The 72,089-nt window shown below is 35.0% G+C and overlaps 1 protein-coding gene across 1 annotated transcript; it reads left to right on the forward strand.

Moving 5' to 3' along the window:
* The first annotated feature begins 5,048 nt into the window (after positions 1-5,048).
* LOC145691770 (cytochrome P450 2U1-like) lies at positions 5,049-33,371 on the forward strand. Its single transcript, XM_081767080.1, has 6 exons — positions 5,049-5,124; positions 12,560-12,662; positions 21,935-22,118; positions 22,277-22,391; positions 28,118-28,256; positions 33,133-33,371. Exons 3-6 carry the CDS (start codon positions 21,964-21,966, stop codon positions 33,312-33,314), a joined length of 591 nt encoding a protein of 196 aa, XP_081623206.1. The 5' UTR covers positions 5,049-5,124; positions 12,560-12,662; positions 21,935-21,963; the 3' UTR covers positions 33,315-33,371.
* Positions 33,372-72,089: the final 38,718 nt, after the last annotated feature.

Here is a 72,089-nt window from a genome sequence, read left to right on the forward strand (position 1 = left end):
AATCGCTTTGATGCAAGTATTACTTGCGCTGACGCCTATAACAGAAGAATCGGCCCTTGTGATTATTTTGACTAGTCGTTTCCTCCTTTAGAGTGACAGGGAAGGTATTGAATTCTTTCTATTTTCTTTCATATAGTAATCCACCTCTTCATGTGTAATATTGTTAGACAACTGTGTTCTTGGAGGGAGCATTCACGCCATAGTATTGCTCTGGAATAAAACTGGTGGATGGTAATTCAATATGCGAGGTCCTTGTCTCTTTTTTCAATAATCTAACTTTCTTAAATCCTCAAAAACCAAATTTTCATATTTCAGAGTCTTGTCGGTTATTAAAGATCTCCAGGATGGTTGAAGAGTGAGTTTTATTGAATGATCCTGTCAATCAAATCTCTCTCAACTCTTGAAGGACGAAGGACATTGGTACTTATATTATACCACCTTTCAGATAACTTATTAGACACACTATGCCGCAAAGAGTTAAGTGGTGTAATAGAAATCAGTAAAAGAGAATCATTATTTCACAAGTGTCGTGCCCCGTCAATTATCGATGGTTCCCCCTTAACACCAAATCATACCGTTGCGTACTGAACTTTTTTGTAAGAGATTTAAGCACGGAAGAACAATTTATTTTGAACATCTGTTGAGCTCTTTCGAGCGGTTTCTTAAAAGAACACATTATGTTTTTTTTAAATTTGACTGTTAAATTTTAATAGTTTTATGAAATGCTTTACGCGTACTTAAGGGCAGAAAAGTTCACTAGCTAACTTTTAATCGATCTTAGTTCCAAAAAGACGATCAGAGGTTCTTGATTCAATATATCACGTTACACCAAAATAGTTTAATTTACGAATGCCATCGTGACGTGTATAAGCCCATATTACTGACATATGTCTCCATGTAAATTTTTAATGATATCTGTTGGTCACCTACGGTTGCATTTGAGTCAATGCGGATGCTGTAAGTAGTTCTGCCTAAAATAGATACTACTATCATAAGTCAAAGCAAAAAATATGGTATTGAAAGTATCATTTACTTCACTAAAAAGCAATGAAAATGTGGATAAGGGTTACATCTAAAAATAAGAATATTCCTCTCAAACGGCGCCAATAACTTGTTCCGCCACCAACGAATTTTGTGTTGATTTCTTTCGCATCGTTTTTTTGCATGCTTTCTGCCGTTATGTGCACCTATTTGCGTAACTACGTTTTGTGCGTCACTGCAAGTGGGTCAAAATGAGCCTACAAATATGGCAGAACAACTTAATGCTGTTCCGTCACCAACGAATTTTAAGCTCGTTTCTATCACATCGTTTTGTGCGTATTTTGTGCCGTTCTGTGCACCTATTTCCACGTTTTCTGCGCCATCGGAAGGAGGTCAAAATGGATCTTGAAGGTAGCACGAAAGTGACCCAATGTTCCGCTACCAACGAATTTCAAAGTCGTTCCTTTGAATCATTTTGTGCCGTTTCGCGGGGCTTTTCCCAAGTTTTGTGCGTCAGCAGAAGTGGATCAAAATGAACCTACAAATATGACGGAACAAGTTAACGCTGTTCGTTCATCAACGAATTCTGAGGTCGATTAAATCACATCGTTTTGTGCGTATATTGTGCCGTATTGTGCGCCTATTTCCACGTTTTGTGCACCATCGGAACTGGTTCGAAAAAGGTCTCCAAGTTGGGAAGAAAGTGACACACTGTTCCGCCACCAACGGATTTCGAGGTGTTCTTTTGCATCATTTTGTGCGTGTTTTGTGCACTTTTTTGTAAAAATTCCCACGTTTTATGCAGCAGCGGAAGTGGGTGAAAATGGGCCTATGAATATGGCGTAACAACTTAATGGTGTTCAGTCACTATCGAATTTTGACTTTGTTTCCATCACATGGTTCTGTACGTGTTTTTGCCGTTTTTACACATATTTAAATGTTTAGTGCATCATTGGAAGTGGCAACAAATGAGTCTCCAATGTAGAAAGAAAGTGAAATACTGTTCCAACGAATTTCGAGATCGTGTATTTGACATTGTTTTGTGCTAGAACAGCAGTAAGTTGGTCCGTCATATTTTGAGGTCGATTTTGACCCACTTCCGGTAATGCACAAAATGTTGCAATAGGCGCACAAAGCTTCACAAGACAAGCACAAAACGATGTGATGGAAACGACGTCAAAATTCGTTCGGGGCGGTACAGCATTAAGTTGGTCCGCCATATTCGTAGGCCCATTTTGATCCACGTGGGGTGACGCACCAAACGTTTGAATAGGTACACAAACCGGCACAAAAAAGCACAGAACGATGTACATGAAACCACCTCGAAATTCGTTGGTGGCGGAACGGTGTGTCACTTTCTTCCCACCTTGGAGGTCCATTTTGACCCACTTGCGATGACGTACAAAGCATGGAAATAGGTGCACAAAAGGGCACAATACATGCACAAAAGATATGATGAAAAGACCTCAAACTTGTTTGGTGTGGGAACACCATTAGCTTGTTGCACTACATTTGTAGTAGCATTTTTACCAACTTCAGGTGACGTACAAAACGAGGGAATAGTGCACAAAACAGCACAAAACACGCTCGAAACGATGCAAAATTATCCACCGCAAAATTCATTGATGCCGGAACTGTGGGTTACTTACTTCCCACTTTTATGGTCCGTTATGACCGACTTCCGATGATACACAAAATATGGAAGTAGGCTCACGAAACCGCGGAAAAGAGTCACAAATCGATGTGATGGAAATTATCTCAAAATTCGTTGGTGCCAGAACAGCATTAACTTGTTGAGCTATATTTGTAATCCCATTTTGACATACTTCCGGTGACGCACAAAACATGGGAGTAGGCGCAGAAAACTTTACAAGACACGCACAGAACGATGTGATGGAAACTATCTCAAAACTCGTTGCTGACGGAACAGCATTATTGTGGTTCCCCATACTTGTAGGCCCATTTTGACCCACTTCCGTGACGCACAAAATGTGGAAGTAGACGCAAAAAACCGCTCAAAACACGCACAAAACGATGCAAAAGAAACCATCTCGAAATGCATTGATGGCAGAGCAGTGAGTTATTATTTTCTTCCCACTTTGGAGGCTCATTTTGATCACTTCCGGGCTGCGGTGGCTCAGTGGTAGAGCGTTCACCTCTGGTGCTAGGGGTCTCGGGTTCAAACCCTGCTCCCGTCAAGTGAACTTTGTGGTGGACAAACACAGTGTGCGTGGGTTTTCTCGGGGTTCTCCCGTTTCCTCCCACTTTCTTCATTCCACCATTTCATTCATTACTCATCATCACCGTCTCCTTTAGCCTAACCGGCATAACCGTGGGACGGAAAACTCAAAATTTCATTTCATTTTTCATTTTGATCACTTCCGATGACGCACAAAACGTTAACACTAGAAGGACCAAAATTTTTACCTCCCTAAAAGTACCGAGCCGTCATTTTGACGGCTATTTAAATTAAAGAGATATATATAATTTTTCTTTATATTTCTCTTATTTTAGTTTTAATTTAATATGTTTAATCGACTAGCTTATGTTTTAAGTAAGTATTTCTCGTGATATAATACAGGGTGATCCACTAAATTCCGTCAATACATTAAATATAATATTAATATCGAAAGTTTGTTCGCAGGACAGTGACATGAAAAATTAAAATAAAGAATAATACGTACATTACTACGTACGAAATCCTTTTTTACTAATCACGTGATCACACTACCTGCCCTGTAGACATTGCCTGGGCTATTTTTTTTAGCACAGATCCAGTGTATAATACACCAAAATCATTATATTTATTTCAAACTATTTATTACATGAAGGTGAATTTACATTTTCAATACATTTTTATTTCAAGGTGTATGCACTAAACTCAAGGGAAAAACACTTTTCTCGCGTTTACAATTGTGTATTGTGAGTGGATTTTCTCATTGATATCCATAAAGGTTAGTAGTGAACATATTCTTTTCTTTCTGATTCAAGCACATTTTGGATAGTTCTTCTATTTGGACGCATACTACCAATCAAGGTCAACTGGTTCTTTTTCAAAGATTCGGCTAATTTTTAACTCGTAAGAAAAGTTATCGCATGCAACATTCAGTCCTCTATTGAGAAAAGAATCCATCGTCTTCAGAACAATATATTCGTCTAACTGTAAGTCCCGACGTCGTTCTTAGTCGTTTCCCAGGTAGGAAATGCCTTTTAGTTGATACCGTGACTTTAGAACTGCAACCAGCCACATTTGAATCCACATTTTCAGGCTTGTTTTTCATATATTATATGTATTTGCATGTCATCTTACTAGAGAATAACTGTTCATCCACACAAACACTGCCGTGGGTTTTATAGTGCCTGATACAATTCGCAATGAATAAGTTCATTCGATTGATTACTTCTGGAAACTTCTGTATATGTTTCCTTCCTCTTATCCGAAGAAGTAGCTTCAGACACTGCATTCTAGTTACTACTGCTAGCTTCATCGAAGCAATCTCCCTGTTGTTCTTCCACGCGATATTCATTTTCACTGAAATCTTATAAAGCACGTAACATTTTATCAGGCCTCATGTTGCTATTGTAATTAATCATATGCACCTTCAAGAAAACATTTATTTCTACAGAGAACAATGTTCCCAACAAGATAATAACATAATGCAAGAAGAAACTAATAAAAGAAGAACCAAATATTTTACCTTTACAGCAATGAAAAGCAGAAATAAAAGATATATCAAATAGCAAACTCGTTGCAAAAATAACGTAAAATATTTCAAAATTTATTGTTTCTAACAGTAATATTACATTTATTATTTCCATATAGCGTACAACCTATAAAACAGTCTACATCAACATATAACAAAATACTTTGGATAGAGTAATAATTACCTGTACCGTGGGCAGAAAGTGCTCATACATGTGCACTATACTTAATAGAATGTTAATTTCATATTAACAAAAGAAGAATGTTTTTCAAGATATGTAAATTATTATTATGGGATAGTGGTTGCTATGTAAATTTTTATGGATACCTAGTCAGCAAGTTTGTGTGCTTGACAGTTTGAAGGAAAATATATTATAAAGTATATCAGCTAATAAACCATTTTAGCAACGTTCATCGACGTTATCATTCTAATAGAAAAGGTGAGAATAATGGTATATAATTATTAAAGATAATTTTTACATGCAAACAAATACTACCACTTAAGATTATATATCTTACTAAGCAGAACCAGGTTGACGACTACCCTTGGTGAGTCGTTATAAACAACAAAATATAGAGTTTTAAATGAGGCAGTCAAATTGACGGTTTGGTCCTTCTAGGGGTATACAACAAAAATACGTATTTATTTAAAATAGACACACAATGTTTATATGCTGTATCAAACCTTTCTTAAAAATAATAAAAGTCCTAAAGTATGGTTGCGTTACTCAAAGAAATATATGAGATATAGAAAATTGTTTTACGTGATGCCGTCAAAATGACGGCTTGGTCCTTCTAGTGTTAAAATAAGCTCACAATACGAAAAAAAAACACTCACAAAACGATGTGATGGAAATGACGTCAACATTCGTTGGTGGCAGAACATCATTATGTTGGTCCGTCATATTTGTATACCCATTTTGACCCTCTTCCGGTGATGCACAAAACATGGGAAAAGGCGCCCAAAACCGCACAAAACGGTGTAAATGAAACCACCTCAAAATTCGTTGGTGGCGGAACAATGATTCACTTTCTTCACACCTTGGAGGTCCACTCTGCCCCATTTCCGATGACGCACAAAACGTTTAAATAGGTGCACAAAATGACAAAAACACGCACAAAACTTGGAAACGACCTCAAAATTTGATGGTGGCAAAACAGCATTAAGTACTTCCTCCATATTTTTGGGCCCATTTTGACCTATTACCAGTAATGCACAGCACGTGGGACTAGGCGCACAAAATTATGCAAAAGAAACCAGCTCGAACTTCATTGGTGCCGGAACTAGTTAATGACGCCCTCTCAAAACTAATTCTTCATATCAGTAAATCTTCTTCCCGTTTTTAGAATATATTTTTAATTGTTGTTTCTTCAGTCAGTACAGGTCAAGGAGCGTTAAGGAAAGCTATGAGAACTGCCTCTATGCTGGCAACGATGGCACAGACTGAGAGCAAAAATTGTAGTAAATATATGACCGTGTTGTGGAAGCTTAAGAAAATTTGCCAACCGACACTTTGGTATTGCTTGCAGAAGTTTAATTTTTGTTTTTTTAAATGTCTAAAGAAGTTTAGCATCTCTGTGTTAATTGTTTACCCTCTTTGTTGTCTTTTACTCTTATGACCTAAGCTCAACGTTTTAGCAGAGCTCTAAATGTATTAGCACCTTTTCTTGGAAACTACTCAAGAAATTCGTTTAATTTTCATACCACACACCGTACACTAGTTGGTAATGCTACCGAAATAGGATTATTTTTCTAGGTTACATACAAAGCCAACAATTATTTTTTTAAAAAAATCGAAGAAGTTTAATAATATATTTTATATTCACAAAAGAGTAATTGAAGTAAATAATGGAACTATGTAATTATTTTAGTTCAGTAAATAAAGGTATGTATAAGTAACATTTGTGCAAAGTTTGGCTACCTTGTAATAATAGTTTGTGATTAAATGGTATATCTATGTCTGAAATGTCATTGGGAGAAATTAAAAGTTTAAAAATTGAAATGGATTTTCATCACGAAGGCGAATCATAAAATTTGGAAAGCACCATAACCACATTCCTCGTATACTGCTGTGTCTCCTTCATCCTTTCTATATCTTCTATTTTTCATTCTTGATTCCTTGGTAATCTTGAGTATTGCCAACTTAGATTTTGTTATACGCTTTCTGTCCATGCCTAGATTGAAATTCCTATTCACCGCTTGAAATTCCTATCCTTTCCAAAACACAAGTTCAATTGTTGCTTCATGGCCACCATTAAAACTCATAAAAGCAACATGACAATTTATGTTTTTAGGCATCTCTCAGTTATCACTGCACTGTAACTTTCATTGCGGTTATGCGGTTCCTCATGCAAACATTCTCCCAAAATGATGGAATCTCTAAGAGCACTGTAGATAGGTTTGATAGCCTCCATCACTGCAGAAGGCAACGAATGCTTGTGTTGGTTATGTTCTCCAGTTGCTTAACATCTTTTTTACTCACACCAGGAATATTCTCTTTTGATATAAAGCATGTGTGTTGTTTTTCTCGTTCAGTTGTGTATTTATAGAAATAAGTTGCCCAGACTGACTTATTCATCTTCTGAAGGTTGCTAATGATACTCGTCAGTAATTTCCTATAATATACCTACAAACTATCAAATGTTTTGGTATTACGTTTACTAACAAAGACTAATAAGGAAAACTTAGAACTATGATCGCAGAATAGTAGAAACCAGTAACCAAAATGATGACTGTTTTCTTTTAGAAACGACAGAGCAAAATATATTTACTACATTATTACAGAAGAGTGGATGATCAAATGGCCCGGAGTTAACGTCAAAACTGAAAACAGATATAATTAAGCCTAAAAATACAACAGAAGTATACAATTTGCATTTTTCAAAGCGAACCTGACGACGTACGAAAATGAAACTTCCACCAATGAAACTTCAAAGACCGTAATTCTGAAAATGGTACTTTTCAAAATCAAAACTTTTCACCCCAAACACAGACATCCCATTTAAAAGTAGTAAACTAATTTTACTATATGCAAACATAGTTTCATTTAGCACAGTAGTAATAACAGCAATATTTAGTTTACATACTATTTCCAAGTCATTTACAACTATCATTTCGTTTAACTTTAATTTGTCGTAAAAAGATATACTTTAAAACTATTCAACTTGAAATATTGTAAGGTTTCTGACAAAAGATATATCTCAAATGAATAGTTTAAGATTGTCGATATTAGGGAGCACCTAGTCACTTTAATAGCTCATGATACTCTGATTTTCTAAGTAATGAAAATTTTGATTGTCTTCTTTTAGAGTGAATGTAAGTGCTATTATTACTCTAAAAGATATCCAGTAAAGGCCAATGTTTGCTATTGGCAGAATATTTCCTCATCATAACAAGAATATTTATTTCACTTTATGGACGTGGTTATTTTGATTATCTCAATCATTATGTTTATTCATATGGAAATGGTATTTAGCTTATTCATTTTCAAGTTTATAGAAATATTAATTTTTATTATTGTACGAAAAGGAGAGTCAAAACCTTGTTTAGAAACAGAAGGATTCCCTGAGTAAGGCGTCATATTTAATCTTTTAGAGCTACACACCCTTTTTCAAAGATTAGAACAAGTTTCACCGTAAAGTTGTATTATGTTTTCAAACAAGTCTTTCATACTGTATTACAACTACGTGAAACCGTTATAAGTATAATTTTTAGAAATCAATTTAAGTGACAATTAGAGAAAACACCTTTTAGTTTTCTTTTAAATTATTGTTTGAAATCATTTGAAGTCTCTTTTAGTAACATCCTTCAATTATTAACGTAAGATTCTATAGATTACTACAAGAGTCATACCAGAAGTCAACGGCACGTTATTCAGTAAATATCACTGGAACTGAAGAATACAGTAGAATAGTACTACGAGGAAGTAAAGATGCGGAATTCAAAGTTAATTAACCAAAATACTTGTAAATACACATATTGTACTTTCATAGGCCGTATACGTAATATTCATTAAGAATTTTATTCGAGCATATAATCCCATAATGAAAAAGGTTCAGATACTACTGAATAGCTTCTTTTTGACCTGTTGCAGAAAGCAGATTACTCAATCTCTTTTCCCTTCGTAACTTTTTGTTAAAGGGATCCTGATTTACATTTTCGTTGACATTTTGCCACGCCATCAATGAAGTCCACTGATGTCGAAACTACTGCCCACTTAGGGTGATAATACGCAGAAGTTGTAGGAATTCGTTTCTGCTAAAAACAAGTGCTCGTACACTGTATTGTGTAGCTCAATTCTTGACAATGCTAAAGCATATTTGGATTTTATATATACATCAAGTCAACAATAAAGCATAATTTTGGATTCCATCTGGTGAGATGTTTCCCCTCAAGGTCTCACTGGAGAAACTTCGAGATTTTCTCCTCCTCAATCCTACATTATAATTAATGGTTTGATTTGCATTCAGTTAGAATGTGGATTAGAAATTAAATTTTTAGGTTTTCAACAGCCATGGTCATACACTTTCCTGTCTTCAAATATTTTATATCCAAGTTCGGTTTAGCGGAAGGTACACTAACAACTGCTCATTGAATTTTGTCTAAAAACTTTTCACTACGACAATATCGAGGTAAGTAATTTTTCGCATTAGCAAACAATTGAATTAATTAAATTCATAGAAATCGTTAGACAAAAGTTTAATCATTTCCACCATATCTAAATATAGGTATATTTTGTAAATATTAAGTTGTCAAATAATTTTCGTATACCACAAATCGGAAGACTTTCTCAGTTTTCTGGAAATAATTACTCAAAATATGTCTGGCTCAATCCAAAAGATATCATCCCCAAATGACAATTACGTAACTTTTGTTTTTAAGTCATATATGCATGTTGTTTGTTTCAAAATACGTAGTAGGCAAATTTCATTGCTCTATGCTAAACATTTCGAAAGATTTTCATACTAATAACGTGAAAAGTTAACGTAACAATAATACATTTCGAACTACAGTTATTGAAAGCTTCATATTAGAAAGTGCCGACCTTCTACATCAAGAAAATTAAATAACCGTTTTCTATCCTCTGAGATCCCGGATTATAGAACTTTCTCTTCCCCTTATTCCGCCTTAATGGCCACATTCAGAATATATTATCAAGTCTGAAGCTTGAAATACTAGGAAAACATTGTATAAAATGTGAATTTCCAATGATTAATGGTCTCGGAGATATGACTAACCGTAAAAAATAACTTCAATCCCTTTATCCACTCTTAGGAGCAACATTTCCCATAATACATTCTTAACTAGTATAGCATAAGACCAGGTATTTATGTTGCGAAGTGAGTCTGTACACATTACTTTTACATACATATATATCGGGTGTGCAAAATAAGTGTTACAACTCTTGGGAGGTGAATCCTGCCACTGAGACAAGAAAAAATGCTCCCTTGAGCTTTCGGCTATCGGACATAGTTTCGGATCTACAAGGTGCCGAAAACGTGGGAAAATTACATTTGGACGCCAATAGCTCGGAAACTATCCAACGTAAAGAGGGCGAGTAAAAAATTCATTGAAAAAGTCATACCTCCTGTATTGAATTTTGCATGTTTCACAATCCTACCATACACGCGCAAGGGATTCCCCAAAGGAACTTAGGTAATCTAGGATAATCTTCCAAATGAAAATTGGTCTAAATGGATATCAATTGATAGAGGTTCTAACAGGTAACAATAATTCGTTTGTATTAAGTCGATATCTGCAACAAATACAAAATGTCGGCCACCCTCATGCCCGTTGTGTGTGGTTGCATAATCGCCAGGTTTGGATGCTGGCCAACAGTGAAGTTTTGAGTATTAAATGTAGAGAATTTGTATTCAAATGATCTAGAAATATATCTGGAGTGTCGGTAGAGCACAACAGATGAAGCACAGTGATTCACATGTGTGGAAACATGTATTGGAAAATGCCCAGAAATGCACTCATACTCAGTAAAGATGAGTTCAAAGAGTCAGAAATGTAAAGATTAGCGTCAAGAACATGAACGCCATTGCCGATTCAACAATAATATTCCATGAATCAGATGCAATATGAAGTGTACGGTTGCATATCAATAAGGATGCAACAACTGAGGCTAAGTTGAAATTGTGCAAGGGTACTCACAAAGAAACTAGGTAAACTAAATGAATGTCACTAGTGGGATCGCATGATCAATATTGAAATGTGGCAATGTGTGTGTTGATATCAACATGTAGCTAATGGACAAATGTCAACATGTCCCACTACTGCTGTGATACCGTCCCACGTGCAAAAATAGGAAAATAACTACTCCGGTCTTGAATGCGATGCCGTGGGCTCCCAGTAGGTTTGGAAACTGCGAACACGCGAGCGCTCTAGCCCTGAGGCTTCGAGGGAGCCTCAGTTTCTTTGTATTCATTTCTTTGAGGAGTACCCTCTTTGTTTGGCAAGCGCTGATGTACAGCCTCCCGACATGCTTGTGTGTTTCATTTTGTTACTCCTACTGCACAGTTGTAAACAATCAGAGCTTTAAGAACTTTCGTTTTGTTTTGGTATAGTGTTCCAGCAGTAGTGTTACATGTGCCAAATTATTTCATTTTCGTCTTTGTCTTGGCATGTGCACTTTGTGTAAGATACGAATTTCTGGAGGTATTTTCCTATATTTCGAGTACGTCATATGTCCCAAAAGACGTGGGACATGATACAAGTTTGTTATTTTCAACTCTATATAAGAATTTAAACCATGGATTAAGAGATTTCTTTATGTGTTGACTGTGGGGCAATGTCCCAAACAAAGAGGGACATTGATACAATCTTATTCTAGTTATGTTCTACCAAAAAGTGCACCAGATGTAATAGCAGAATGTACAACATTATTTTCCTAGTTTTTTGCACTTCGGACGGTGTCCCAGTAGCAGTGGGACATGTTGACATTTGTCCACAGCTACATGTTGAACACCCACATTGGCCAATATCGATCATGCGATCCCACTCATTCATTTAGTTTACCCAGTTTCTTTGTGAGTACCCTTGCACAATTTCAACTTAGCCTCAGTTGTTTCATCCTTATTGGTATGCAACCGTACACATCATATTGCATCTGATTCATGGAATATTATTGTTGAATCGGCAATGGCGTTCATGTTCTTGACGCTAATCTTTCATTTCTGACTCTTTGAACTCACCTTTACTGAGTATGAGTGCGTTTCTGGGGTTCTTCGTTACGTGTTTCCACACATGTGGATCACCGTGCTTCACCTGTTGTGCTCTACCGACACTCCAGATGTCTTTCTATAGCATTTGAATACAAATTCTCTACATTTAATACTCAGAACGTCACTGTTGGCCAGCATCCGTATCTGGCGATTATGAAACCATACACAACGGGCATGAAGGTGTCCGCCATTTTGTATTTGTTCCAGATATCTACTTAATACAAACGAATTAATGTTACCTGTTAGAAGTCCTATCAATTCATATCCATTTAGACCAATTTTCATTTCGCAGATTATAAGGGATTCCATACGTTCCTTTGGGGAATCCCTTGCGCGTGTATGGTAGGATTGTGAAACATGCAAAATTCAATACAGCAGGTATGACTTCTTCAACGAATTTTTTTACCCGAACGTAATCAACGAATCTTTACGTTGGATAGTTTCCGAACTATTGGCGTTCAAATGTAATTTTCCCACGTTTTCGGCACTTTGTAGATCCGAAACTATGTCCGATAGCCGAAAGTTCCAGAGAGCTTTTTTTCTTGTCTCAGTGGCAGGAGTCACATCTGAAGAGTTGTAACACTTATTTTGCAACACCCGATATATGTATATCCTATTTTACAGACATTTCATTTCTTATTACAGACTTTATGGGAAAAGAATAGGAAAGATTACAGTAGCAATAACTTACGACATCTTATTGATTTCCTACTTCACGAAACACACAAAGAACATTCTCGTCTATCTGGTAAGTTTCTGGTCACATATATTTTATAGATATTAATTTAGTAGTATGAACTTTTGATTGATATAATAGATGTTCTTAATTGTAAATTATATAATGATGTGAACTCCTGATCGAAGTTTCTCAAATGCGTGTACCCGAAGGACAATGTATCATAAGGTCTCTTACATAATGCTGCCCACTCTTTAAACATGCTGTAATGCATGCTCCTTTCACCAGTCGCGTTTATTCCAATTCTTACGATTTTACATAAACTTTTGTCGATTTCTACAAACGGAATTTTATAGTCTTACATTATTATTACTATTATTATTCAAATTCGGTATTTTTTATCTTTACTCCCTTTTCTTCTACATTATCTTCATTTTATTTTATACTTTAATCTCTCTCTCACTTCTGTGCGGTACCTCTGTATCACAGGGATCCGTCGGTTTCAATTGTTTATGTGTTTAAACCTGTCTCTTCATCATCTTATGAATCTTGTTTCGAATCGCTGTTGTTTCATTTTATTCATACTAATATATATAATTCGAAATTAGATTTACGCTTATTTTCTTTGCTGTTTTAGTACGGGAGAAACGAAGAGTGAAGCAAGGAGTTCTTTTTACGAGGCACGACTAAGAGTTACAAAGGTATCGTTTGGGTTATCTAGCTGCACAGTGTTTGTTGTAGCAATTTTATTGCTGCAAAGTTTGCACGGCCTTCGCGTGTTCTTTTCCAATACTGACTTGCTTCCATGCCATGAAATTGGAATCGTCTTCGTTTTCATTCTTGCTTTCTACAAGTGGTTTCTCAATTCGTAGCTCACTTGTTTCAGTATATATATTTGAATCATTTTTGCCAAAGTTCCTACATTAGGTACTGTTGCTACATTAGGTGAGGTTCCCTTTATTTTTGTGGAAGAGTACTGTTTTTGCTTCTGTACCAATTGTTGTATAAGATCACACTTTATTACCTATTTTATTCTCTTTTGCGCACTGATTCCACCTTATATTCATTTGTCATTGCTTTTGATTTGCAGAACTACTGAATAATATCATTCGCCCCTTAGTATTTTCAAATGCAGTCGTAATGTCCATCGCCTAATGCAATCTTAGTACAGCGGCTGCTTACATTCGCCTTGTAGCTACATTGATCATATTATCAGAAACAGACTGATCTCGCAATGATTGCTCAAGGCACGACCAAACATTACAGAATTCTGCATGATGTTTCAAGAGGAGTAGAGCGACATCTTGCTGCTCCAGCTGTTTGATCCTATGAAAATTACACCGTTCAGCTATTTCATTGGTCTTTAATCCATAACGTCCCAGGACGAGATTCTTGAATTAATCATAAGTTTTCTGGGCTGACATTTTAGGAGCACACTTTTTTTTTAAGTTTCTTGTACGCTGGTAACCCCATTAGAGCTAAAAATGATGAAGTTCTTCCTTCGTTTTTTAATGCCGCATATATTACTACTTGTAATACCGTTGTACATAATACCGTTTTACCAGCTTCAAACTCAAAAATTCCAAATTACGAAACGAAGCAATTATCCTAATTAGAAGCTTAGGTTTACTTCATAAGAAAGTTCTAGGGGCGAGGGACAATTGCCCAGTTTGGATTTACGAAAGAGATTAATATTTATAGGATCTTGTAGTGACAAGTTTTCTTTCCAACTCTACATTTCTGGTGTAGCGCAGTTATCAGTAGGAATTAGAAATTTTGACTCAACCCAAAATTCGAGAAGGTTTCCTTGGTTATGTGGTTCTAAAGGGACTTAATGCAAAGGCAATTGCTACTGAGGCTCTGCCCTTTTTTGTCAAAATGTGGTATTGATATGTCGAAATTATGTGGACAAGGTTTCTGATGGATGCATCACATTGGGAGAGTGCTATGAACAAAATAATACAAGAATAATATCCTAATATCCTAATACAAGAATAATATACCAATCATGTATAAATTATCCTGTAAGTTATCAACTTTGGGTCAGATTAAAACTCAAATATTTGTTTTCGGATTGCACTTAGAAGTAAATCCTCTCTATATAATCCTTATTGGAAACCCATGTTTAACACTAATTAATTAATCAATATTTATACGAATATTTTTTTATTTTACTATTTTTACTATTCAATATTATATACACTTCATTTCCAAAATCAAAATCTCGAAAATGTATACTGTACGAGTGCAGACTCGCAAATAAATGATTATTTGTCATATATATTGGTCTCTATTCGAAATTCTATATAATCGAATCCGACAGGAACACAGACAGAAATATCGAGAAAAAAGTGTTGTACCCGGCGGGGACTCGAAGTAAGTTCGAATGGTGCTTTATAAGCCGAACGCCTTAGACCACTCGGCTATGGTAAGAACTAATGATTTTAGCAAAGGCTTCGAGTAGTAGTTCTTATTACAGAATAACATTTTCTATTGCCTAAAATTTAAACCTAATTTACTTTGATATAATATATCTATTAATTTGTTACATGAACACGTTTTCGTTACTTTGATGAATGATGTATGTTGTTGATATAGATTCTATTACACGTTCTTTCGTAAATATTATAGAAAGTATCAGGGTTATTTATGATCTTTCATGGAAATTGACTGGCGCATGCGCAGTACACAGACAGTTCAATTGGAAGGCGAGGAAGGGAACGCTAACCCACTGTTAGGATGTTTCCCTTGCAAGCAATAGTTCCTAACCGAGGGACGGCGGGACGCACTTCCTCCTCCTGGGGTGGCGTCGAAATCCCTTCGTTGTCTTATATTTCTTGAATGATTATACACAATATTCAGTCACATCTTCTACACATTTGGAAGTGATAAATCGTAGTATGAATAAACCGTCCTCCACACACAATGATTGTTGCTTTTCCAAGAATATAAACTGAAACACTTTTTATTTCAATAGAATATAAAGGTTTCAATGGGAGGGGTTACAACCCCCTCAACCCCCTGGGTCTTCGATATGTCACCGCCTAAACTGTAACTTTCAAGTTAGAATCGAAAAATGGAGACATGTGACCTACTAAATATATTTTTAGTTCATTATACATTTTCATAAATAAAATATCCACAATTACAATGACAATAAATGCTAAGTAATTATTATAAATCTTTGTACTTTCATTTTCCCTCTTTCTTCTCAACTGAGCTTGAAAAACGTAAAAATGGGAGGTTAAGAACTTCAAATATTACATATATTTTAGCGTATTACGAAATTATATTTAATAAAATCCGGCAGGATCACAAACAGAAACGTCAAAAAGAGGTAAAACCAAATTGTAATGTGGTGGGATTCGAACTACTCTTGAATGGTGCTTCAGAATCTCTAGCCGAATGCCTCAGTCCACTCGGCTAATGTTACAAGTTGAAAATATAGTAAGCGTGTTTCATGTTCAATCTTTTGTTACAGTATGAAATTTATTTTGTATTCTCTGAAGTTTAAGTCTATTTTGGCCTGATGTAATAGTCTGTTGAAATTGTTTTATGTCTACGGTATTCTTTACTTTGACGAATGATGTTGTTAATATAGGTTCTATTACGTATTCGTTCATAAATATTACAGCAATTGTCAGGATTATTTATGTTCTTTCATGAAAATTGACTGGTGCATGCGTAGTAGAAACAGAAAGATTCACTTTACCGACATTTGTCATACACGCCAGAACGCAAAGTTCTAACAGGTTCTCAAAATGCCTCGCTCTAAAGGTTGTGGAGAATTGTCTGTTGCTCTGAGAGAAGAAATCATAAGCCGAGCAAAAATGGGACAAACTGTGCCTCAGATTGCTAGAGATCTGGGATGTGACAAGAAAACGGTCAAGAAATGGGTTCAGCGACATGAAGAAGGTGGTGAAGGTGGTGAATGGTCTCGGTCAAGAAGTGGTTGGCCAAAAGTGACAACTGCAGCTCAAGATCAAGCTTTAGTTACAGAAGTAATCAACGGACCTCTACGCTACACGTCAATCCTCTTGGACAAAGCCAGAGAATATAATTGTTCTCACGAAACAATAAGAAGAAGATTATTGGGGACTGGTCTACACTGTTCAAGACCCGCTACGAAGACCCTCCTGACTGAAACTCACAAGGCAAGACGAATGGAATGGGCACAGAATAACATAACCCAACCTCAGTCATATTGGGACTTAGTCATCTGGACCGACGAGAAGGTTTTCAAATCTAACCAACAAGGCAGAGTTATATTGTATAGACCGCGCGCAACCATGTATGCTGAACAAAATATTATCAGAACTTCTTGTTCAGGACGAATATCAGCACACTTTTAGGGATACATGACGGCTGCTGGTCCTGGAGATTTCGTTGCGGTGCCTGAGAGAATGAACAGCAGTGTTTACATTAATATCCTCGAAAATACGTTGTTACCGCATACGTTAACACGTTAGAAAGAAACCGAAAATACGTTAGAAAGAAACTTCCCCGAACAGGAAGAATATATATTTATGCATGACAACAGTGCTGTTCACACTTTCCGGCAAACACGAGAGTGGCTAAATGAACATCCAGAGTTAATTTGTATTGAGTGGCCCCCTCTATCCCCAGATTTGAACCCAAATGAACATCTGTGGGCCTACATGGTGCAAGAATGGGAAGAGAGACGTGAAGACAGAGACCAAACGTTTCTTCAAAATCATGTTATGGAACTGTGGCAACATTTTCGTGACACCGTCGTATTGCTCGAGAAATGTATCTAGTATCCCCTCCAGACTTCAAGAAGTTATTGACTCTGGAGGTGATTACACGAAGTACTAGTGTGTTATTTTTTGTGTAAACATTTATTTAAGTTTCATTTATTTATTATATTTTTTCAAGAGCAATACTTTCGTTCTTCATTCTTTTCCTTTGCTTGCTTACTTATTAGTTCGTTAAAACGTAAAGGAAGAGTAGTATATATTCAAAAAGTATTTGTGAATTTACTTTGAACGTTTCTAAGAATACATTTACTTTTTTTCCTTACTCTATATCATGCCCAATATTACTTTCATTTCAGTTAATTAATAACTTTATTTCACATCTCAGATAAAAGTATTATTGTCTTTTTAACGATATTTTCCTTTTGATTGTGTAATTTCTAGTTTCATTGAATTATCTCAATTCTAATGAATAAATCACATTTTGTTTATTGTCCCTTCCTTAGCTAAGTTCGAATTCGAGAACAATTTGGTGTAATATACGTTCTTTATTCTTCATATTGTGCAGTAATGACAATATTAATTATTTTTCATGAGTCCAGTTGATTAGTGAGAACTTGGACAAACATTAACCTGGTGATTCTTTACGCAATGACAAGCGTAAAATACATTTTAGCTATTCTTTATACTTCATAGCAATGAAACATTCTAACAGCCTGTTAGCGTTTCATTCCTCGCCTTCCAATTGAACTGTCTGTGTACTGCACATGCGCCAGTCAATTTCCATGAAAGATCATAAATAACCCTGATACTTTCTATAATATTTACTAAAGAATGTGTAATAGAATCTATATCAACAACATACATCATTCATCAAAGTAACGAAAACGTGTTCATGTAACAAATTAATAGACATATTATATCAAAGTAAATTAGGTTTAAATTTTAGGCAATAGAAAAATGTTATTCTGTAATAAGAACTACTAGTCGAAGCCTTTGCTACAATCACAAGTTGTTACCATAGCCGAGTGGTCTAAAGCGTTCGGTTTGTAAAGCACCATTCGAACTTACTTCGAGTCCCCGCCGGGTACAACGTCTTTTTCTCTCTTTTTTCACCTGTTCTCGATGTTTCTGTCTGTGTTCTTGTCGGATTCGATTAAATAGAATTTCGAATAGAGACCAATATATATGATAAATAATCATTTATTTGCGAGTCTCCACTCGTACAATATACATTTTCGAGATTTTGATTTTGGAAATGAAGTGTATATAATATTGAATAGTAAAAATAGTAAAATAAAAAAATATTCGTATAAATATTGATGAATTAATTAATGTTAAACATGGCTTTCCAATCAGGATTATATATAGAGGACTTACTTCTAAGTGCAATCCGAAAACAAATATTTGAGTTTTAATCTGACCCAAAGTTGGTAACTTACAGGAAAATTTATACATGATCGGTATTGTAATTTTTATGCTTTTATTATAATCCTCTATAAGTTATGATTTTACCAATTCTAAATGTAGAACGAGAAACAAGTGTAATATTATATTTGTTACGAAAAGCTTTTAAGCAATGATGCTTTCAGGACGTGATCTGAGGGAGAACTTGAGACCCCTCTTGAGCTAAGAAATTTCCGCCTTCAGGACCATATATTCGATCGTGCTCAATGTGGACTACCAATGTTTGCCCTCCACCTGCGTATTGAAATTCCCCCCGAGAATAATTGTCTGAAGTCACCACTGTTTATAAATAGTTTTTCGTTACAAATCACAGGATAATGGAGTAGTGAGTATACTTCATTTTTTTTAAGTTATAGATTTAAGATTTGCAATTCATATAACGTTCCGTTCCGTTCTAATCGAATTTGAAACAAAAGAAGTTTTCAATGAGTTACTCAAAGAAATATTTTCAGCCTCCGGATGAAAATAGGAAGACACTTAAAAAAGAAACAACTTGCTACAGGCTTTGAACTCACAAACTTGTGACTGGTAGTGTATCGATCCAAACCACTCGACCGTTTTGCAGGCCTATTGCACGTATTCCTTTTCCTTTTGTGAAATTAGTTTACTGTTCCATATTCGCTTTTGTTTATTCCGATACGACTATGAGTTCTCAGTAAATATTTGGACGTTACAGCTCTTGCAATGTATAAAAGTGTTTTTAGAATAAATCACAATCGATATTATGTCCTAATAACATACGTAAAACAGGTTGAATTCGTGAAATGATTGAGGTTGGACTGAGCGTAAATGTTTTCATAGTTAGGAGCCTGGATATGCAAACCCGCTTAACGTGGGGATTTAATTTTTTTGAAATTTGGTACATCTATAATATCAATGCACATCATGGCCAAATACAGTGCTATTATAGAACCAACTACAAATGCTCTACAGTGAAATACAATAGATGTTTCAAGCTATTAGTATTAAAGCACTAGTATTAAAGGCCACAAGAACACAATCAATTTATTTTTAGATATGTACGAAAATCATCGCTAAGGTGTCACCAACTGAACGCAGTTACTGAAGCCCCGGCTGTTTCTATTGAGAGTATAAGAGAAACATTTCTTTCACTGCTAGTGACTACTTGCGAAGTAGAGTAAAAACTTGGTTACGCTAATGAAAAGAGAAGGAAGGACTCAGTTGACTTTCATGTTACGTGTCCAACAAAAATGTGTGCTTGAAAATAAGAATTTGTTCATAGAATAAGTTTTATGTGGTTAGATAAGGAGGGTTCTCGGCGGCTACAATTTCTCACCGACTCCAGTGATTCTAATTTAATAAGATTAATTGAATTGTGTCTTCTTTCCTGTCAATGCTATACTAACACTTAATCTATTGTTTTTATATATGTTTACTACATAGAGAAGTTATAGTATGTGTTTAAGTAATTGATCAATTTGACAGGAAGAATAATGTGTACAGAAATTAAGGTGGTTGGGTGAGAGAGAATGATATATATATATATATATATATATATATATATATATATATATATATATATATATATATATATATATATATATATATATATATATATATATCTTGGGTACATTTGAAAACTAACCAATGCAATTACTGGTGAACCACAAATTATATGAGCATACTGTTGATGGGAAACGTGTAGAGGGATGGGAACGTATTTGTATGTTATAACCGATAAAGAGGAACTTCCACCAATTCCCTCAGCCCTCTGTCGCAAATGGAAAGATAAACCTTGCGACACATCAAATAAAAAGGTGTAAAAAAGATATAGGTTGATAAAAGAAACCTTCCAATCTAACAATTGGGTCTCTAGCAATAACATAAAATGTCCATGATGTGGATTAAAAGTTTCCTCATAGTATTAAGTGTCTCTATTGAGATCATGAAGCAGCATGAGTGCGTAATGCGATTAACGTGTGTGTGAGAGAGAGAGAGAGAGAGCGAGTTTTGTCCGCTTAGAGAAAAATCTGCGGGCACCCATCTCGGTGTGATGAATACTTTTTTATCTTTAGGGAAGCAAAGGTAGTACTTCAACCAATGTTTCAATCTACGAGAGTTTACTCAAGAATGTTGATACCAGTTTCTTTTTGTGTCCTATCTTGATTGGGCTTATAAAGCTACAACAAACGACTCATTTACAACTATCTATATCCACACAAACATGAAACTAATTGTATCTCGAACACTGTCTTGTGGTAATGTCATACTTAAAATTTTCCATTAACCTAAAAACCTTTCTTTTACATATACATCAAGCTAATTACGCTCTTCATTTGTTTCTAAAATCCTCACGAAATCTTAATACATTGTTCGATTACACATTTAAAAAGGTTTGTAAAATCATTTACACTTTCAATAATGTAATCAATGTTAGGTGCAGGCACACTTGTTAGAGGCCTTATTTTTTCACTATTTTATGTGAACTAAACTATGATAAGCTTAAGGCGAGTACTGACCTCTAGCTGTCGTGTAAAAATTTTCTAGGCACTAACTCTACATTCTTTACAATAATCAAATAAATTTCTCCCAGCAGGTAATGAAACTGTTTTCAGCTGACTTTTGCTTAAAAATTTAACTTAGCTGCATTTTCTGTGCTGTGAATTCCTGGTATACAAAGAATTGACTGGAAATTTACTATTCGTCTAGTTTTACTGGCTTCTGGTTTCAAATCCCCCTCTGCAATCAAATTATTATCTAATTCCTTTCACTCGATTCACGTGGTCTAGTCTCTGTCAGCTCAGTAGAAATCTTCTACATATATACTTACTCCCTACAATATTGCTGTAAAGATAGTTCATACTTGTTTTTTCTTGATTTTTTATAATGAAAAGTTATTACCAATTTTAATAGAATTTAATAATGTAGTTTCTAAATTTTCTTTCTGCCTCACTTCTTTGGTTGCGTGTGCCCCCTCTTCTTCAGTGGGTATGTTTAGCCTGTTTAAATACAGATACATTATATAACCAAGATAATTTAATGTCAAATATTTACGTTTTTAGTTCATTATGCAACTCTAAAGTGTCTAAGAATTTAATAGGTGAAATGCTATTCTGCATCAACAAAACAAAAGTATTTTCAGCGGTTCTTTCTAAAATTCCATAAAAAAGATTTAACAGTGTTACATTAACTTCTTTCCAGTTGAAAAATCCCTTGATATACTCAAAGACATGGTGTTTACCTCATTGGATACTGTTAGTAATACCTTGAGTTTTATTGTTTTGTACCTTGTGCTGCATCCTGATGTTCAGAGTAATGTCCGGAAAGAAATAATGGATGTCGTAGGAAGAAATGATACCCCTTCGTTTCATCTCCACGCCAGCAGGTAGGTGATATATTTCTTCTTTCACTTCCCTTCTAAGTTCCTATTACACGAAAATTAGTTTTATTTACTTGTATTGTGTTGTTATATCAATAGAAACATGTGTTACATACGTCATATTTATGTTGTGCTTATCCAAATCTGTATTCTATTCAAATTAGGATGCCTTACACTGCCGCAACTCTCCTCGAAGTACAGAGAATAATGCCTGTAGTACCTGTAACTGCACGAAAGGCAATGGAGGATTTCGATCTACTGGGCTACAAAATAACTAAGGTGACCAAAACATAAATATTTCAATCACAATATTTCCAGCCAAAAAGATATGAATAATCCATGAATATTAGGAAATACAAAAAAATACTAATAGTTATAATAAGGGCTCACGCAATCATTACACAGGTGATGGGAGTAAATACCCATGGAAAAAAGTATAAGGTGTGAAAGACAACTCAGATCCATTACTAGTATACATGTTATTTTACGCTATAAAAATGCAATGTGGTGAAACAGTTGTGTGCAATTACATATATGCAAAGAGTATATATATATATATATATATATATATATTTATATATGTATGTATGTGTGTGTGTGTGTGTGTGTTTGTGTATGTGTGTGCAGCAATATTCCTCGCTTTTTATTTTTTATTGTTACTCATAACCAAGTTTGCGTATGCACCCAGTTTTTCCACTTATTGAAATCAAATAGGGTTACCCATTGTATAGAGGACGCCCAGAGGTAAATGCAATTTTGCAAATTGTCTCTATTCATACTTGCTGTTAATGTTCTTACATCTACTTACAAGGAACGGACATGAATGTTTCATTCGGACATTCGAATGAAACCAAGTCCATTCGATAAACATACAAACATATGATCATGTACAATAAATATCACCTTTTAACTCTGTTAGTATAATGAAAATCGTAGACTCCCAGTTCATTCTCTTCAGAATGAAACGCGCTTTCCACATATGTTATGTATTGAGGTCCATAAGATACCTGAATAAGAAAAATTGGGAGAATGTTTTGATATTCCTTCCAGATATACCTCCCATCAACTTTGGTATCATGTAGGGTGGCCCCGGGTAAAAGCACACAATCCAAAACAATGTTAAAAGATACAATAGCGAATAAGAAATGAGTGTACTAAATTTTGTTCTGTTAGGCGGAATACTTATGAGGGTAAAGCTTTTAAAACTATACGTTCTGTACATACAAAACTATACAAAAAGAAACCGATGACCTGACATATAAAGAGAGCATAATATAAACATATAAACGAAGTAATATTTATTCTTATATCAAAATTTGCACCATGTTCTTTGTAAAATGAAGCAAAGGTTTCAATAGTGACCACGCATATTGTTCCGTAACATGTAGAAAGGAAAATTACGAATAAGTCGCAAAAATGTATTCTAATATGGTTATATTGTGAAGTTGGTCCTTCTTTGATCTGACACCGGAGCCGGTAGGAGTCAGTGGTCAAATTAAAGTACATTTTAAAGTGAATAAAAGGTACATGGGAGTAATTTCCCATGGGGAAGCTCAAATTTATTCGGGATAACCAATTTTTCAAAGACAGACCTGAGAATCGACGAACATATATAAATACACAATTAAAATGTACCCTGAAAAAAAGAGAAAAAAAAGTTATGGGTGGTAGTGTTGGTTCATAAAGTCGGTTTATCCAATATAACTGTACAGCAGTTGTTGTTTAAAACGTTTGTCTCATTTCACTCTACAGATAATGTGACAAAATCTTGATATCAGAATAAATAGTACTACCCCTGTATTTCTATATCATCTTCTCTTTATAGGTCAGGGCATTGGTTCCCTTTTGTATGTATATAACGAAGTGGTACCCCGTCTTCATCCTCATACAAATTCCGTCTATTAAAACAAAACTTGGTACAGTCATATCTAATCCCCCTATAGTTTTTTTCGAGATAGCTGTGGATGGTGTTTTTTTACCCGGGGCCACTCCAGAGGAACCAAATTTAATAGGAAGGATTTCTGGAGGGAATTTTTCGACATTGTACAAATTTTCTCTGATCAATTACGTTACGGGTCCCAATCCATAGCACCTCTGTAAACCATGTTTCATGCTGAAGAGAATCAACTATAAACTATGGCTTTGTAATGAAATATGTAGATGCAGTAGCTTTTTCACGGCGAGTCTACGATTTTAATTATACAAACAGTGTTAATATGCTCCAGGGACTTACTCCGTTCCCATGGCACCTATTTTTTGTGTATGAGTATCCTTTTTTTATGTTTATCGAATGCACTAGGTTTGATTCGAATGTCTGTATGACATGTTCATGTTAGTTCTTTGTAAGAGGATCATGGTAATTTGACAGCTACTAATGGTTTAAAAAAATCTTGTTTTCTTGTAGGTCATTGCATATATTATCCATTTGTGTTGAAGTTACCATCTGGTTCTTTTCAAACTTAAACATCACGTTCCTTATGCAGAATCATTCTGAAATATGATTAGTGCCATACTAAAGAGTTCCACTAACATATGTTTCCTGGACTAGTCATGCATTTAGTATGACTTTAATCAAACGTCAAAACGACTCTGCATAAGACCCCACTTTTAACAATGTTAGCGATGCCGGTAAATATATATACGGGAGATAACCATATACCTAGGTATATATTTATATCTATCTATATATATATATAAATATATACATGTACAAGTAAATAAATTAGTGAGTATTTTATAGCATTTTATGAGAGATGATGAATTCGCAGTTGATGATTAAATACGTTAATGAGTTTGCAACTAGTTATTGATTTTTGTGGATCCTTCCTGGTCTCTGTCTTGTCTTGAGTCGATATATCGAGTCTTTGTATCTTGGCTGACAAAATACCGTTTACATTCTTACTACAATTCCTATTTCAAAATAATAAATATATGTATCTCTTCGCTTTTCGTTGTAAAAGATCACTTGTATTATGCCACTGCAATGTGTACCTCCTTAATATTTTTTTATAATCTGAAATTTTTTAACAGTTCTGTTATGCTTAGTTTCACAAGATGCTCGACTATATTAATGTTTTATATTTTAACATAGTAATACATAGCAGATTGATATAAAATTGCAGATATATCGTTGGGAATTTTGGTTATATGTATTCATTCTATTATTGTAGTTATAACATGTGTTAGTTCGACACACTGTATGTGATAGTATTAAAACGGTTCTTAAAAATTAATTATTATTATTGAGCCATTAAATAAGGCGAAGCTCTGTTGCAATTATACCATTTATTTATCTTGCTGTCTTGAGAACCTCCTATTGACAATCATGTTATTTAAAAACTATGACAACCTCCTAATGACAATCATATTATTTAAAATTCTATAAAAACCTAAATACCTTTTTATCGATATTATATCTAACAAACTTGTTCTTCTTCTTTGAACACTTGTCATAGTTTAGCACATATTTAAAAATACTTTAACCCAAAATTTATAAAATTTACAAGTGATAACAATGTACAAACGTACCGTTTTATATTATTGCGGCCGACGGACTTTTCTTTTTATTCATTTACCTAATAAAAAGAAAAAGAACTCTGGATCGGTTACATTTACAATTCATATAAAATATACATATATATCATATTCAATTTTATAACAACATTATTATCACATTTATCATCGTCTCAACGACGATAAGGCACATTCACAATTTTATTTTCAAGTTGTTGATTTTAAGTCCTTTTTCAGGTCCATTAAATGCTTGTTACAAGTTATTAATTATTTACTTAGGCATCATGAAAAATAATTTGAGTAAGATGTATGTGATATTTATAAAGTTGTTCTTTGAACACAACATGATCGAATATAAAATAAAGTTAAACGAAATATAGGTTAAGATTGAAATGTGAGAATGATCTGAACATAACATAATAATTAACGTCTTATTAACCTCATAACATGAATAATGTGATTGATATTGCATTTTGACAATCATAGGAAAAACAAATAGTATGAAACAAAAATATCACAGAAAACACATAATATAAAGACATATGTGTCCATATTAAGAATCAATTTGATATATCCTTTCGGACGCACTTACATTAGGTTAAGTTGCATGACTAATGAATTTGTTTAGGTTGCATTGAAATTCAAAGCCGGAATACAGTCTTGTGCGTTATATACATTTACAGTTCTTCGTTTCTTACTTTGAGAATTTTCATCATCTATGGGATTTCTACGAAGTCTCCATCGAACGTGATTAGATCTGATGCTTACATGCTTCTTAGGTGAACGTAATAGTATTACACTAGGATTAGGTTGAGTCACACAATCACATTTACCGTTACTACTAATGTTAGATTCAGTTATCTTATCGGTAACACTAGGTTCAGTTCGCATTCGTTTCAATGGTAGTGAGATGTTGTGTCTATACCTATTCTTTCTACAATATTCATGGTAATCTGCCCTGCCATGGTTTCTGTTTCTTCTGTAGTTAGACTCGGTTACATTACCGGTACATGTGGATTTAACATCGCCTTTTACATTGGGATCACACTTTAGTCTCACATGGACACTTCGATCTTGGTTTCGAAGGTTAGTTTGATTCAAGCTAGCACTGTATTGCACCATTGATGGATTTTCAAAACCTTGCAATATCATGCTTAGATTATTAAAGTCAATGTACTGCATCACGTTCTGTGAAAACATCATCGGATTGCTCACTATTATCATATTGATCTTTTCGTTGAATGAACAATTCAACAGATTCAGTTCAATCGACCAATCAACACAAGCACTAATAAGAATACACGTTTGCTTTCTGCATTTCACGAATATTGGAATCAACTTGCCTCCTGCTACATGAACCACAGGATTGATATCATGTTGAATATATTATGAATACAAGCAATCAATAGCATTCACTAGACAAAAACGGTAGTACCTCTTCACACTTTGATGCATACCGACATCACCATTACACGCAGCATCCATAAGACAATCAAAAGTATGCGACTGAAAGGAAAAGTTAGGATAGTCTGTTTCACTCAATATGGCAGTATGCTTTTGTGAAAAATACGTAAATTCCACTAATGTAGATTCGAACTTGGTTTCTATAATGTCTACAGCGTCCTGGACCTCAGAGAATCTCTGCACTATTTTTTCCATATCTTCATCATAAAGTCGGACTTTGGCAGCAATTTGCTGGTTCATCTGATCTAAATGCTCCTGCATTTGGTCGTGCTTGCCATCATTGCGTTGCTGCGATTGCTCCAGCTTTTCATCATTGCGTTGCTACAATTGCTTTAGCTTTTCATCAAAATGTTGAACTTGATCTTTGATTTGTTGCGATATTTGTCTTAATAAGTCAATCATGTTATCTGAAGAATTTATTATTTGAGAGCCAATCGTTTCACTATCTGAAGCACTCGTAACGTTTCTATAGATATTCCGCCACTTCTTAAAATGGTACAATTAATAATTGGCTCAATATTGTTCGTTTCTACTTTACTTCAAAACGAACGATACAACTACTTCCTTCCCTCTCGGTGTTCCAGCACCATACATGAAACGGTTCTTAAAAAATATTTTTATTATTGAGCCATTAAATAAGGCGAAGCTCTGTTGCAATTATACCATTTATTTATTTTGTTGCCTTAACAACCTCCTATTGACAATCATATTATTTAAAAACTATGAAAACCTCCTATTGACAATCATATTATTTAAAAACTATGACAACATAAATACCTTCTTTGTATCGATATTATATCTAACAAACTTGTTCTTCTTCTTCGAATAACATAGTTTAGTACATATATAAAAATACTTTACGCCCAAATTTAAAAATTTACAAGTGATAACCATATACATACGTACCGTTGTAGTATCAGTAATTAATCACTCACGAAGTGTAAGATAATTTTCTAATGAGCTAGGAATGACAATTATAGCGTAGTATTATAACACTATTTTCAAAAATGACTCATTGAAAATTTCAGGGCACAATTATCTGGGTGAATATACTTGCAGTTCACAAAAACAAAGAGATATGGATCGATCCAAATGAGTTTAGACCAGAACGATTTCTACAGAATGGAGAAGTTAAGAATTCTGAAAATTTGGTAACGTTTGGTGGAGGTAAGAGTTTCATGTGAATTTACGAGTAAAATACTTTAAGAAACATAACGGTAGTGTAACTTTGCCACTCTATTACTTTCATTGAAATCAATATAAAGTAACCACGTAATATTGAAATGAAATTAATGAATACCGTTCATTCTAGGTTTGAAATTCCGTTGGCTTTTTAAAAATAAATAAAACCTGACCAAGGGAAGAAACTTTATTTGATAATAATGCTAAAGATTTGATAGTGTGTGTTTTCATCATACACATTACAAAATAGTCTAATTGCTATAACATATATAAGGGTGGTATATGCAAAGAAATGAGATCAAGTGTTTTCTAAAATCAGTGAAAACCTATTATGTTTAAGAATGTTTAATTACGTATATATTTCAACTTTTAATTTAAAAAAGTATTTCACTTTCCTAAGAATTTAAACTCTTAATTGCCAAATTGCAACACTCTAAAAATATTTCAACATATCTGTCTAATCGTTTCTTTTCTTCTGCTCTATATAACATCTTTCTGGACAAATCTAGTATGTTCAGCCAGCTATTCCAATTCATCAGTTTCTCTCTCTCTCTCTCTCTCTCTCTCTCTCTCTATCTATCTCTATCTCTCTTCACTTCGTATCTATTCCGTCTTCATTCCCTTTTTAGATCTTCTATACCTCAATACTTAATTTCGTGCCCTGATACTCTCATACCCCTATATGATATCTTATTATTTCTCTTCAAGGTCTACTTCTTGTTGCCTAATTCTTTCTTCTAACCTTTTACCGAATTTTCTATATGCCATTTCCCCATTATTTGCACTGAAACCCCTGCTTCACCTTCTCTTCCCGTTCAATAAATATAATCTTATCCTACAACCTTTCCCGTATGATCATACTCCTATTCTCTTAAATAGTTTTACGTGACTCCTGTTTCTTCTTTCAATGCTGTTTATTCGAAACCATCCTTTCTTTTATTATTCTTTCTTCACTCTCCCATGCTCAGCATCTTTCTTGCCCTCATTCTTTAATTTTCGTTTACTCTATCCACTCTATTCTAAGAAAGCAAAGCATTTTAATGTGCCTTTTTTCTTGTCATCTTTACTGCCTACTATTTCTATAATTTCCCGATAATTTCAATACTATACCCTTTACTCGTTTCATCTCCTATACTCGTTCTGCGAGAATACATATCTGCTTACCGTTTTTTCTATATCACACTGTTGAATGTCCCTTCTACTCTTCTTATTGCTATATTCAAAACGTTGATTTAACTGTCTTTTGATTCCACTTTTAGGCCTATTCCTTTTTCTTTATCTTTGAGCCTTCTCACAAACCGTTAAAACTGTAACTTGTTATGATCGAAATATATAAGAATACTTCACATATCTGAAAATATAAATAACACATTTTCCCTTCTCTTAAACATCCTCTTCTCATGTGTTCATTAAAATTCCTGATAATACTTAGATTAATCTCGATCCTATACTCATCTTATAGAGAGTATACTCATCTTATACTAACATATTCTCTATTGTACATGCCCTCTTCTCCCGTATAAGTTTCATTTCTTTTAATAGTTTTTTACTCCACTTCTTTATTGTATTGTCCTCCGTTTCTCCCACACACCCTTGAAAATATGTCTTTAAAATAGAAAACACAGCTTTAAAACCTAAGCTGAAAATATCCATAATTGTGCACTTTTTAAAGGAATTTAATATCATATACAGAGTATCTCAAAGGTCCCCTGATATGGGATAACTCTGTTATTATCAAAGTTACAAAAAATGTAATATGAAAAACCATCCCTCAATATGATATTTTTTATCTGAAATGATGGAATGTTTTAAATCGAGCAAGCCGTTTCGGCTGTACACTTATGCGCCCAGTGTTAAACGAAAATGTAACGTTGCCACTTACCTGTATCCACATCATACGTGAATAAAGTTACCGTTTGAAATGGGGTTGGCCGTCTACACATTAGCATATATACAGTAACTTCATTCACTCATGTAGTGGATGTAGGTAATTGGAAACGTTGCATTTTCATTTAACTTTGGCCGCATCAAAAATGTACAACCCAAATGGCTGGTTCAGTTAGATTGTATACATCATGTTTGAAGTCTGTCTCCCATCTTACCTTTTGTTGTAACTCTGATAGTAACATTTACCCCACGTCAGGAGACTTTTTAGACGACCTGTATATATATTAGCGTGTCCCTTATTTAAGGCAATTTCCTGTTACGATACGTACACCAGCAAAAATGTTTTATGTGGCCGTAAAGACGCTTTATTGAAATCCTTATGAGAACGGTAACTAGTGCCGACTTGACGGCAAATTCACTAAATAACTTTTCCACCTTGTAATATAATTTAGAACCTCCAGCCGTGATAAGGGAGAAACCAAAGAAGATAAAGAAGCGAATCTGTACTCAAAGTAACTAGAAAAAAGTAAGACAGTTGCTCTTGTATTGATTAATATCTCCGGATGTTGCCGCCCCACAAGAAAATTTTGTAATTGTAAATCGAATGATTGAATTTTATCTTTCGAAGCAAGAATGAAAATAAAGAGAAAAGAGTTTCTAATGAAAATCAGTGTTTAACCCTTTTCGAGAATTAACGTGAAACATGTATTAACGGCAAATCCCTTTGGCCTATAGGCAGCGTTAGTTCTCAACTTTAATAAGATACCGAATATGTCAGCCAGTACGTGACTTATCAATCTTAAATACCCACACTACTGCTCCTCATGCTCTACTACGTTAGATTATGGATTTGCAGCCATGCTACACTAGTGACCTTTCCCTAACTCAACTTTATTTCTTCTGTTGATGGCAAAATTCTTCAAATGATAATTATAAATGTGGAGTCAGGGTAACAATTTCTGTCAATATTTAATTTAAGGTATACAGGACGTCAGTACCTCATTCCGTTTGTGCGCCAATTTGTCTGTGTACGCTCACCTGTGTTAAAGTTGGGAAGTTTGGTTAGTAAAAGATGGTAATGCTGCGTACGCTAACAGAAGTTTTGCTATATTCCTCGAAACGTTTGCAAAACTGGTCATTCGATTTACTAAAATAAAAAAAAAAAACTTTCTCTTCGGAGAGACAACTTCCGGTGATCTTCATCAATATACAGGTAAGTGCCTTACTTTCTCCAGTTACTTAGTGCAAAGTTAGAGAGAGAGAGAGCGAGACACACACACACACACACACAGAGAGAGAGAGAGAGAGAGAGAGAGATGTAGAGCATTTCGATGGAGAAAAGTGAGAGTTCAAAGTAGTGAAAGTGTGAAAAAGAAAATGAAAGAATTAATGTAGTTGAGGGGCTAGCCCATGCCCTCTCTTTGACTTCAGATTCGGCTGGCGAATGGTTGGGGTATTTATAAAAAGTTTGGTCACGTGGTGTGATGAGTGCTCGCTCTTGTGTGTATGTGAGACGGATTGGAGATAGGACAAATACATTCACACTTCGTTTGTGGTGACTACATTCTTCTACAGTTCTACATATTTCTCTCGCATGTGAGCTTTCTGAAGATGACTTCTCATTTTATGACCTGCCTCATTCTCTTTGGTATTAACATCGTTCTTATGAACAACTTATAAGGCACATTTTTATGAATGGTATTGTGAATATTAGTTTGGAACACGCAAAACCTAAATAAAATAACTAATTTCAAAGAATGTTAATGAAATGTGTTCAATACATTGATAAAATCACAAATACATGGGTTTCAGTGATTTACACTGTATTATTAATAATGTAGGTGATATAAATGTTTAAAAACATGTATCCTTCTCATAGAGAGAAGTAGACTAATCTTCAAGAAATAATGGCAAGTAAAAGAATATTACATGATAAAATGAGGAAGGACTCCTGCAAATCAACACAAATATTCTTTTTTATTCAAAATATTCAACACAAACGGGTAAGTAAATAAATTTAAAGTTCGAAGTTGGGAATTACAGTTTTTGTAAATACTGTTAGGTTAACTCGATTTGTATACTTGTTTACTATTTCATGAATACATTTCCGATTTTAGTAACAAACATTTGAAATGTACGGTATGTCCGAGAGGTACCCTTTTCCGCACAGCTAAGTACCACAAAGAGGAATTGAACTATTAACTTTTCTTTCATAAATACTATGATAGTCCAGTTCTAATATGTACGATAAATATGTTCACTGTATGGGTATCTATCCAATCATAATGTACACACAAATTTATGCATTGTAATGTTCTACTTAAGATGTTGCAAATATCTGAGAAGATATTGTTCGAAAGGTTTTCTTACAGTTTCATGTATTCTTCATCTGATTTGTACGGACATTGAACGACATGTGACGGCATTTGTTGTCTGGTGTTGTAAGGACTTCATGGACAACATTTCAAGTGAGATGGAACTGTGTAAATGCAACTACTCACATCAGCCACAGCTTGAGAATATTAGTATTTCACGTGACATTAAACATATTGATAGCAGATGATGCTTGAAAGTAGAAATACTAGGAAGTCTAGTTTGTGCTCATAAAATTAGAGTAACCAATCCTATGATATAAATCACGAATGCGTTGCTCTTACTAATACATAAATCTAAAGATATCACATTTCAAAAATACCCGCTTTATATATGATTGCGTAAACAAGCTAATACTAGCTACTGCCTATAATACGAATACGCTATAACCAAAATAGTTACCAAACGTTATCATCGAATGTTCTCACTCTACAAGTCATATAGAAAATCCTACGTATCGTTGTCTATTTAAGGTAGTCATTGTGCTAAAGAAAAGTTACGTTTAAAAAAAAAGCATACTAATTTTTAAAACATGGAAATTGATTTAACAATTTTAGAATTAATGTAAACATATAATGTGACTTTTTCGTTTCATTTTCAGGACGAAGGCGATGTTTGGGTGAAAATGTAACGAAAATAATGCTCTTCCAATTTACAACGGTGATGTTGCAGAAGTTTACGTTCTCTATCCCGCCGAATCAAGCTCCACCGTCCACAGAAACCAGGGATGGACTTGTAGTAAAACCAATGCCTTTCTCTGTAATTATTGAAGAAAATAAATGAAATGTATCTCGAAACTTTGATTAAAAATCATAAACAATGTTATACGTAGAAATAGTTACAAACATATATAACATGAATTGATGTAATCACAATATAATTATACTTATATTTATATATCATGATATTTAGTCGTTTTACTTACAATCTTTTACTTTTTACAATCCGTTTATGTTCCTACTTATGAATATTGCATTGAATGATTAGAAACTTTTTATCTTATGCATTCGAACCTGAATTCATACTAGTTTTCCGTCACATATACGTCTCGAAGACCGTAGAGGGGCTGATAAAATCTATAAAATCATTAAGTGTTTACAGGACCTCCATCAATTTGCACCTCAAGCCAAAATGCATATTTTCTATATATACCTAGGTACATTTGTCGAATGATATATCCTTTGATACATCTTAAAGAACAAAACAACATTGGTAAGAGATGAGGGTCGATTTGTAAAACTATTTTCCAAGTGGTACGAAAAATTGGTGATGTTTCAAATAAAATGGTATTGTTTTTAGTGTAAACAAGGTGGGAGTTAAACCAATTGATCAAAGTAAGAATTAAGGAAATAACAAATTATTGACAGAAAATCAACATGCACAGCATTGCATGGCAGCCAAGTTACGCGAAGCAAATGAAAACTGGCCTGCACTGCCGTAAGCATATTATACACGAACAAGAGTTTTGGGTAAAATCGCCGACTTTGAGGCTTTGTAAAAACGATTCTCTTAAGGGTAGAAACATGATATTTAGACTGTAAGGAGATATCCCACAGATGTACTAATATGCCAAATTTCGCATTCCCACCTTCAACCATATTCGAGTACTAGACCCCCAAAATATTCAAATTTCAGGCTCACTGACTCACTGACTCACTCATCAAATTGATTAGGTACTTCTCAATTAGATAGAAACGTGAAACTTTGCATAAAGGTACCATAAAATAATTTGAGTATGGAAAAGGTCCGACATCTGAGGAATGTTTTATGGGAATTTTTTATGGGCAAAAACTGTCCTTAGCCAGGAAAAAAAATGTTTCACTCACTCACTCACCAAATTGATTATGTACTTCCCAATGAGATAGAAACGTGAAACTTTGCATAAAGGTACCCTATAACGACCTAAGTATAGAAAAAGTCCGAAATCTGAGGAATGTCCTATGGGAAATCTTTTATGGGCCACAAACTGTCCTTAGCCAGGAGAGAAATCGTTTCAATCACTCACTCATCAAATTGATTAGGTCCTCCCGAATTAGATAGAAACTTGAAATTTTGCATAAAGGTTCTCTACAACAACTTGAGTGTGGAAACAGTTCAAAATCTGAGGAATGTGCTATGGGAAATTTTTTATAGCCAAAAACTGTCCTTAGCCAGGAAAGAAATCGTTTCACTCACTCACTCACCAAATTGATTACGTACTTCCCAATGAGAAGAAACTTGAAGCTTTGCATAAAGGTGCTCTACAATAACTTGAGTATGGAAAAAGTTCAAAATCTGAAAAATGTGCTATGGGAATTTTTATAGGCAAAAAACTGTCCTTAGCCAGGAAAAAATCGTATCACTCACTCACTCATCAAATTGATAAGATACTTCCCAATGAGATAGAAACCTGAAACTATGCATAAAAGTACCCTATAACACTTTGAGTATGAAAAAAAATCCGAAATCTGAGGAATGTGCTATGGGAAATTTTTTATAGGCAAAAAACTGTCAGCCAGGAATAACATCGTTTCACTCACTCACTCATCAAATTGATTAGGTACTTCGCAATGAGATAGCAACTTGAAACTTTGCACAAAAGTACCTATAACGACCTGAGTATGGAATAAGTGAGAAATCTGAGGAATGAGCTATGGGAAATTTTTAGGGGCAAAATACTGTCCGTTCCCAGGAAAAAGGTCGTTTCACTCACTCATCAAATTGATTAGGTACTTCCCAATGAGATAGAAACTTGAAACTTTGCATAAATGTACCCTATAACGACCTGAGTATGGAAAAAGTCAGAAATCTGAGGAATGTGCTACAGGATTTTTTTATAGGCAAAAAACTGTTCTTAGCCAGGAAAAAAACCGTTTCACTCATTCACTCATCAAATTGATTAGGTACTTTCCAATGAGATAGAAACCTGAAACTTTGCATACAAGTACCCTATAACAATTTGAGTATGAAAAAAGCCCGAAATCTGAGGAGTGTGCTATGGGAAATCTTTTCTGAGCATAAAACTGTTCTTAGCCATGAAAAAAAATCGTTTCACTCACTCACTCATCAAATTGATTAGGTACTTCCCAATGAGATAGAAACTTGAAACTTTGCATAAAGGTACCATAAAGCAACTTGAGTATGGAAAAATCAGAAATCTGAGGAATGTGCTATGGGATTTTTTATAGGCAAAAACTGTCCTTAGCCAGGAAAAAATAGTTTCACTCACTCACTCATCAAATTGATTAGATACTTCCCAATGAGATAGAAACCTGAAACTTTGCATAAAAGTACCCTATAACAATTTGAGTATGAAAAAGGTCCGAAATCTGAGGAATGTGCTATGGGAAATTTTTTATAGGCAAAAACTGTCCTTAGCCAGGAAAAAAATCGTTTCACTCACTCACTCATCAAATTGATTAGGTACTTCCCAATGAGATAGAAACTTGAAGCTTTGCATAAAGGTGCTCTACAATAGCTTGAGTATGAAAAAAGTTCAAAATCTGAGGAATGTGCTATGGGAAATTTTTAATAGGCAAAAAACTGTCCTTAGCCAGGAAAAAAATCGTTTCACTCACTCACTCATCAAATTGATTACGTACTTCCCAATGAGATAGAAACTTGAAGCTTTGCATAAAGGTGCTCTACAATAGCTTGAGTATGAAAAAAGTTCAAAATCTGAGGAATGTGCTATGGGAAACCTTATATGAGCATAAAACTGTTCTTAGCCATGAAAAAAAATCGTTTCACTCACTCACTCATCAAATTGATTAGGTACTTCCCAATAAGATAGAAACGTGAAACTTTGCATAATTGAACCCTATAACGACCTAAGTATGGAAAAAGTCCGAAATCTGTGGAATGTTCTATGGGAAATTTTTAGGAGCAAAAAATGTCCTTGGCCAGGAAAAATTCGTTTCACTAACTCACCCATCAAATTGATTAGATACTTCCTAATGAGACAAAGACGTGAAACTGCACACTGGTACATTATAATAACCTGAGTATGGAAAAAGTCGAAATTTAAGGAATGTATAATGGGAAAGTTTTTATAGGCTAAAGATTTCCTTAGCCAAGCAAGAAATCGTTTCACTCACTCACTTATCAAGTTAATTTGTTACTTACCAATGGGATAGAGACGTAAAACTCTGCATAAAGGTACATTATAATGACTTGAATATGGAAAAGTCCGAAATGTGAGGAATGTGCTATGGGAGTTATTTATGGATGAAAAACTGTCCTTAGTCAAACACAAATCGGTTCATTCTCTCCCTCATCAAATTGATTGGATACTTCCCAATGAGATAGAAACGTGAAACGTTCCATAGAGTTACCCTATAATGACTTGAGCATAGAAAAATTCCGAAATGTGTGACATGTGTTATAAGAAATATTTTTATTGGCGAAAAACTGTTCTTAATCAAGTAGAAGTCGTTTCATTCTCTCAATCATCAAATTGATTAGGTAATTCACAATGAGGTATAGACGTGAAACGTTCCATAGAAGAACCCTATATTGACTAGACTACAGAAAAAATCCAAAATGTGATTAATGTGCTATGGGATTTTTTATGGGCGGGAAACTGTCCTTAGCCAAACATAAAAATATTCGTCTTCTCACTCATTACACTGATTAGGTACTTTCCAATGAGATAGAGACGTGAAACTCTGCATAAAGGTACTGTACCTTATAATGGTTTAAGTGCAAAAAATTCCGAAATGTGAGGAAAGTGCTATTGGAAATTTTTCATGGGCGAAAAACTGTCCTTAGCAAAGCACGGTTCATTCAATCAGTCATGACATTGATTTGTTAGTTTCCAATGATAATGGCGTGAAGTTGTGCATAAAGGTACCTTATAATGACTTGAGTGTGAAAAAAGTCTTAAATGTGAGGAATGTGTAATGGGAATTTTTTATGGGTGAAAAACTATTTTTAGCCAAGCAGATATCGGTTCATTCATTCACTCGTCACATTGATTAAGTACTTGTTTATGAAATATTGACGTATTAATCTGTATATGTATTATTAAAGGAAATGTATTATTATGTAATGTATTAAAGGAAATTTTTATGGGTGAAAATTGTCCGTATCCAAGCAGAAATCGGTTCACTCAATGATTGACTCATTCATTACATTAATTAGGTACTTCGCAATGAGATAGAAGGATGAATCTCTGCATAAAGGTGCCTTATAATGATTTGAGTATGGAAAATGTCCGAAATTTAAGGAAGTGCTATGGAAAAATTTTATGGGTGAAAACTGTTCTTAGTTAAGCAGAAATCGGTTCACTCACTCGCTCATCACATTGATTTTGTATTTCCAGTGAGTTAAGTCGTGAAACTCTGCATAAAGGTATCTTATAATGACCTGAGTATGGAAAAAGTTCGAAATGTGACGAATGTGCTATGGGAAATTTTTTATAGACGAAAAATGTCCGTAGCCATTAGGTACTTTTCAATGAGATGAGGATGTGAATGTCTACACGAAGGTAGCTTATAATGGCTTGAATATGAAAAATATCCGAAATTTAAGGAATGTGCTATGGAATTTTCTATGGGTGAAAGATTGTCCTTACTGAAACAGAGATCGGTTCATTTACTCAACATTGATTAGGTGCTTCCAAATGAGATAGAGATTTGAAACCCTGCATAATGGTACCTACCTTATGTAATGACCTGTGTAAATAAAGGTTCCAAATTTAAGGAATGTACTATGGGAATTTTTATGGACGAAAAACTGTTCATAGCCATTAGGTACTTCTTAATAAGATAGAGATGCGAAACTCTCCATAAAGGTACACTATAACGGCTTGAAAATGAAATTTGAGGAATTTGCTACGGAAAATTTTTCATTAGCATAGCATAAAAAACTGTCCTTACAATCAGAAATCGGGAATTATTCCGTTATTGAACACATCATGTGCATAGTGATAATGTTGTCAATCGTCTAAGTGGTCGAGTTGGTGCCCTCCTCGCTGATGTATTGGCTGTACTTAACATACGTTATCCATATGTTACATACGCACTGCCCTCTTTCCCGCTTAGATGTTACACAATGTCGTTGCAGGATGTCTGATATCTAACAGTCTTCCGTACATTATGTACGTCAGCTATAAGTTACATACGGTTATCTGTATGTGAGATCCTGACCGCCCACACACAGTCTTTTCGTTCGTGTGGAAAGTACGTTTATTCAGAACAATTATACGGAAAGTACGTTCAAATATACTCTTTCAGTTATACGTTTAGTGCACGTTAAGTCCAACAACTACAGGATTTAGACATGTAACAAACGTTTTTACTTACGCCACATACAGTTTTTCTCAGTGTGCGAGTAAAATAAGTGAAAGCTAGTAATAAGTAGTTAACCAAGTCAATGAGGCACGTTCTGTGAATCAGTTAACTTTTAAAACCGTGGGCTAAGACACGTACATACTGCCGTAAATTTCGTGGTTGGAAACCCAGACAAGGAAAGCCAATATTCGGTGAATATTTCTTTATATTCGGTGAATGTCTTTTTTTCGGTGAATATTTTTCCTTTATTGCAGTCATTGGTATTAAATAGATATTGAAATTAATTTGATAAGCAAGATAATGTAGAGGTGAGAATGTTAAAAATTAATGAAGTTTTCAAAGAAATGAGAAATCCAATTGTTCAAATTTATGTGAGACTAGCAACAAAATGTAACCGATTTCGTAAATATATTGGTACCAGAGTTATATTATAGTTACCACAGTCGTTATGTAAAAATGTTCTTGATACTTCGTGTCTCTATCTGTGAACAGTGTGAGAATCTCTTACGTATCAGCCTATTCATCAACAGTGAATTTCGTGACTTTTGCTCTACATATTTTCTGAATTTGCCCTTCGGGGGTTCGCCCCCACACCCTCACCTTTGCTCGTCCTACTTCTTCACATATCTTAAGATTACAATTCCCGAATTTCAAGTTTCTTTTCCTATTTCAACTATCTAAAAGATAAGATTTTGTATTCCAGGAAAACGCCTATTTAAATATCATGGCGATTTCTTCATCTTCCTTTAGACTCCTTAAAAATTAAAAATATTCAATTTTAGCAATTTTCCTGTTGGTTAGTCTCGGGAGGCTACAATCGTGCCAAATTTCATCATTCTAACCATGCCGGAAGTGCCTAAACGTTTTGGGGTTTAGATGACGTCCAAAATAAAAGGTTTTGGAAAATGCATGGAAAAGGTTTTTCTGTTCCCCACAAAACCACTCTAAATTTGGATATTTTCATTTTTACTGACTTACTTAGGTAATACTAACAAAAACGTTGAAGCATACCAAATTTCACGTTTGTATTCCAATTTCAAGAACCTAAAATATGAGATTATTTGTCCAAAAAAAAGGCCTATTGAAATAGCATGGGAAATTTCTTCATCTCCCCTTTAGACTCCCTAAAGATTAAAAATATTCACTTTTGGCAATTTTTCTGTTGGTTAGTTCCGAAAAACTACAATCACGTCAAATTTAATCATTGTATCCCTACAGGAAGTGCCGTATAATTTTGGGGTGTAAAAGGTGTCCCATATAAATACGTACCATGGGAAAGATTTTTCAGTTTCCCATAAAACCACTCTAAAGTTGGAATTGTTTATTTTTACTGATTTACTTAGGTAATACTAATGGAAACGTACAAGCATACTGAATTTCAATTTTTTTATTCCAATTCCAAGTTCCTAAAACATGAGATTATATGTAGAAACAAGAGACCCATTTAAATAACATGGGAACATTCTTCAATCCCCTTCATCATTTCAACTGTCCACATCAACCGGAAGCACCCCTTTAATTTATACCAGTTCATGTAGCTTTATATACAGTTAGGATATGTTGGTGGCAAATATTATTAAGTTTACAAGCTATTTGAAAGGTGTATATCATTGGAAGGAAAACCCGAGACAGTATGGAAGTGCGCAACATGCGCGTCATGTAATGAACTCCGTAATTTCGCAATGTGAAAAGGTAGAGAACAACTAAGTATATTGATGCACCAGGTATGTCTAGTGATGTTGCAGCGAGGATTCAGCATCAAGAGTTTTGGGCCCTGTTGATACTCTTCGTATTTAGGCAATGAAAAATGAGATGTTAGCGATCGTGATTTTTTAGTTCGGGTAAATGAATTGGAATCTCGTTTGGACATAACGCTCTGACAGATATTTGATAGAATAAATCCTCCCCGCTGTTCTAGTGGCTAGCATGTGCGCCTTTCTTGTACAGATCTTGGGTTCGTTCCCGGTGGGAAAGCCCTTGGGAACTAATGTTGTATGTGACACATTATGACTCCTTTAAAAATGTACAATTTTAAATTTAAATCCAGCAATATTCCACAATTGAGAATTCCAATATACGATATTGACATGGTGAACTACAAAAAGAAGTGAAATATGAACAAAAACACCAGAGGTACCAAAAGTGCAGCCAAGTTCGTCAGCCTCAAAAAGTGTTGAGATGAGGATGGATAAGCCAAGTTCCTCGGCCACCGCATCTGAAAGGGACATTGGAACTTGGCGCGAGGTGTCAAGGAAAATGATGTGAAGGAACCTTAGGGATAGTGGTGGTATGCGTGGTGGGTTTGGGACCACCATCAACCTTAGGAATATCAACTTTGCTAATGAGCTAAGGCACATATACAGAATACTGCAGTAAGATTGGTGGTTCGAAACCCAGACAAGGAAAACTTATATTCCTCCACGAAGTGTCAAAGTAAATAATGTTATCGAGCCTTAGGGGTGGTGTTTGTGAGCGTGGTGGATTTGGGGGTCACCGCTAGCCTTAGGACTGAAATGTCCCGGCCGTGAAACTAGGAACAGACATCTTAATGTATTCGAATATGTTAGACACCTCACGCCAAGTTCCAGTGTTCCTTTCAGATGCAGTGCCCAAGGAACTTGGCTCATCCATCCTCATCTCAACACTTTTTGAGGCTGATGAACTTGGCTGTACTTTCTGCACCTCTGGAGTTTTTGTTCATATACTTTAGGTATAACAAAATAATTACATAATTTATTCTCTGAAAAATCAAGCTCAATATGATCTCTGTAAGCTGCTGAGTAGCATTTCAGTCGCCTAAGTACCATGTTTAGGGAATAAAAGTACATACGTAAAATACGTGCCTTTACGTCACCAATACTTGTTGTTACTCATCATTGCTTAATATGTAATGAAACTACATAGTAATAAATCAAGTGGGGTAAGCCAGGTAGTCATTGAGGCCAGTAAATATTATCTCTAAGCCCTTTAGATGTATCAAGTACATGTCAAGATCTCATTCACTGAGCATTCTGTACAGAGGCGGACTGAGAGTACAAGGCCCCACCCGGAGAATGAGGGATGAATAAAGATTTGGTATGGAGTCTGGACGAAAATTTTAGGAATGAACACTTAGCTGGAGACAAATACAGATAACGTTCTGCTTTTTTTAACAGTTCATATAGTCACGGACTGAACCAGAAGCACGGTTTCCTGAAGGGGGCTTCATAAGGAGGGCTCCCTTTGCAGCACCACTACCAGAATACATTTACGCAAATACTAGAAACAGTTTCGCTGGGGAGGGCGAATGACCCTTCGCCCTCCCAACGGCACTCAACCCGACTATGATTATAAGGAAGCTTTCTTAAATTGTTACTCAAAGTTAAAAACTGAATCGTGAAACAGAAGATAGACTACAGAACAAATACAATGTAGTGAGGATGCATATACTGCATTTTCTCAATTTTAACTTAAAGAAAGACAAACTATACAAAGAGTCCCGTTTCGTCTAGTACCTAAAACGTCAAACTTCTCTTTATGCTGTCCCAGGTTTGATTTCTGGTGGGGGTGCAACTCTTCGGCGTTCACCCAGTTTTTTAAGACTACTTTCGAAGCAGGCAATTTCGGAGGCGAGCGGGCTCGAACTTGCTGCAGGCCATCCTGACTGAGGATTTCCAGGTTTTCCCTCAGTCAGTTCAGACGAACGCCGGGATGGTAGTTGAGTAAGGCCCTGGGGGCTACTCTCCCAATCCCTTTGCTCGGAAGCGTTCTTTCAGGGAAGTCATTACCGGTCTTAAGACTGGCTTAGATAAAAAATTTCATAAATGACCATTGAAATAAAGTTTCAATTTTCCCTATACAAATAGTAACTTAAAATGATGATTTCCCTCGTAAACTCTGATTTCCTTCCCGCTCTTAGTGTATAAAACGCCCAGTGTTACGATGAACTTCAATACATGTAACGTAATGCACAGTGCTCATGGTTATTTCCAATCTAGCGGCCAATACACACACTTTTCTACTAACAGTTAGTTCAATATAGTTTTCCCATTATCGCACACAAGCGTTTCATCTTGTTTTCTTTTTTCCATAGCTACTTACTTTATTTTTCTCGGACGACCATTTTTCGACTACCTTGGAGGACTCTACGCGGATTAGTCCTTCAGTGACCATAAGTAAGATTTTCTCCTTGTTAATTCTATTGAGGTTAATTGCTTTGTCGCTGACATCCAAGAAGTTCAAATAAATGAATTATTCTAAAAATGTTTATATAAAGTTTGCCTTTAATGTTTTAGACTTTTGTAGAGAAAGGTGTTTTCGCTGCCTTGCATGATTTCCAGCTTCGACACGTGCATTATTCTGTGCTTCTTGACATCTTTGATATCCAGATTTTTCTTTCTTTTGATTTTGTGATAATCGTGTACCTTTTCTCGATTTCACCACTTTCAAATTTTAAGAAAAACCAATTTCGCCAAATGAAACAATTCTACGCTTAGAACATAATTCTTACTAAAGGATTGGCGTCAAAAATATGTAGCTATTTGCATACTTTACGTTCTAATTGTTAGCAGTGGTTCAGGAAACTAGCGGAATTGTAATGACAGTGAACGGGCATACTCCCAATAGTGTTTACTTAGCTATAATGGAGTTTATTATTTTTAATGTTTTTCAAGACTACCTAAAAGAAAAAAAGAAAACACGTTTGGGTTATAACAACGAGCGCGGTCCTTCTTATTCTCTTGAGGTTCTAGATGGTAGTAAAAACAATCGGTGTTTAAATTAATAAAATGAAAAGTGTAATTTTATGATTGTAAAATTTAGTATTTAGGAATTGGATAGGGTGAGATTATGCTTCATTGCTAATCGCTGTGAAATGATTTTTTTTTTCGAAAATACCAGAAAAGGCATCTTTAGTCGGATTCCAAGTTACAACAATGATTAATTGTAATATCTTTTCGTGACCTGTTTGTCTCGAGACCACCTTCGTATTAAAGAACCTAAGCCCTGTGTAATCGCAAATATGAACCAGTAAATATTCGGGCACTACTGTTAAGTATACCGATTTAGAAATCATATCATGCTATCTCCTTGCCCTTCCATTAGGGTTCACTATTTCCCGTATACTTTATATGTAACAAATTGTCCCAATCTAATGCCTTTTAATTCCCACAGCGTTCTCATATCTTTATTACTATTGGATAAGAACATGGACAATATTCCATGAAAATGCTCCTACAGCATGTTTTCTCAGCCTGGGGGCCGTGGCAAATAGTTGGTCGCGGGAGGGTTTCATAGAGATCGTGAGCATAAGCGGAAGAAATAAATGTAATTCGAATCTAATACCGAAAAAATATTTTTAAACATTGTTTTGAACTTTGTTCTGACAAGCATTTTTTAACATTTTATCCATATTGTTAATAACAACAAAAACAATTCCTCTACTAAACATTTTCAAAAGATGCAGAGCTGTTTAAAAATCAATTTAATTGAAAGAGGTACGAATATGAAACTGATGAGAGCTGCATATCGAGATACCAGAATAAATACAAATGCAACAAAACCTATAAATTGAAATACAATTAAAATTGAAAGCTATTGAGATACCTGAGAATTGTGTGATTTCAGTGGTGCGGCAATGTCTGGTTCAGTCTTCATGACTCACGTATCAAATCACTTAAGACACTCAATAACTTTCTTATAAATTGTCCAAGTTTTTTTAACGAAAATTAATAATCAATTTATTTTTGTTTCATATGACTCAAATTAAAGAAGTAATGAGGTTTTAAAATTTAAATCCGGTCTCCATTTTGATACATTCGGTATATGTAATATGAATGAACTGATCAAACTTCGTTTCAACCTATTCTGTTTTAGGGAAGTTACTGTATCGACCATATAGAACAAATGGGTAAACAGATGGATACCATAATATCTTCTTAATAGGCATATTATAACTCTCATACAAGCTTATTGCAAACCTGAAATTATAACTGGGTTGCTGGAAAGAGGATGTGGTAAAATGATGGTTGTGATACGAATTAGTTTGAGAACCACTGTCCTACAGCAAGGAAATCATGTTAACCATTCAGTTTGAAACGCGGTTTGTGGCGTTGGAAAGAACCGGGTAACCTGAGCACAGCGGCGATGTTACAATTCGGTCCCGTGGCATGAAACCGAAGGATTTGGATACCACATGGTTGGGTTCAGCTTCCTTCTATCAAATATATTGCGCAATCAGTTACTGACATGCTACATCAAAGTATTGTCTTGCAATGTTCGGCTGAATAACATACAGGCAGGATAACAGGAAAACTTAGTTTTGTTAGCAAAAAGCGACATTGCAAAAAGCGACATTGCAATATATGGCATGAAAAAACCTTTGTGGCCCTATTTCATAGGCTTCAGGCTCTCGGCCAGATCTGTGACATCACGAGTGTGCTCAGGGGAAACCTACCCTTTACAATGCAAACCATATAAGTCCAAAACTCCTGTGCCTCATTGGTGATCCGAAGGAACCCGACTCTATACTTTCGGGGCCCGATATCTGGGGACATTAGGCATTTGTGACATCACCGCTGTGCTCTGTCGACCACGACCTTTCCATTGTCATATCCCACCTCAAAGAACTACATATTTGATTTGTGTATAAAAGGGACTCAAGCACGAAACTTTGGGGCTAGATTTCTGGTGCTTAAGCCAATTTTCTGACATCATCTCTGTGCTCAGGGTACAACTCGCTTTCAAGAACTCCATGTCTAACACGGTTTCCTTACCGTATGAAAATCAGCTCCATGCGCATTATGTTATCGATTGCACTCCATATTATTGAATACGTAATTTATGGACAATATCACATATTCCAGTTAATAACTTACATGCATTTTTGAGACATTTTTATTTGTCTTATTGATTTTTAACAAGCTTACAGGTTTTCAGTGGCACCCTTTCTCTAGTGCCACCCTTTTTCTCTAACACTGTGGGGCCCTTTAGTTATGCAAGTGGTTACTTTGAACGAAACAGAGTTTTTGTATTAGTTATAACTAATCGAGCAATATCTTAAGTGATTTTGCAGAGGAAAGTAAATTTCCGGGTATTCAGGAGGCCAAGTCGGCCTCTGATTATGCGCGAAAGCACTGTCAACTTAATACCAGATACACATATGTGTGATTGTCGAGGGGAATGTCTTCTAAAAACTGTGGGAACTGACAAATAGGACATTTCTGTTGCCAATTAGATTCCTAGCAAAGGAATGTGCTAAAATAGCATGATTACTGATGATGTCGTACTCTATATTGAGAGAGTATTGACTCTCATGCAAATATTGTCGTTCCAATAGTCGAATGCCTCTCACTCAATTATGACTCTCATCTCAGTATACTGTGCTGCAATTACAAATTTAGCTTCATTGCTAAAGAATATTTCCCACACCCTCCAACCATATACAATCCCACTCTAGCTTGAAAATTATTTATTGAAGGTTCTTTATGTACTATGAGATACTATCGATGCAAATTGTAATAGCGTTAAATACGTTCTACAAATCTTTCACTAAGTCTGGTCCGAGCCAGGATTCTCCTATGGGCATGAAGTTTTTTTTATTATTGTACAAGCTGTTGTTTGTAAAATTGTTGTTGCTTGTTCTTCGTGTTGCACGTTCTCCACTTTTCGACACTAACCTTTGAACGTTAATTCCACGTTGCCTCAATCTTTTCTCAGAGCATAGAATTGTCATATAAATGTGTTATTGGAATTGTGGATAGTGTAACACTAAAAAATATTGACAAAAATCAAATCCTGTTATTATTCTATTGGTATCCTGCACACACATCTTGGTAGCACACACGTGATTGTATTACAGTATCGGCGTAATTGTGTTTTCTTTTCTCGCATAAAATAATCTTCTCCACAGCAATTATATCAATCTCGTTGTGCTTGTTACACGTTCGGTTCTTCTACACACATCATTTCACTGAGAACATTTCCTCTGCTTCAAGTCACAACTATCTCACAAACACCTGGCCAATAAAGCGGCCATCCACCATGGTAAAACACAACGCTTCTAAAATTCTCAGGATATGACAACTGATATACAGATAAACTATTCATTAGTACTCATAAAATGTTCTCTTTTTCACATGTTAGAGGATAAGGGTTAGAGGATAAATTAGCGTTCCGTGCACCTTCTCACTACCACCTAGGTGACACTTGAACAAAACGAATATAATTGCATTTATAGAATGCGATATAGTTCTCTCACTGCATATCACACATGTTTATATAAAACAAGACCTGTTGGGCGTCCATTCTGGAAACAGTTCTCCATATGACATTCTTTCCCTCCAAACTTGTTTTACTTTCCAAAATGTATCGAACACATTATCACTCGACACTTTCTGGCATTTGAAATTTTTAAATTAACACAGAGACTCCATCAAAACACTCCAGATAAAACTTTATTTTCGCAGAGTTGATCATAGCTGATGGAAAAGTAGCTTGTAACTACTAAACTAACTAACTCTGGATACTAAACTAACTAACTCCATGACTTATGGAACCCGGAGGTTCAATGCCACGTTCACAAAAGCTCTCCGCATCCTTCTTCTTCTATCTTTAGCTAACTGCATCCAGTTTTTGCTTTGTAATCCAATCTCTGCGAGTTGCATCTTAATATTGTCCTCCCATCTACGCCTAGGCCTTCCTAATGGTCGTTTTCCGATTGGTCTTCCGGTCAACACTTTGAAAGCGTTTCTTCTTTATCCCATTGTAGCTACATGACCTGCCCAGCTAAGCCTCCTAGATTTGACGACCCTAAAAATGTTGGGTAAATCGTATAAATTATGTAGTTCATCGTTATGAAGTTTCAGCCACTCCCCATTCCCTTTCCTCTTGGGTCCGAATATTCGTATCAGGATCTTGTTCTCAAATACTTTCAGTCTATGTTCTTCTTTCAGAGTAAGCGACCATGTTTCGCAACCATACAGAACAACAGGTATGGTTATCTTTTGTATATTTTAAGCTTCAAATTCCTAGATACAACTCGCGACGACAAAATATTTTGAACCAAATATCAACACGAATTCCCTGCTTTTAGTTGACATTTAGTTTCTTCGTGAATATGATTTTCGTATGTTAATATTGATCCTGGATATTTGAAACTATCCACTTTATCTACAGTATTACTTAACACTTTCAGCCCCATGTGTATCTTTTTGATACACAGTGAGGGTTTACTGATGGACTACGTGTATCAAATAGATACACATGGGCTGACAGTGTTCATAACAAACTGTAGTCTGGTCCCGGGATGAAATTTACTCAAACAGGGCTGGGGCTGAAAGTGCTCATAATTTGCTATGTTACAGTCCCTACGCATTTTTATGTATTTAGTTTTCTCTGCATTTACTTCTAAACCCATGTCCATGCAAGCGTTTAATACGATCTCTGCATTTCATTCTATTGTTTCCTAACATTCCCTATTAAATTTACATCATCAGCATATGCCATAACCTGGTCAATACCGTTCATCTCTAGGCCCTGGTTTATATCTTTGATTTTCCTTATAGCGTATTCCAGAACAAAGTTATATAATAATGGCGGCAACGCATCTCCTTGTTTCAGGCCATTTTTTACATGAAAGCTCTGGATACTAATGATAAAAATAGAAAAGCATTAATTGTTTACTTAATACGATTTTTGATGAATACAACTTCCACTAATGATCATTCAATAAAGGTATATGCAACACTGTTACAAATATATGCTACTGCTACAATAAATTCTACAAATTTTATTAGCATATAGCAAAGAGAAGCGTAAAAAAAGATAATGTACATACCGAATAAGACGAAATAAATTATATGAGTACGGGTAAACCCTCGCACATAGTTTACGAGGAATCGATAAAGATTAAGTTTGTGTGAAACCGAAACTCGATGCTATACGACAACCATGCCCCCAGCTAAGATTAAACCAATACTAAACTATTGCCCCATCAAGCTACAACGAATGGGATTGATATGGTTATAAGTGAAATCAGTAAATAGAGCCATGGTATGGAACCTACTAACAGTTCATATCATCAGTTGATGGGTTGATATGGGAGAATAATATTACTAGCCAGACCACAGAACAAAGTATGATTAACGAAAAGTATTTCCAAATTAATTTAACTGCTAATTTCTACTACAAGTCCTCCAGGAAGCTCAGTTTTCTTCATTATAAAGAATGGTGGTTAACAAACATTTTATAGGGAACTCAAACCCTGCCACCTAGTAGACTTTAGCCGATGATTTAGCATAATTTCACGCATATGAGACTCCATTATGTTGTTACACGATATTCCCACAAACTACTACGGTGAGAGATCCATCACTTGGCAGGATGCTGGTATCTTTCCCATGGACATTATTTGATTTGGAAATACACATTATGCAATTTTATCGGTTGAAATCTATTTCGTTGTTCATTAGAAAATCGAGTTCACTCTTTCAGTTTTGGTACCTCTAGGCTTTAAGCTGTCAAGTGAGTTATTTGCCGATTAGACATTTAAGGGGAATAAATGTTCTCAATCTCTTAAAGAACTGGTTGGATTTGGGAGGAATCAAAGGGTGAATGCATTCACAATTGTTTTGGATTAACTCAGTATACTCGAGTCATGTAGCACGAGAACGGAACCAAGCAACAGACCAGAGGAGTTTGATGGTAGACTGATAGAGAGAAAGTAATCAAAATTTATAACTGAAAAGAACAGAATATTACACATAAATTAGGGGGAAAATGAACCTACGACGACTATCAACAAATAACCAGACTTTCCTACTTTCTTTCTGAGTCCTTTCCTGCATGTTAGAAGGCATAACATCCTTCCCAACATCGAAGATACCTCTAGCACGCGCTTCACAATTTTAGTATATTTTAATAGATTTTTAATTAATGAAGCTTCGAACAAAATATCTATAAGTAAATTAATGCAATTTCTGAGTTATCTAGATAAAGAAATTTAATATACTCGTATGTGTATATACTTAACCCCATTGGATTAGTTTATATTTTGTCTCAACGTAACGATAACGCATTGTGCTCCTTAGTGAATAATTAACATTTTCTCAGTGAATAAGTCTAAAGAGCTCGGTTTGAAATATTTATATATTGTGTTTCTACTATTTCTAGAGAAGTTTAAATTCACTACCCTTGAGGAAAGTTTAAATTCACTGCCCATGTCGGTAAAAAAATAGATTTTATCACTACAGCTAAGGGGAGAAAACAATACACAAGAAATAGTACATTATATAAGATTTCTTCTCTCAGATTGTAACAATACAATTTAAAATTTTATTGGTGTAACTACTTACTACATAGTTTCAAGGAAGTAATTAAGAATAGTTCTGATGAAGTAGTAATACTTGTTCATAACACGAAACTCAGGATATCTTCCCACGCAGCTGTTTTTTATTGTAATAAACATGCAAACTTAAAACAAGCTAGCTTTGTTTCCTAGTGTGAAACCACAGGAAGCTTCTAAATTATGGGAATTAATATTCAAACTTGAAGTGATACATCTATAACTTTTGGTTGCAGAATATTAATTAAATTAAAGATAGAACTTCTTCCACACACACTGAATCCAAGATCAAAAAGCCAGTACTCGCTAGGTTATAGTATTTTCCTTCTGTGATCATAAAATTTGAAATCAAATATCGTTCATTTTAACTATTTCCAGACTAAATATATTCTTAAGGGAGGATATTGATTGTTTCTTTTTGGGTATCTCAATAGATTGCAGAAATTACACTTGACCCTTCTTACAATTTTTGCTCTATGGAAATCTTTACTGTAGCTGGAAATAGTAGTAAATTTCAGCCCTCTTGGTTTTAGTATAGTGTATCAGGTTGTTGCTTTATGTTTTTCTTATAAACAGAATCGTTTTCGTAAAACTAATTGTTGCTATGCAGCAGAAATTTGTTGTGTGGTCAAAAATGTTGAAACTGGAAATCGTTAATATTGACCACTTCCGGTTTGGTTATAATGTTAAACAAAAAGATGGAAAATATTACTTGGAAGTTGAAAATACGTGTCACTATATCTCTAGTAGTTTCTGTTTTATGAAAACAGAATTGAAATTGGAAAAAATACAAACAAATCAACCTTTTACAAGTTTGGTAAAGTGCTGCCAGTTTTGAAGATATGCTTTCTTCTGACACTGAACTGGTTGAAGAAAATTGATTGCCGCTAAAGGTTGAAATGGTCCATGTATAATATTAATTCAGTTCAGGTTTGAATGGAGGGCTAATGAAAAAGATTAAACCTATCTTTCCGACAATGAATATATTGCAGAAACCCATATCTTGATATATCCTACCGTTATTACTCTGTGGAAATAAGTAATATTAAATTTGAACCACTTGTGGTGTTGGTAGAGTGTTCGGGAAGGACACTGAGACACTGAATCCCTTGGAAATACTTCTCATTATCCGTTATCGTTCTTATTCTATGACGACAAACGTTGAAACCTGGAATTATTAATTTGCATCACTTCTATCTTGAATAAAAAGAAGATTGAACCTATTCTTGCGACGTTAAAATTAATGCAGAATACAGCATCTGGATATCTCTTACCATTTTCGCTCCAATTCCTGTCAACAGACGGATGAACGGACAATGCCCTTCTATAAAGCTTTTGACATTTTTGCAAAGCTTTGGAATGTAAAATGTATTGCAAAATTTGTTTGAGAGATATTTTCGTCTCTAAAGATATTTTCTGCAGCCCAAAAAATTTCTTCTACAGCTACTTAATAAATATTAAGAGGCCTATTTCTTGCAAATCCATTACATTATTAGTAGTTTAGATCAAACTTCACGAAATCTTTTCAAAAATCGGTCGGGTTTCCAGCACTGGGGAAAGCTAAAAATCAAGTGAAATTTTCAATTTTCGTGCACCCTTATTGTACTAATTCCTTCTAATATACTTCTACGCATTCTTTGCGCTCTCCAAACTAAAACTACTCTTCCTATAACAATTGAGTAGTTAAAGGCGGTTTCACTCTTATAATTTGCAATTTAATTAATAAGGACTGTTCAATATCTCATTTTTTTACGCCGATCTTCGTCTACCAGATTCTAACCTTATTTATATTGCACAACGGGACAAACGGAAGTGGAAACACTACATATCACCTACCTATTGGTGACACAATTAGGTGAAATAATTGAAGTTGTGAGTAACTATCAGAAATGCTGAACACTTTATACATTTGAGATAATCACCTGCGGGATAACTAATCGATTTGTTTTCGGGTAAATGACGAAATTCTCACTCTTTCGAGAGTTACTACTGTGCTTGTGCTGTGACATCACTTGTAGCTCAGAAAACTTATTAAATGAACTTAACAGAATGGGGATGAAGCTGATGCACAACACGGTAGTTAGCTATAAAATTATGGTTGAATTTAAATAGAATTCAAAAGTCTTAATTTTGAAAATGACTAGTTTGGGAATAGGTGTGAGAGAGAAAGGATATAATTAAGAAGTAAAGGAAGAACACTAGCCTGACATTCCGTTATGACTTGTGTCGTCCTGATCATCTGAATGATGAAGGATTTGCCCAGGATGAATCTGGATGTAGTGGAATCAGCCAACAACTGGAGTTCAATCCTGCTGGACTGCTAGGGGCGTGGAATTCTTCTCTGGAATTCGTTTTTACAATGTTCTTATTCTACACCATCACGTCACTTCTCTGATGTCAAACTCAAAATGTGTCTGCGGCGATCAACCGGCAGAATGGTTTTCTCGGGACATGGAGTCGGTTGTCCTCCAATGGTGGGATCTGCTTGCCTCGTTGATGATCCTGCACCTTCCTAAACTTCGTGGCGAATACTGTTAGTTGATGTGTCCTCCCTGGTTTTGTCTGGCTGCGAAGTGATGACTAGCGTTCGATGAAAGTTAGCCAAAAGGGAACGCTAGAGGGAAACTAGTCGAGGATATTGAAAATTTAGAAAGTAACAATTACAAAAATTTGAATACAGATTCTGTCTGGGAATGTGCAATCTTAATAAAAGTTTGTATTCCTTTGGATTTTAAAGAGAATTCATGTTGCTATAGAACATAGCCTCAATTTAATAAAAAAATGAATTTGACGAAGTAATTTAAAAGTTTACACAGTTATCTCACAATTATGTCACTATGATTACATTATATGCAAGTATGAAACGTTCACTTTTAGCATTGTGATAAAACCAGCATACACGAAAACACGTATTACTTTAGTTAAATCGGCTTTTACATGATATAATCTAAATCCGACTAAATAAAGTCAAAGTATACACTGTGTATACATTTTAGTTTTAGGTGATTACGCTGTATGATGTAAAAGTTTGTACAATAACTCCTTCAGTAATACATGAACTATGAGAGCTTCTTAGGAGCATGATTCAGGTGCCGGTGACCAATAATACGACCAATGTTATATTGACCAACCTTACATATAGAAATATGGTAAGGCACTGCTAGAAATGCATATCGCGCCTTAGAAGATGCGTAACCTTAACTAACATTCAAATTGTTTCCCTCAAGCTGTGTTTCTCAGTCAGATCACAAACGTCTCTTATAGTTAACATTTCTACGAGAAATACTTCGTTTATTCTTGTACTATACTTTGAAATTGATAGTAATTGAAATTTGTAATTGATTACGTGCAACTGTTTTGTTTTATCTTATTTTGAGTGTACTGATACCTGCCAACCACTTCGAACTCTGCACCACACTAATGTTCAAATCTTAATATTGTTACAGCTCTTGCTCTGCTCTGAAATAATTGAATTGGAACAATATAATTTTTAAGTTGCAATTAGATCATCAGTATAGTTTAAATTTGGAAAATCGCCTACAACTATTAACAGCATATATCAACACAGGTATCGATCAGATAGCATGACTGATACTTATTTGCAGTGACACAGAATCTCAAAGACCTTAAAGTTTTTTCTGTTTATTTTTAGAATATTGTTATACAAGATTCATTATAGCTTATAAATCAAATATAAGATTTTTAATATTTAATTTAATCTGCAATGGTTCAACTTGTCCTTAAATCTCGCAACCTTAACTCATTTCTCAAAGTCATGAAGTAGTTACATTAACACTAATATTTTAGCGAAGACAAGTATTTACGCAAGGCGATAAGTTTAGTTTTGTAATGTTATAATTTTCTACTTTATTTTGTTACATGTATACCCCACAGTTCGAATCACGTTTAAATATGATTAAACGCCTTAGTGGTTCTGAATTTTATTCTTATTTTATGTATAATTATTCTGTTTCCAGAGCAACAACAGCCGTATAATTATTCTGTTTCCAGAGCAACAACAGACAAATACTTATCTTTTTTGCACCAACTGACATTTCCTGATTATCAATATAAAATCAATATATATTCTACAATTTCTTCTTCTTATTATCAACAAATTGTGCACTTTTAAGCGCCGTTGCCCAAAGTAACTACAAGAAAATGGAAGTAATTTATAGGTTAGATACAATATCGTTGTAATTTGACAAGAAAATTTAAGCCGGGTGTGATATCCACATTACAGGCAATACACTTGTAAGATTAATTAAAGTATGAATTATTAGTCGTTTCATAAGATGTTTGAAGAAACAACCTTTTAGCACACGTAATCTAAAGGCATTACATGTTTTAGTAAAAATTATTTGAGATGGGACGCAATGTAAAAATAGTTTGAAACGTGTGTCAAATTTAGGGAGGTAAAAACAGGAAATTCGTTATAGAAGTTGTAAATGCAAGTGGTATGCCTATGTCAAATCATAGGCAGAATACATTAACAAATATCAAGTTTGTTGTAGGTAATTCATATTTCACCAGAAAGTAGTGCAAACGTTCTAGAATGCACTCGTAGAGTCAGTTCTTTTAAATGGACGGTTCTCCAACCCCTTAATTCCCATAAATTATTCTCCTTTTCATAAATTATTCTAATGTCAAAATCATGATAAGGTCTGAGGCCTTTGTCATCTCCTAGTCACAATTCAATTTATTCAACTAATGGTTGTCCTCACAGATTAACTAGGAAGAGTTTTAATCTAGTCTTGAAGATGGGAAAAAGTTATAAAGACATAATTTATTCCTGCTACTATAATTTACTCGTTTTAGTGTCTTGAGGGTACTGTAACAAATTCTTGATGGCTGTAGATGTGACGCAATTATTTTTTCTAAATTTTTGCGAGAGAATCTTATTCTCAGAATTGTACACAACTGATAAGTTCATCTACAAGTTTAGATACGTCGTAACAATTTTATCAAAGTATCTTATGACTATTATATAATGAGATACTAAACAGTAAGGCAAATTCCTAGTTACAGTCATACAGCAAAAGAGAAAATACTATTCAAATTTCTTATTAATCCACTATACAAATTAAAGGCAAAATTCCACTGCTGTAACTTTTATTATTATTTGTGTTACATTCAAGAATTAATATCTATGTAAGGTGAATTTACTGTTTTATTTTGTGTGGTTACGTTAATTGTTGTACAGCCATCACCTCGACTTGAGGTGAAATAACGACTGTATATTTTGTGATTAATTTCATTAATATTAATCCCTTGTATACGGTTTAGATTATTAGTGTATTGTGTCTAAATCTTTGGATTAATAAGCTGTCGTCAACATGCTAAGTTGAGTTAAATATAAATATTGTGCTTAACTTTGGTTCTATGCACTATACTCCATCGATATTTCAAGGTGTGCTGCATTTCTGTGGGCATAACTATGATCAGTAATCTTCAGCAACACATTATCCCTTAATATGTAAGAATGTTGTCTGGCAGTGCATAAAATCGTTCCTGAAAATTCTTTATGCAACACGGAAAAGAAAATAAGTCATTTTTTCAATTTTTATTGTAACTTTTAAAATGAGCAAATTATTTCAAAATATAAAAAAAGACAATTAAATATATTTGCTGACGCTGTGTCCCTGAGAGTTTCACGAGCAATTCTGTTTTAAAATATTCAAGAGCAGGTAATCCCATAGATGTTGTGTCCTCATTTTATGGGTTTATAAACCATAATTGTTGTAATTTTTGAGAAACACCTTCTATTTTGATCTTAGTTTTCCTTTGCAAATACAATTAAGTGTCAGTCAGTGGATAAACACATCGCTTCGCCTACGGCAGTGTTTAGAATTACATTCTGGTAAGATTAATTATATATTAACATTTCTATATTTTAAACTTTCTGGTGTTATCTAAAATTTTGTCTTTTCAACATGTAATCTCTTCGAGCAAACTACTGCTAAAATTGGAATTTCTCTTCTTTTAGTTATGTTATTTAAGTATTCTAAAGTTTGATTAAATATTAGCTCTCAATTTTTTTTATAATTGAATAGATATGAGTTTGTCCTAATATTCAAAGTTTTCACAGGGGTTTCATCATACTTTAGTACTTCTATGCTCTTATCAAGAAGTAGCTAAGTGCTTATAGCTTATTCATGATTACACCAACATACTTGGAATAGTATCTGGTTTTGTAAAGTAAGATGAGTATGAAAGAAATATGGAATTTTTCATTAAATTTGTGCTTTCGTTTTCTCCTTTTTATAACTAATGGATTGACATCCAATTAGGCAACTGATCTTACAAAACCATTGAACTTTTATTTATTTTATTTATTTATTTTGGAGATAATAACCTAAACACATTTACAGCAAGTTCTTCAAACATACAAGAATACGTCTCGGTAAATCAACGCACAATGAGATACGTCAGCATTTTTCGATATCAAAATATACTGTCCAAGTTGCTGATACAGATTTTCGTCCAAAACATTTTTTAGTACAGAAGAATTGCGTAGTAGTCGCCAGATATTGTTTTACTTAATCAAACGAAATGTAGGAATGCAGAAAACAAAACTTTCTTTACGTGGATTATCTTCAAGGCAAATATCGCCCCTGAAGCAGACTTGAATTAAAAATAATTCTTTCTCTACACATTGGATAACTTTGGAGGTTTAGTTTAATTTCACTGGATCCTCCAGATCAAAAGCGGTTTTTAAGGGGAGTGCAAGCATTAAATATAAAAGTTTTATTTTTATAGGCCATGCGACAAAAATTATAAAGCATACCAGTTCTTGTATACAGTGCGTAGCTATAAAATTAACCCCTTAGGTTATAACTATAGAATTTAAAGGTTATATTATTCGTAATTTGACTCTTCGTAAGTGGAGCTACTGAATAAGGAATGGTTATATTCTTATATGTAAAAAATATGTATATTGTGTACTCAAAATAATATAAAACTCATTTGTAGTATACCGAGAAAAAATTCGTCACCCGAACAGCAGTAAATTGTACAAATATACAGTATCCAAGTTTACAGCTATTACTACAAAACATAACTTATCCATATCCCACATATGTACTCTCCTTAGATGTTACATCACGATGTTCCAGGATGTCTGACATCTAACAGTCTTGTGGATATTACATAAGTGCACGATCCTGACCGCTAATATATGCAGTTATTTTGTTTGTACAAAAAGTACGTTTATCCCGAACAGCTAGACGAAATGTACGTATAAAATATACTTTTTCAGTAATACGTTCACTATACGTTAAATCCAAAAACTACAGGATTTACACATGTAACCTACCTTTCTACATACGGCACATACGATTTTTCTCAGTGTACACAGCCTATCCAATTTGTAATTAGGTGTGGCAACATAAGTGCCTTAAAAATAACACTTTCACATTAGCTCATTCAAATCCTTCAGTTTGCTTTTAGGAGTGAGCGGTAAAGTTTTGGTCAATTACGTTAGTTAATAACCGTAGGGTCCAAAAATGACATTGTGTTTATTCCAAGTTTTTGTTATACACCATGCATCACTATTGAAATAAATAGCATATGAAGTTGACATACTGTGTACATTTTATAGTGCACTATATGATTTAGTATACTTATCAGAAAGACCAGATTTAACAAATAAGTATAATACTTACAGTGGTTACATTTAAATATTTTATACTTCTATTAGTTCTGATACTGGAGATAATATTTTCACATTTCTTCTCGGTTCGAGGATCAGCAAATTCTTCAAAAACTACGATACCATTACTATCCCGGTTTTTCTGAGCGTTCTCTCATCAACATAAGTTAGTATTTCAACACCAATTTCGGCATTTTTAAATATACCACAGGTTTCAATTATCAATTTTCCTGGCCTTTCTGATTGATGAAGTATCCTCAGAATTCTGATTGGCCCTTGAAAGAAAGTGTTGTATTTAAAGTAAATCATATTTTTCTATGTACTACAATCTGCTTCCTTCTGGTTTCGAACTTGATCCCTGAGCAATTGTTCTCGGTTTTAGTTTATCCATTAGTCACTGTTGTAAATTGGAAGAGGATTATTTTTCAACATTTTCACCCAAACATCGCATTCGTCCTAATATATATATATATATATGAAATTCAATTAAAGAAAAAAGAAAAGTGAGAGAAGTTAAACGTAGTGAAAGAGTGACAAACAAAATGAGAGAAGAAAGAGAAATGAGTTAGTAGTGTTTTAAAGTTTAAGGAATCTGAGTGATATATACAGGTCATATTAAGTTTCAGAACGCAAAAGGGAGAGTAACGGATATGAAAAAAATCCAAAAAATATCAAAAAAGGAAGTCGAGCTCATATCGTTCATGCATTGCACGGAAAATATTTTTGAAGTTTTGAAGAATAAATATAAGTGTCAGAGAAAGACATAAGTAGAGAGTAAGCAATTAACAAGGTAAATAATACGAGAATCAAGAGATGATAGAAACAAATAGGAATTAGAAATGCGAAAACTTTGTTCTTCAGTGTGAAGTTTAAAGCTAAGCTTAAAATAAATTGTAGTTGAAGGTGGTGGAAGAAGAAATAAAGCATAAGATAAAAAATAAGTAAAACAAAGAACAACAATTACAATCTCAAAACTAGTGAGAGAAAATAATGTTTACATAAAAGAGAAGATAGTGAGAATAAAACTAACGACTGAGTATAGGTTCGAGATTAGGTTCAGTATTGCTAGAAATTGTAATTAGTAAATTTGAAACGAAAGTGGAAAAGAAAATGAAGTAATTGATTAGTTATAGATATCTGAATGATGATTTAACAATATCAAAAGAAACAAAGACCTCAGTTTTAATAATTTATGAGAAGGATGGATGATAAAGAGAAAGCAATAATATTTAAAACGGGATCAGATCAATACAATGAAGTCAATTTTCGGATATGATAAAGGGAAATGTATAATTCAGATTCAAAGCTATAATATACAGAAGAATATGTTCAGCAGATGTGTATTGTCTTACAAGAAACAACGAAGATTAAAATTGTAGAGAAAGGGTATTGGGAATATCGCAAAAAATATGGAAGTAATAGCTAGTAGAGATGAGAAGAAACAGGAAGCTGCATGCTTTTGATACCATCATTCTGCTAACCATTTTCTTCTTCGCTGACATCTTGAAATGTCTATGATCACGTACTGCAGAAATACGTAACGATTAGCTATCGAAAATTGAACCCTCTCTTCTATTTTAGCGAGCATTTCTATGGACGCCGAGGTCAGTAATTGTGCAAAAACTTACTCGATTTGAATCCCTACTTTAGAATGTTCTTTTAGCTTCCATCATCAAAAACGAAATGACGTCACTGACAGCTTTCGGGTCACCATACATATCAACTTAGGGTCTGCACAAAACCCACATCACTATATCTTAGGCCCTTCCGATCTCACACACACAGGGCGCGAGCCATTACATTACCCCATACCATATAGGACGAACGAAAAAAAGGACAGATAATAAATGAGTCGGAGGGAACGGTTAAGCAGCAATAAGATTCGAATCTGAATCACACAATTCTTAGGAAAGCCATGTTTATGCCTAGCACCGACCCCATTGTGTGACATTGATGAATTCTAAAACTTTGAAATCATTAACAAAATATCAAGCATTAACAAACATTTTTCCCATCTTGTTGTCTTCGCTTAAGATTGAATAATGACCTTGCTGCACTCCGAAGCTAGGGGTTCTTGATTCAAGTGTCACTCAAACATATATATTCTTTTGTGTTTGTGTCGTCCAATAACCTCACGCGTGAGAGGCGGGCCTACAACCAGCACAAAGATAAAAATCATGTTTGACAATATTCCCTAACATTCAAAAACGTTTCAATACTAGATGAACTTAGTTTTGTAATGGTCTGACAATAACCTAAATGTCAGTAATATTCAAAGTTTGGATAATGCTCGAAATTTCAATAACATCCGAAATTTTGATAAAGTAGAATTTTGAAATTCCTCAAATTTCGATTTTATTCAAAACTTTGACAATACTTGAAGCTTCGATAACATTGACACTTTCGATAATACCCGAAACTTCGATAATGTTCTTAGATTCGATAATATTTAAATCTTTGAAAAAAAATCAGAAATTCTATAACAGCAGAAACTTCGATAATTTCAAATATTCGCACGTTCTCGTGTAACCAATTACAACTGTTAAACCCGAATTTCGATAGGCTCTGAGCCATTATTGAAAACCCCTACTTATGCTTTCTACTGTTAGGTGTTCGGATCAACATTGCGGGCGATCTTTATATTGTGTTTTTTGAACGTTTTAAGACATGGACATTCATACACTTTTATTAGGTATTGGTTATTCTGAGCGTTCGAACCGACTTTGTGTGCGAGTTCTCATTATGAACATTTTAGCAAATGAGCATTCTGACTGATATTATGAGTTATCTATCAGTTGAGCATTCTGAACGTGGCAGCAAATGAGAATTCCTGCCGGTTTAGAATTTAGAATTAGTCCCTTAAATCGTTTTTGTAGCTGACGTGTTTGACACTTTGATAATTGAGCATTTTGATAACTGGACTTTCTGTCCTACATCAGATTTAAGAGAGTAGGAAAGGGAAGAAAGAAATTAATAATGCACAATATTTTCCGTTTGAACCTGAAAGAAAAACATAAATATACTTCAGTATTTCTTCACCACTCAGACCTGACCATAAACTAAATTGTACAGGTATATCATGTTTCACAAACGCTACGTTTTTGACTATATATATCGTAAAACGATAAGTATCGGCTTTAAACTTACCGGCATAATTTCACATAATGTTTGAACTCTATGAAACGCGAGTGGTGGACAAACATCGTGCTCGTGGGTTTTCTCGGAGTTTTCCCGTTTCCCCCACTTTTTTCATTTTACCATTTCACTCATTTCTCATATCACCGTCTCCTTTAGAATAACCGGCATAATAGTGGGACGTAAACTAAAAGATTTCATTTCATTTTTCCTATGAAACACGACAGTTCTAATTTATTTGCCGTCATACTTGAGGGAGATTGGATATGGAATGGTTGTTTAGTATTTTTTTTTTTGTTTATACATTTGTATCAAAAATTGAGATTGTGTGCATGGCAGTATTCTCGTTCCACCAAGTGTGAGTTCAACAGCGAAATATTTATAAAATTTTAGATTTTTTTACACATTGTGAAGTATTTGAAGAATACTCACCTCCTTCTTTATCATACATATATATACACTTTAAACATGTCACGTCCTTCCGTTTCTCATTTTGTAAGTACTTGAACAACTCCTTTTTTTGTTATAACAATAATTTGAATATAGCCAAATTGATTAGTATTATTAATTGATCCATATTCATTGCTTATACGCGTAAGCACTTTACTCCAAGCCAGGATTAATTTTAGCCAAAGAGAAATTTTAGCCAAAGATTAGCATAGTACCAAATATCCCCAACTATTGGAATAGACATTGGTCCTCTTTATGCGAAATAGAAGGTCATGTAGTTTCTTTACATCTGAAACAATTAGGAAGTACTTACGTATTTTACATTCGAAAATATAATTTCACATTTAAATTAAATAACTTTAAATTCTAAAATATTTAATCAGTATAACGGACTATAGAAAGAAAATTCAATATTGTATAATAATTGATATTGAAAGCATATTGACAGTTATTAATCTAGTGACTAAAGTATTTGCCAATGTGCATGAAATTTGTGAATGCATTCCCATTAGTAAAGCACGAAAGATAATATAGCGTTTCAGTTTACAAATTAAACAATATATCCTGACCTTGACAAACTAGATATAAGTAAAAATAAATCCACAATTTAAAGCCTTCATTAAAATCATATATATGTATATTTTTTTTCTTTTCCAGTGAAATATATATACATTGAATAATGCTGATAAGATAATGTACTTTATCAATGTATTTTTTTAAATTAAGAAATTTATTTTAGTAGATATCAACGCCTCTTGAGATATTCATTGATCCTCGTTTTCAAGGAAATTGAGACATATTTTTACTTTGAATTTTGTGAAACTTATTGGAGGTTCCATTTCCTTGTTAGCCATATTGACAAGAGCTGAAGCATTTACAACAGATGTGCCAAGGATAAATTCGAATATTATTTTCCGACTCCAATTGATTGTTTTTTGAAGATTCGTTGAATAACTGTTCATTTTCATGAGAGAACAATGAATTATTTTTGGCCAATTATTGTCAATTAGATCTTTTGGTTTAGTTACTTTGTCAACGCCTATTTGAACGGTGAGCATTTCATATGTATGTGTTGTTGAAAAGATTAAAACATCACACTTTTGGTTTCACTTTAATACAATAAAATTTTGTAAAAAAAAAAATTTCAGCAATAACCTCTCCTAACCTCTCTTTCTATTCTGCTACTTCATTCGGATTTTCTCTTCTGTTTGATCTGTAGTGTAGCAGCAAGATGTGTTTTCTTTCTTAATAGTTCACTTGCTAAGGACATACCAATTTCATTAATAACTTTTAGGTACACGCAGTACTGAAGTAGCTTCTTTTCCTGCATAAACTTTGAGAGTCCATGCGTATCCATTGGGTAAGCACATTTTAAACAATTTTACCCCAAGTATATGACGTTTTTTATATGTATTGGCAAAATGATAATCGGCTACGAAATGGGATAGTTGTTTAATCTATACACTTGCCGCTTTGAGGAGTGATCTTGTTCTGAAATTTTGGAAGCATTAGATTTGCAAACGGTTGTACTTTGTGTAATCTTTCCTCTTTAGCATTAGTTGAATTGTCTGACGCATGGAACTTTCTGTATAAGAGCTCACAGTGGTTTCGAGACATACAAGGACTCACTTTATTCGCATAAAGTTTACTTTTGATCCAGTAAGATGATAATTTTAGCATTTTTACCAGACTCATCCACAAAAGTATCCCCAGCAAATGTTTTATTTCATCTATATCTGTAGGTACTCTGAGTTTCAAAAGTGATCCTCTGGTGATAACACTATTTTTTCATTGCCTCATTTAATTTTGCTATTGATAACGGTTTCTTTGTTCCATTGAATACTGTGTTACAAGATTATCAATAACTTCATCAATAATACAGAACTCTTTCAAATGTCATTAATTATCTGTGGTCTCAGTGCTATAGATACATTAGGGTGACTGGGCCGGTAGTGGACATCCTTAAGGAAATTTTGATTTTGACATTTTTTGTCACTTGTGTTTTAATGTTACAGTGGTGGTGTTTATTCAGATAAAGGAAAATATTATTCTCTTTCAGTGCAAGCACAAGGAAGCAGTAAGAAAATAGGAAAATTCTTCATTGGTAAGAGCAGTTTTGCTAGTAGTGGTCACTTTTCTCTAGTTGTGGTCAGATTTATATTCATTAGTTGTTATACATTTTGGGTAACACTTATTATAGGTTACAGTGTTTATTCATATTATACATTTTCTTGATAAAATTAAATTTACATTGTCATGATCACTACTGTAGTGTTATCGAAGTAATATCGTAACTAAATTATATTAAATTAGCTACAATATTCTATGAAAATAAAGAATTGCGTAAACATATAAAAGGAAACTACAATATGATTATATTTTAAGTAAAGTCTGGCATTTATAAAAGAAAAGAATATATAAACCTATAGTGGAGCTATGCATATATACCCTTACATTTATACGTAAATATCCAATCTGGGTGAAGATCATATTTTAAAGGTTTTCCATACAACTACCACTAATTTTACAGTTCTCCTGTAATATCTTCGAAAGAAACAAAATAATTCGAGAAGTGGAAACGCGGTGCGGTATTGAATATTATTTGGTCTAGGAATTAATTCGTGCGGGTGGACAAGAGATGGCGCAACGAACGGAGCGTCCCACAGTTCCGTGTATCCACACATGTGTTGCAAACCCCTGTCATCGCGTATCGTTCGTAGTATAGGACAGTGGATTAAAGCGTCAACAACACCAGTTTGTAGTTAAGTGAACATGGCGCAATTTGTGCCTGATAAAGTGTTTTTGCGGGGTGTCCTGCTGCATTACTTTAACATGCAGAAAAGTGCGACTGAAAGTCATCGTATTTTGGTGGAAGTGTATGGTGACCATGCTCTAGCTGAGCGAACGTGTCAGAAGTGGTTTGCACGGTTTAGAAGTGGTGATTTCGGCTTGAAAGACCAAGAGCGAGCTGGGCAGCCAAAAAAAATTTCAAGACGAAGAAATGACAGCATTGCTCGAGCAGGATTCGTGTCAAACGCAGGAACAACTTGCAGCAGCATTAGGCGTTGATCAAACAACAGTCTCCAAACGCTTGAAAGCCATGGGAATGATTCAAAAGATGTCACATTGGGTTCCACATCAATTGAAAGACAGAGACGTTGAAAGACGAAAAACCATTTGCGAATTGCTGCTTCAAGGACAGAGCAGAAAGGGGTTTCTGCATCGAATTATTACGGGTGATGAGAAGTGGATCCATTACGAGAACCCTAAACGAAAAAAGGCCTGGGTGAAACCAGGTGAACCAGGTCCATCACAACCAAAACGAGATATTCACTGTGCAAAGGTTATGCTGTGCATATGGTGGGATATGAAAGGTGTGGTGTACTATGAGCTGCTGCAACCGGGTGAAACTATGAATGGAGAACGTTATCGACGACAATTAATGCGTTTGAAGCATGCTCTGGCCAGAACACGACCAGAATGGGAGAACAGATATGATAAACTTATTGTTCAACATGATAACGCTCGCCCACATGTCGCAAAACCGGTCAAAACCTATTTAGAAAATGTCGGATGGGAAGTTTTACCCCACCCGCCGTATTCACCAGACGTTGCTTCTTCGGACTACTACTTGTTCGATTGCATGAACAACGATTTGATTGGACAGCGGTTTACTTCTTCAGAAGATATCGAAACATGGGTCTCTGACTGGATCGCTTCCAAGGATGAGGACTTCTTTCGCCACGGAACCCGTACATTGCCTGACAGATGGGCGAAAGTGGTGGCTAGCGATGGACAATATTTTTCTTAAGGTATTTATGTATTTTGTGTTTGTACTACAGCTTCAATGTGTGCGTACAAACCGCACGAATTAATTCCTAGACCAAATATTTTGTATCTGCTTTCGCTTTGGAGATCTTTATAGATTTGACATTTATTCGCGGGTGTATAAATATCAGTACAGAAGTAGCAGATATGTAAGTCATGATAATGGAATCTTATGCAAAATAGTGATGTCTTGTGCACTGAGTTTTTGCTTTTAGATTATTTGAAGTTATTACCGAAAATCTGTAAAATTTGCTGTATAACCTAGTTTATTTTCATTATTTGGAAGACTCTTTATTCCAAAATACAATAGGAATTCTATATTGTGTGAACAGAGATCACTTCAGGTTTCATTTAGGTTATTTCTTTAGACACAAAAAGTTTCTTTCGTTGTCAGAATGGGATTCAGTCATTTTATGAAGATAGAAAAATCCAAAATCCTCACAATGTTTCCAGAATTCACAACTAACATAGTGCGGTCCGATTTACACAATATTTAGGCTCAAATTCATAGGAAAAATGACTATAGAAGACTGTTAACTGCTAGACAATAACGGCAATAGCTTTAATTTTGTGAGGGGGCAAGTGAAAGGGCACAGGTATTCTGGAAGGGGCCAGTTATTTTGTGTACACCAAAAATAAGACTATAGTGTTACTTGACCTATATATTTTGTCAACATCTTTGGGAAGGGGGCTCACGACAGGAATGTATCCACGGTGGTCATAGGGGCCAACCGTATATTTCAACCTCTCCCTTAAAGTCTTCACTGTAGATTTGCAAGAGCAGATATTACAGTTAATATAAAAAACATCCCATCGAAATGGAAACTAAACTACCTCTGTGCGTTGGATTGCTGGTGCACCCACACACAAAACAGACGGAGTTAGTTGATATATTACATAAATTGGGTTTGTCTGTGTCATACAATCGTGTCCAAGTAATAGAACTGACATTAACCAACAAGATTTGCAATATGTTTTCTGAAGGACATAGCGCTGTTTACCCACCTACTCTTCAAGAGAATCTCTTCACCACAACAGGAATTGACAACATGGACCATAACCCTTCCTCTAATACGTCATCACAATCGTTTCACGGAACGGAATTTCAATAATTCAACACCCCACGCAACCAACTATGAAGAAAGGTTCCATCAATCTGTGTCAAGAAGACTTTACGAAGAAAGTGTCTATGTCGGTTCCATCGTCTTATTTGGAACTTACTCCAACTGCTGTATGTCGAAGTGACAACGCAGTAGCTACCATTTATTAAGGTATAGACTCTTCACCTGAGCAGCCATTGTCAGCCATTGCAGAAATGGCTCCTTCAAACTAACAATGCTGCAAACGGCTTGTCGTGGTCAGCTTACAAGTCGAGAAAAACTGAACAGAACGCTGCTTATGTGAAGAGCCTTTCAGCTGTGTTACTTCTCTTGTCCCAAAACATAAATTCACCAGCTTCAGTACGACATAGCATGGATATTATTATACGGACTACTAAGACATTAAATCCTTTGCAAGCCCCTGTCATTACTGCTGATCACGACATTGCTGAACAAATACAATGGAAATATCCAGAGTGGTATGGTGAAGGTAAGGTTATATTAATGCTAGGTGATTTACACATCGAAATGCCATTCGAATCTTTCACAGGCACATAGTTAACTTGTACCTGATGGACTGATGTACTTGTTCAAGTTGGAGTAACACCGCCCGGTGGAGCTGATGCGCTCCTTACAGCATCTCACGTGAAGCATGTCAGGTACGCCCACGAAATCACAATTGCTGCGCTACACGTTCTACTATACAAGGCCCACGTGTCTTCCAATCACGAAGCTTCCGGAACTAGTAATATAGAAATGTGTTTATCCCAGCAGAGGCAGCACTCGGCTCAATTCCAATACTGGGTTACAGTTATGAAGCTAGAAGCATTGTTGTTACTGTTTGTAAAAGTGTGCGTGATGGTAATTTCATGCTTTATGTAGAAGTACTCCAGTTCATATGTCCTTAGTACTTAGCTTTGGATCACGTACACTACGGACGACATACTTTGAAGCAAATACCAGTTCGTTATCCTGATGTATTTGAGGAATTCTCTAAGGGACATTTTACCATTAGGAAATCTTACCGGCAGTTTTCACGTATGTCAGACGACCAGCTTCACGAAGAGAACAATATACTGATAAAAGAATGTGGTTCTCTATGGGGAGCTTCCGATAACCCATTTACTCTTCTGAAGAAAATAGTAAGCTGTATCGAAATCGCTCGTCTCCTGGCTGACTATGAGGACAGCTACTCAGCTGAGTTACACGTATCGAGATCACACCCCCAGGACGCGGATGCATTCCAAAGCAAGTACAAGACAAATGTGAAGAACCTAATTGATGTACCTCGTGATGCTGGCAATCATTTTGAAGAAGAGCATCTGTCTGCAGTTGGGTTCACCAGACGTATATCGCCAGAAGATTCGTGCCAGTCTGTCCACATCGAAGCGACCACAGGAACCAAAATGTATGAAGACTTCATTTTTAACCGCCTAATGACATGCAAGCAGTCCATACACGATGTTATAAAGAAAGTTATTATGCAGCTTTTCAACTGTAGCTCGTTGAATGTTCGTTGCAAATATTCTAACATGTTCTGCAAGATGTTCATAGCATGTCATTAAAGGGAGGGCGATATCAGAGAATTATTATCTCATGAGAACACAATTTGTCCTCCATAAATATCTGAATTTGGAGATCTCAGACTTCCTACTTCTAAATCAGATATTTTGAAATGTCTTGAAAAATTTGACGGGTGTACAAGTACTATCATCCCCCACTTCTCTTGTCTTGTCGTCGATGTAGCAATGCTGATACACCAACTGCAACCAGGAGAAGCGAAATCATTTGCAGAATATGCCGTAGTTGTGAATAACTGAGTTCCTTTCACACTTCGAGACACTAAATGCTTAGACTTGTTCTTTGACCGCTACATTGAAAAGAGCTTGAAAACACAGACGTATCAGAAGCGTGGGCAGGGCGACCGCTTTGTTGTCAAGCCAACGGAACCGCTTCCATAAAGTTTCCAGAAGTTCCTTACAAACGATAACAACAAGGAAAGGCTATTTCATTACCTCGCCGAAACAATAACTGCAGCTGATATTTCAGAAAGAGAAATATTCTGCACAAAAGGAAATTAAGTCTTATCCTCTTCCTCAGACTTAGGTATTACTGGTATTTCTCCCTCATCCCACAAAGTAGCTGATGAAAAAATCGCTCTGAACGTCCCTCATGCCGCCGAGAAGGAACACAAAAATATTACAGTCCGTACAGTTGACTCAGATTTTGTTGCTATCGCTCTCTTTGCGTTTCTGCATTTGCACCCACTCTGGAGAAACTATGGATTCATTTTGGTTCTGCAAAAATGTGACGTTTCATTCGTATTCACCCCATGAGCACAAACTTACCTTGTGAAACGATAGATTTGCTAGCGTTTTTTCCACAGTTTTATGGGCTGTGACACTGTCAGCCTTCCTTGCGATTGGCAAGACAAGTGCATTGAATACGTGGATGGTGTTTAGAAAAGTGGATACAGTTTTCCGGAAATTGTCAGTCGTTCATTCTCACGATGTTGTAAGCTGTGAATCTCGCATACTTATCCAACGATTTGTGACGCTCATGTACGACAGATCAAGTATTAGCGAGGAAGTAAACGAAACCATGCGTATTCTATTCAACAAGAACAATCACACAATAGACAGAATACCTCCAACCGAAGACAAATTGAATCTCCATATAAGAGCAACTCTTCAGTGCATGATCTTTTGGCGCTGCCTCGAAACGGATGTGCATGATGTTGAACCCATGAGCTGGGGTTGGGAGGAAAGAGATGACGGACTCGGTTACCAACCTGTGTGGACTACGTTGAGGAGTATGTCTGATAACAGTAGACAAGTGACATGCCGTTGCAAACTGCACTGTACTGGGAAACGTACTTGTATTAAGAACGGCCTCGTCTGTACGTTGCTTTGGGAATGTGAAGGACAATTCTCACAGTGATATCACTACGAACACAGCAGTTGAAGTTTTTTTAAAATGGAAAATTGTATGTTAGTTATGTATATATATGTAAAATTCTAGCAAATATATTAAAGTTGTAGAATGATAAACTGTATTATTTTATACTTGATATACAACACATCTACAATAAATACTCACAGTGAGGTCCGTTAACCAGGCAGGCCATTCATGCAGTTAGCCCTTATGGGACCTTGCCTTTTTAGGTAAGTTTTAGAGTTTCAGTCAAGCAGCTATTGCAATGAGACTATTTATCGTAGGATCATGGTTCATATTTCGTTTTTTGTAGTGAAACTTCGTCTCAAACTGTACTAGTCAAATTTCCTTATTTTGTACCTAAGGCATTAAATTCTCGTCCAAAGTGGGAAAAACGGAAATTACAAAAAAATAAAAAAAATGGCACCAATATCTCCTCTCGAACATGCAAGTGATATATGACACGAACATGCAAGTGCTATATGACACAAACATGCAAGTGGTACCAAAAACACTTCTCTTTATAGTGAATAGATTGAGATATGAAGAATGTTTCCCCAAAAGTTAGTGTAGATGCTCTAGCCGATTTACCAATTTCCCTCATTAATACATTGTCAGTCAATTGTTTTTCAACGAGCTTCAGGATAAAGACTACTCTTTGTAGGAACATGAATCGTACGTCGATGTGTTGGAATGAATTAACCTTGCGAGTGGTACCACTCGCATGTGGGTACAATATGCCTGTTTGCGAAAAATTATTTCCAAATGGAAATTTTGTCAGAAAAAATCAGTATTTTTCAAGTTTCGGTCCCTCTTCCCCATGTTTTAACGCTTGGATCAGAAAATCACCTAAAACATACAACGTGGTATATGCAATATCTGTGGAAAATATCAATCTCATATCTTGAAAACTAAGGGCGGTAAAGAAAATTCCCCCACGTGGAAAGCATAACCCGTACTACTTTAAGGGAAAACAAAAAAAAATCCCTGACACGTCCCTATTTATCCCAGGATCTTAATTCGCGAACGGTTTCTTGTCAAATTAGGGTAGCTTACAAAAAGTACCATTCATATGTCCCTATCGTGTCCCTGGGAAGTCCCGAAAAAGGGAAATTTGCCCTGAAAAATCTCTTTTTTTTTCATTTGGACGCGATTTCCTCGCTTCTGATGCACAATAAGAAAATTGTAATAGTACAGTTTGAAACATTGCTTTATTACGAGCACAATGAGTTACGAACCATGATCCTAGAGTAAACAGTAACGTGTCAAAAATCCCCCAAAAAAGCTTCAAATTTACCCAATTTTTTCTCCTTCAATGTTCATGACGTCACCACTCGTAGGCATCGCATATCTGACTGGAAAATGCCAATGAAATACATTCTTTGATGCTTCCACGCTTGAATAAATGCAAAAAGCCTTTGTTTAAAGCTTAACTAGAGACTTATAAGGCACATTCCAAAGGTCGAAGCTATGGTACAAATCTGTTCCGTCCGTCCCCAAAGGGTTAATGGACTAAAATCGGAACATTTTTACTATTAACTATTTCTTATTATGTTAGGCAGCAGGCTGGAGAAGAAGAAAAGTGTTTTCTAAAGCTTTCATGTAAATATTTAGATTAAGTTGCTAAAAGTTAGGCATTTTCTAATTCCATGTCGACCATAATGATCCTATGAACTGTCCCCCGGTAATTTTCAAACCTTGATTGAACATGTCACAAAATGGTGAACTTTCATGCTGCTAACCAGAACTGCACTAACATACCACACTAACATGAAAACACCTTTTACATTTACTACATCCATCTTGACATATTTCCGGCGTGGGGGTGCAGTCATCTTACATTACTCTTTTGACACTGAATTATGAGTCTTGTTTTCCGAATTATGTGTTTTCTCTGGAGATCTTTTTGGCCACACTATATTTCTTTTGAATGAACTAGACACACTTTCCCCATATGTAATTTACTGTCGACCTACCTTCGCCATGACATGTCGAACTTGCACCAATATAATGAGAGACTGTGATTGTTGAAGGAGAAGCATTGATTTTTGATTACTATCCTTCATCAGATTTACGAGGTAAATAGCTGTGGTATTTTGTGTATATTGAGTACTATCGAGGAGCAGTAACACAGATCCGTAGACATCGCATGCATATCCTTTGTGTATCCTGCTCTGATCAGAATTTCTCCCACATATAAAATAAATCTTGAAACACTCCATCCCCATGCTATGTGTGACCTGCTACCTGTAAACACGTAGGCCTTTTCTCATCAATTTTGGATTTCAGGTAATGCAAATGATTTTGGGAGCAAACCGTGTCAACAAGGTCAGTCATCGATGTACATAAATCATTACTTTTTTCAAGGCATTCTTTAGTTTTGGAAAATTATTTAAAAAGAACACATTGATTAGAAGTACTGTAGAAGAAAGAAAATAAATGAAGTAAAATAAACTTGAAGTTAGATTATGCCTAAGATAGAAGAAGGAAAAGAAAATAATTCCAAAAATATTGTGTGACCGTTACTAAATAAATATTTTCATTAGGAATGGACAAAACCGTTTTTTATAAAAACCGGAAACCGGTTCCTAGGAAAAAAGAAATCTTAAAACACGATACTTAGCTTTTCTTCCAAACCGGTTCGGTTTTTACCGAAACCGGATTCTGTTTTCTGAAATATCCGGTTCGGTTTTTGACCGAAATTGGGTTTGGCTTTCTTCGAAATTGGTTAGGTTTTCACCGAAACGGGTTTCCGTGAAAATTTGTGGAAAACAGAAAATTATTTCTGTACAAACGGAACCGGTATCCGGAGAACAAAGAAACACTATTCTGGTGAGAAGTTGAACCATTTTTTTTTAAAAAAAAAAC

This window comes from Thermobia domestica, chromosome 8 (assembly GCF_964235325.1).
Source record: "Thermobia domestica chromosome 8, izTheDome1.hap1.1, whole genome shotgun sequence".
Taxonomy (NCBI): Eukaryota; Metazoa; Arthropoda; class Insecta; order Zygentoma; family Lepismatidae; genus Thermobia; species Thermobia domestica.

Coding starts and splice junctions, on each gene's coding strand:
- LOC145691770 (XM_081767080.1), top strand. CDS start 21,964: ATGGTGTTTACCTCATTGGATACTGTTAGTAATACCTTGAGTTTTATT. Junction 22,392..28,117: donor TGGGCTACAAAATAACTAAG/GTGACCAAAACA, acceptor TGAAAATTTCAG/GGCACAATTATCTGGGTGAA. Junction 28,257..33,132: donor TTTGGTAACGTTTGGTGGAG/GTAAGAGTTTCA, acceptor TTTCATTTTCAG/GACGAAGGCGATGTTTGGGT.